The sequence below is a fragment of the Dipodomys merriami genome, unplaced genomic scaffold (genome assembly GCF_024711535.1).
Source record: "Dipodomys merriami isolate MVZ:Mamm:240054 unplaced genomic scaffold, mDipMer1.0.p SCAF_492, whole genome shotgun sequence".
NCBI lineage: Eukaryota > Metazoa > Chordata > Mammalia > Rodentia > Heteromyidae > Dipodomys > Dipodomys merriami.
Genome location: NW_027206060.1, coordinates 311,892 through 383,980, shown reverse-complemented (window position 1 = coordinate 383,980; position 72,089 = coordinate 311,892).

Below are 72,089 nucleotides of genomic sequence, written 5' to 3'. Positions count from 1 at the left end.
AGAAAGGCCTAATATGCTGCCCAAGCCCTTTGTGATAAGCAGTTGACTTGTAATGCAAAAGTTATTACAGTTCTGAACCTAGGAGAGCACCAGTAGCTCATGCCCATCACCCTAGCTCAGGAGCCTGAAGTCTGAGGATCACAGGATGAAGCCATCCAGGGTTGGAAAGTCTATGACACTCTGACTTCTACTACTGAAAGGTCAGATGTTCAAGAGCTTCCTGTGTCTCCCTTGGTAATGAGAAGTTGCTTGCACTCTAAATTTTCTTAGAGTTCTTGAGTTATAAATGCAGGAAATAAAAATCATTGACCAATCCTGGGTTCAAATGAAGTTCTCAGCTTCCAAGCCCTAGCCTTGTTAGCAGGAAGAACTCCAGTGTAACAACATTTGAAGGCAGAAAACAGTTTCAAAAGCCAGACTAGGCAAAGAGACCTAGGCCTACAGGATTAGGAGGCAGAACGTACACAATCAACAGGGAAGTGAGCTGCAAAACCACTTCATTCCAGACGCGGCCAGCAATGAGGGGAAACCTGAAATATTTGTCAGAGTTACACCAGGGTGAGGCTTTTATCAGCCTCTTCAAACAATGACTAATTAAACTTCCTTCTTCAGGTGATGGGAATCTCAGGCTATCTTTAGGTTAACAATAGAGAGCCTTGCTCTTTGGTCTTAGGGAGTGGGTTTTTGACTCTCCATCTGTCAGAGTTGAAGGCCCTTCTTCTACCTCTGCCAGTCCATTCTCCTTCCTTCATTCTCCACATCATTAATGCAAATCCCCAGTCCAAGGAGAGGCAGGGCCCTCTCTCTTCTGGCTCCAAGCACCTGAGTTAGAACCTGGCTCTGACCTCTTGACTCTGGGGCCCTCGGCTGCCTGAGAAGTGGGAGACAGTCTTCCTGCTCTGTGGTTGTGTGAAGACCATGTTGGTGTCCTGGCACTCTGCAGAAGACCTCATGACTGGGGAGTGTTCCCTTCTTTCCTCCTGACATCCAAGACCAATTCCGGCTTTTTCTTGAATGTACTACTGAGGAATCAAACCCAGGGCTTCTTGCATACTAGACAAGCACTCTCTCATTAATCCACATTCCCAGCCCCCTCGTGTTTTTCTTAATGGTAGTTTTTACATAAGTATGCTACCATTTTATGCCCCCAATTTTAATTTTCTGAATACTTGTTACTTCTAAGAAACCTGATCTTCTCTTCCCTAGCCTGGTTTTTGACTGTTCCTGCATTGGCCTCATAATAAAATGTAAATAAAGGCTGCTGAGGGTGACCTGCTTTAGGCAGATGGCTGCACAGATTGTTGCGTATGTCTGTTTGTTGACACTCCTGGACCTTGAACTCAAGATCTAGGCACAGTCCGTGAGCTGCTTTTCTTAAGGCTAGCCCTCTAACACTGGAGTCATATGGCTATACTTCTGTCTTTGTTAGCCCTGAAGTTGGACAGGGCTCTCAAGGACTTTTCTGCCTTGAGTGACTTTGACCATGATCTTCCTATCACAACCTTGTAAGTATCAAGGAGGACTTCTGAGAGCCACTGGTGCCTGCCTAATCATTGGTCTTGCTGATGTTCTTGAACAGTCCAGTGAGTTCCCTATCCTCGGGTTGAAGTGCTGGGACCTGGAGCCCACCGTTTGAATCCTGGTCCTGCCACCTCCAAATGGCAGGAGATCCTAAGAAACTCATTCCTATCCATATGAATCCAATGGAATGTGATGTATGTCATGATTGAATGGGAAGTTCATAAATGATTCTCAGATAAAATTGGAAACAATTAGAGTATAATACCCTGATCAATTTTAATTAGTACTTTATGATACTTTTAAACAATCACATTTATTAAATGGAGGCATAATGAAACACCTCAGAATTGGGTGTCACATAGTATAGAGGTGCCATTTTTTCTACCAGGACTTTCCTTAGTTAATTGTTATATCCCATTTTCTGAATGTAATTTGGTATATGAAACTAGGATATATTATAAATCAATTATTCAAACAGTTTTTATCATAAATGTTTATAGCGAAATATAGAGATAAATCCAAGTTATATATATTTTGAAGACAGTGCTTGGTTAGTCCTCTTCTCATATTCCCCATTTCCTTCATGAGAATAATACACATTGTAAGGTAATGATTAGACTGTTTTGGTGAAATAGGTTGACTTTAAACCAATGAGTTACTCTATGCTGCATTTTGTTTACTTTATATCCAGAAAATCTAAATTCTTACTTTATCATTTTCCTTAGGCTTTATACTCAGATTTAATCACTGATGGGTGACAAATAAAGATATAAACATTTTTTAGCAGTGGCTAAATTTAGGCTGTGGAATCTAGGTACAATGTGACTCATGCAGATTGTCCTCATAAGTCATGAGACCCTGGTATCATAATGTTAATCAATGCTTACTGGTGTCGTGCTTATGAGATTTTGTGTATTATAAACAGTGTTTATTAGAATGTTTTTGGAATCAACATCATTTCATGAGTTAGGAACTGAAGAGAGACATTATACTCAGAACAAAATTTAAGCAGGCATCCAAAATTAGTTACCAAGATACACATCATGTAACACAATGTTTTAAAAATGCAAAGTAAAGGAAATAATTTATGAAAAACATCAACATTTACAATAAATACAGAATCACTATGACTGATTTTTCTTTTACCCCAGCTGCAATATGGCTTACATAATGACTTTTCTGGTGATATGTTTAATTAGGTCTTGATATTTAGTTGGAGAAGTTATGTTCTTTCATTTATTCATTTGTCAGATCAAAGAGGAAATGAATTCCATGCCAGAGTCAACATCCATAATAATGTTACAGATGTATCCTGCTACTTTGCCAAAATTTCAAATCAGCATGAGTAACTCGGGTCTTTTTTTGGATCTAAATATATAAGTATGTAATTTTGTCAGTACTAGAAAGATTTTGACCACCATTTCTTAAGCTATTATTTTCCAGGAAATACTTCTCTCTTTTCATGAAATTTTTAATTTCATTTATATCATGTGTTGATATTCTCCTTTAGATTACCCACATTCAGTCTTCTACAAAGTGTAATTTGGAGTAGTTTAAAGCTATATACACTCATGTACACTGCTCAGCTTTTATTATTTGCATATTTTTTCTTGTTAAGTCAGTAGGAATTCGTTCTCAATTTGGATAATATTGGCCTTATTCATTGCTTTTCTGAATTTGTTAAGTATGTCATGATTTTGTTATTTTATTCTTCTAAATATGTGCAGATCTCACTCCACATACATTCGTTTTAAACAATTTGATCCATTCAAGGGATTTGCTATATTAGGTTCATCTAGATGAATTTAATTACAAATTAATGCAACCATATTTCTGAGACACAGTTACTTTTATGGCTCTACTCCAAGTTAACATGTATTTCAGTATTTTGTGCTTAAAAAAACTGGGCACAACATGTTTTTGTTCCTGGGGGACTTCTACTTTGTTGATTGTTTTTCCAGTTGTGGTGACTTCAATATATGTGTGCATTTTATTTCAATTGTTTTGTGTCAATATTATAGTTCATATAACAGAAATTACAAAAATAGTCAGTGATTTATGATTATTCCAACTAGATTCTAAGCGAGACACTTGAAATTTTGTGACAACTGGGAATGGGCAGGTCTTCATAATGGAGGGGAGAGCAGAATAACAGACATTGTTTGACATGATTTTAATTCTTCCTCCTCTTGCCTCACTATTTCCAATGGTATTACTTCAAAGTCTTTAGTGGAAAGAAAATATTTTTGTCTGTATGAACTCAGAATTTGTTATTCAATTGGGACACATTGTACATTTATATTTCATTTTAACTCAAAAAACTTCTTTCCTTCATTTAAATTAACAGTTGTGATTTTATAGTGCTAAAGTAACATCTACTAATTTATACGAAAAGGTCCAAACTATATTCACTTCACACTATATGTAATATAGAGTGTAATAATAATAATGAGTAATATAGTATGTAATAATTGCCTTTGGGGAAAGTCAATTACAGTGGGTTTTTGTGAGATACTGAATAATAGTAAAACATATTTGATTGTATTACAAAACTCCTAGTTACATCTAAAAATTACTCATAGTTATAAATTAATGCTGAAAAATAACATTGTTTATTAGAAAAATCCTGAAGTTTCAATAAGCTTGTTTTTTTAAACTTGTCTTGAATCTGGGCTTCGGTGGCTAATGCCTGAAATCCTAGCTACCCAAAAGTCTGAGATCTGAGGATAGTGGTTCAAAGCCAGCGTGGGCAGAAAAGTCTGTGAGACTCTTATCGCCAATATATCTCTTGAAAACTAGAAATGGCACTGTTGCTCAAGTGGTACCGTGTTATCCTTGAGCTGAAGGGCTCAGAGACAGTGCCCAGGCCCAGTGTTCAAGCCCCCGACAGGCAAAAAAATTGGCATGGATTTTTACTTTATTATTTCATGATTTTTAATGTGAAAATATATACAGAGGGTGTACAATTACATGAACAAACTAATGAGTACATTTCTTATCAAGCATTGTTGCCTCCTCCCTTGTTTCCCCTTCCCATCCCTTCCCATCTCCCTTTCTGCCCCCCCCCCCCTCCCGCCCCCTGGGCCAAAGTTGTAAAGTTCGATTTTCGACATAATGTCTTATACATGTCATTGTTGCAATGGGTTCACATGTATCCCAATTTGTTTTTTCCTTCCCCTCCCCAAATTATACCAATATCAAATACAGTGAATATAGAGGTTATATCGTGGGATAGGGACATAAATAGCAACAAAGAAATCATCTTGTCGGAAGTGGCGCTGTAGCTCAAGTGGTAGAGCGCTCGCCTTGAGCTGAAGAGCTGAGGGACAGCGCCCAGGCCCAGAGTTCAAGCCCCACGACCGACAAAAAAAAAAAAAAAAAAAAAAAAAAAAAGAAATCATCTTGTAAATATGCTAGAAAAAACAGCAAGAAAGAAAAACCATTTGAGTCCTTATCTTGGTGTTCATTTCACCTAACATCAACTTGTCTGAGAGTTTGTGTTTATCACCGACATATACTAGTTATTGCAAATAAGGGAAACCATGGAAGCTATGTTTCTTTGGGCCTGGATTACTTCACTTAATATAATATTTTCCAAGGGTTTCCATTTCCTAACAAATGGGGCAATGCCATTTTTTCTGATGGAGGCATAGAATTCCATTGTATATATATACCACATTTTTTTATTGTAAAATACCATACAGAGGAGTTACAATTACATGGGCAAGGTAACGAGCACATTTCTTATCAAGCATTGTTGCCACATTTTAATCAATCCATTCATCTACTAAGGAGCATCTGTGTTGGTTCCATATCTTGGGTATGGTAAATAATACTGCAATAAACATAGTGGTGCTGGTAGCTTTAGTATGGGCTTGTTTGTGATCATTTGGTAAATGCCCAAATGTGGGTTGCTGTGTCATAGGGGAGCTCTATATGTAGTCTTTTGAGGAACCTCCATACTACTTTCCAAAGTGGTTGAACAAGATTACAGAACCACTGACATCCTGTCCAGCTTCTGTTGTTATTACCGTTCTTCATTATAGCATTCTAACTGGGGTAAGGGGGTATCTCAATATAGTTTAGATTTGCATTTCTTTTATGGCTAGGGAGGTCGAGCATTTCTTCATGTATCTATTGGCTATCCTTCTTTCCTCTTCAGAAAAGTTTCTCTTTAGTCTTTAGCCTACTTATTTATTGGGCAGTTGTTTCTTTGAGGATGTGTTGTTGGGGGATTTAATTTTTTGAGTTACAAGTATATTTTAGATATGAGACCCTTGTCCGTTGTATGGCTAGTGAAGATCTTGTCCCAATCCATGGGCTTTCTATTGATCTTGCTAACTCTGTCCGTTGACATGCAGAAGCTCTGCAATTTCATGCAATTCCATTTGTCCAACGTTTCTTTGATCTGTTGTGCTTCTGGGTCTCTATTAAGAAAATTTCAGCCTGTGCCAATGACACATAGATTATCTCCTAGTTTGTCCTGCAATGTTTTCAGGGTGTCTGCTTTGACTCTGAGGTCTTTCATTCATTTGGAGTTGATTCTTGTGCAGGGTGATACATATGGATCTAGCTTTAGTTTTCTAAAAGTGATTAGTCAATTTTGTCAGCACCATTTACAGACGAGGCTCTTTCTTCCATTCTATTTTTTAGCTCCCTTATCGAAGACTAGGTGTCTATAGGTCTGTGGCTTCATTTCTGGGTTTTCAATTCTATTCCCCTGGTCCTGAGGTCTGTTCTTGTGCCAGTACTAAGCTGTTTTTTTTTTTTTTTACAATGGCTTTGTAGTAGAGTTTGAAATTTGGTATTGTTATTCCTCCACCACTTTTCTTTCTGTTAATGATCTTTTACGCTATTCAGAGTCTTTTATTGTTCCATATGAATTTTTGGATTGCCTATTCTATTTTCTTGAGGAACGAGTTTGTAATATTGATAAACATCACATAAATTTGTAGATAGCCTAGGGAAATATTGCGATTTTCACCATGTTGATTCTGCCAATCCAGGAGCATGGGAGGTTTTTCCACTTTCTAAGTTCCATTTTTATTTCCTTTTTCAGGTTTTTAAAGTTTGCATCATAAAGATCCTCTCATAAAATACCTAGGTATTTTATTTTTTATTGGTTGTTATGAATGGAGTTGCTTTCTTGATTTCAGCCATGCTTTTCTCATTGTTGGCATACAGAAAAGCCATTGATTTTTGATAGTTAATTTTCCCCTGCTACTTTGCCAACGTTTTGAATCAGCATGAATAATTTTGGAGTGGAGTCGGTGGAATTATTTAAATACAACATCATGTCATCTGAATATAGGGAGAGTTTTACATCATCTTTCCCTATTTGGAGCCCTTTTATGTTTGCATCTTTTCTTTTGCTGTTGCTAGGCATTCTATTACTAAATTGAAGAGAAGTGGAGAGAGTGGACATCCTTGTCTTGTTCCTGAGTTCAGAGGAAATGGCTTTAGTTTTTCAGCATTAACTATAATGCTGGCTGTAGGTTTGTCATATACAGCCTTTATTGTATTTAGGAATGTTGACTGGATTCATAGTTTTTACAGAGCTTTCATCACAAAGGGATGTAGGATTTTGTCAGTGCTTTTTCTGCATCTATTGAGATAACCATGTGGTTCTTATCCTTGCTCTTGTTGATGTGATGAATTTTATTAATTGATTTGCATATATTGAACCAGCTTTGCATCCCTGAAATGAATGCTCTTTGATCGTTGTGTATGATTTTTTGGATGAATTGTTGACATCGATTGGCTCAAATTTTGTTGAGGAGTTTTGCATCAATGTTCTTCAAAGAATTGGGTCTACAGTTTTCTTTCTTTGATGAGTCCCTATCTAGTTTTGAGATAAGGGTTCTGATGGAACCATAGAATGAATTCTGTAATGAACTTTCTCTTTCAATTTCATTGAAGAGTTGGAGGAATATTGGTGTGAGCTCTACTTTGAAGGCCTTATAGATTTCCGCTGTGAATCCATTTGGTCCTAGGATTTTCTTAGATGTGAGGACTCATTGCTGTTTCTAATTCTATGCTTGATATGGGCATGTTAAGTTGATTTAACTCATCTTGTTTGTTTCAGAATGTTAAGATTTGCTAGGAAAAGGTGCATTTCTGCCAGGTTCTCAAAGTTATTTGCATAATGGTTTGAAAAGTATTCCCTTATCATTTTTTGAATCTTGGTTGTTTTTGTGATGATGTTTCCATTTGCATCTCTGAGTTGATTTTTTTTTTAATTTGGGTGAGTTTTTTTCTTTTTCTATAAAGGTTTGCTTAAGGGTCTGTCAATTTTGTTAATTTTTTCGAAGTAACAACTCTCTGTTTTGTTGATTCTTTCTCTGATGTTTTTGGTTTCTAATTCATTTAATTCTTCTTTCCATCTACTGGATTGGGGTTTATCTTGCTGCTCTTTTTCAAGGAGGTTTGGATGTCTTATTAAATTGTTGGTTTCAGATCTCTCCAATTTGTCCTTGTAGGACCGCAAAGCTATAAACTTGCCTGTGAGTACTGCATTCGCTGTGTCCCAGAGGAGCTGGTAATTTGTGTGTTCATTTTGTTTTAATATCATGAACATTTGCATTTCCTTTCTAATCTCTTCCATGACTCATTGGTGATTCAACAGTGTGTTGTTCAGCCTCCATGTAGTACAGGACTTTCTTCATTGGCTTTTGGTGTTGAGTTCTAATTTTATTCCCTTGGATGCTGTTTCTTGGCTTTTACTGTGGTCTTGTTGGTTTCCTATGTGTACGACACTTTTGTCTTTTTTATGGCTAGTTTGGTGGAGATCTATAGTTTCAATTTTTCTTTGCTATGGGAGGTTTTTATTTGACCTCCAGTTATGAAGAGGAGTTTAGCTGTGTACAGTATTCTTGGTTGATAGTTGTTTGTCTTTAGCGCATGGCATACACCATTCCAGGCTCTTCTTGCTTTAATCGGCTCTGCTGAGAAATCTGGGATGATTCTAATTGGTTTCTGTTTATAGGTGATTGTTCTTTTCTCCTTGAGATCTTTAAGGCTCCATTCCTTGGTCTGAATTGATCCTGTGAAGGTTATAATGTGACAGTGGGATGTCTTGTTTTGATCTGGTCTATTTGAGGTTCCATAAGCTTCTTGCATCTGAATAGGCCTATCTTTTTGCATTTTGGGGAAGTTCTCTGCTAGAATTCTGTTAAATAAATTTTCTAGAACATTAACTTCTGTCTCTAGGTGCTCCTTTACACCCATTATCCTAAGATTAGGCCTTCTGATGGTGTCTTCCAAATGTTGAATAGATCTATCATATTTTTTTGTACTTGATTTGGATGGTTGTATGTTCTTTCTCTATATATGTAGGCTGTCTTCAATCCCCAAGATTCAATCTTCTGCATGGTCTAACCTACTGTCAAGACTTTCTACTTTGTTTTTTATTACTTTTCCTTCTAATTGGTCAGCTTTGATGGCTTCAAATTCTTTGTTGGAGCTTTGTTTTAGATATTGTATGAACTTCTTTACTTCCTTAATTTGGTGTTCAGTTTCTCAAATCACATAGTTGATTGGTTATGGTTTCCCTGGACACCCATTCTTTCTGTCTTGCTCCTTTCAGCATTCCATTTGTGATCTCCCTCACTTCTTTCACCTGTCTGTTTATGGATTCCATGAATGCCTCTATTGATCTTTGTCTATTCTCATCCTGCTCTCATAATCCCTGTATTACTCTTTGATTAGTTTCGTCAAGTTCACGCATTTCTAGTAATTCTCTTTGGCTGTGCTCAGCCTGCTCCCTCATCTCCTGTATTTCTCTTTGACTCTTCTCAACCTGCTTATGCAATTCCTGCATTAATCTTTAAGTAGCTTCCTATTGCTTAAAAGATTCCTGTATGAATTTTGATTGCCTCCTCTCGCTCCCTATCATGCTCACACTGAGTCCTTTGCAAGTTTTCAATCATTTCATTCACCATGTTTACCAGTAGCATTGGTACAGGTTTTTATGGATCTCCTCTGGATTATTCATTAACAATTCTGTCACCTGCTTAACAGAGTGGGAGTTGAGATACCTGGACTTGCCATTTTTATTGTGCTTTTAGGCTTGTTCTGCCCATTTGGTATGAAAGTAACACCAATTGTGTGCTAGAACACTATTTTAAGGCAAGCATCAACCAGAGTCCTGTGGTTGCACAATCAAAATAGCTGCAGATACAATCTAATTCAAAAGATACAATCTATTGAACATAAAACAACTATGTATTAAGGGGCTACAAACAGCAAAAAAGGATTTGGCAATCCAGAAATTATTAGCCTTAGGGAGAAATGTTCGGACAAATAGGACTAGAGGGATGTGCAGGGATAAAAGGAGAGTAAATTTAACCAATTCCTAATCTCAGAGAGGGAAAAGGATTAGACAGAATGACAGTAGAGAAATAAAAAAAAAGAAAATTGGAAAAACAAAAATTAAATTTATGAAGTGAAACACTTAATAATTACGTACTTTTAAAGAAATGATATTGAGAGAAGAAAAGGATAGGATGAGAGGAGGGGAGGGATAGAAAGGAAACATTAAAGCAAAAAAATAAGAAAAAAATAAAATTAGTTACTTGATAATTATGTAGGCATAAAGAGATGATACTGCTCTTAAAGAAGTTAAGCCTAAGAGGTTGTGAATTGAGTAATAAATTTCTGGATTAAGTATGTACACAATGGTGGATAAGATCTAATAATTGACTACAGGTATATAAAAGAATGAGCACAACAGCAATTAAGTCTTGTAAAAAAAAAAAAGAGAGAAAAAAATGAAAACAATAAAAAAGGCCCAAAAGGTCAAAAAAGATTAAACACACCCACATATACATATACACACACACACAGACACACACACACCAAAAATAAAAATTATGAGAAAAAAGTTTAACAGAAAATATTTTTTTAAAATAAAAATTTAAGAAAAGTTTCAAAGAAGAGTTCCTTAATTTTTTTGGTGGGGGCTGAATGGGAAGACCCTGTATCTCCTCTGTGTCCATAACAAGTCTCTTGGTGGAGTCTTGGGTCTGCTTGTGGTGTTTGGTTTTCTATGGCTTGATTAGTTTCTTAAGTCAGTTTGGGCCGGCAGAAAATGCTCTGTGTTAGGCATGTTTTTTGATCCTCCTCCCAGGCTAGTTCAGTGGGAGGGAGATCTGCTTGGAGTATCACAAAAGAGGGAGATGGCTGTTTCCTCTACTTTGGAGATGTTGTGATGAGGCTAGGTTCTGTTTAGGGTTGAGGTCTTTCAGCTGAGGGGTTAAATCCTGAGACACTCACAGAGCCCAGCTTGGAGCTTTTCTCGGGGTTTATGTTTACTGAATTTCAATTGTTTGTCTAGGCTGTTTTAGGGAGGGGCAGTCTCTGGCTGTGTTTACCTGGTGAAGAAAGTCACTTCTCTGTGGGCAGAGTTTTTCCTGCCTGGGTGGGATGACTTTCTCCGGGGAACGGACATCATAACTGACATCATAACTGACATCATAAACCTATTGTGTGATCGTGGTATTTCCCCTGCCAGGTAAGTATGGGAAGGGATGGGAAGAGGAAACAAAGGAGGAGGCTATAATGCTTGATAAGAAATGTACACATTATCTTGCCCATGTAATGGTAAACCCTCTCTACAGTATTTTCACAATAAAAAAACCTATTGTGACTTATTATAACATCGTAAATCTACTGTGACCTCATCACCATTATGTCATCACCAACTAAGTATAACATGAAAATATTATTATCACTCAATATTGTGACATCATATTGCCATTGTGATATCATTGTTCCATTGGGTTTTTCAAACCTATTTTGACCTCATAACATTTTACAAAAATCGTGGCCTTTGAGACTATTAACTTCTGAACTTGTACACTTATAATGCATGAAACACAAGGCAATCCAATGAGGCACATTGAAGATAATTTTATTTAGACTAGAAATGAGCCTGCATTTACCTTGTCCTGTGCTGTACACTCAGTGAGAGCCCAGCCCTAACCACCAAACCTCAGACGTCCAATAAGCATAGTTAATTGATTTGCAAAACACCAACCCCCCAAATTACCATCTCCACGCTCCAAACTTCAATAGGTAAGGCTTTTTCCTTTTCCCTTATTCCTTCCTTTTTATAGACCTTTCCTTCATTTCCCTTTTTCCCTTCCATCACTTCCTTCTTCTCTTTAGGCCTTTCCACTACACTTCTCTGGCCTGGTGGCCAATTGGCTTCCTTCCCCTCCTGCTCGCCATCAAATTCCTCTTCTCCCAGGTCTTTCCCCTCCTGCTGTCTCACCACTTCCTTTGTTGAAGTCTTCCCTTGATTTTCTTCAATTCCATTGCTCTGACCATGCAGCCTATATATAGGTTAAACCCCTCCATCACTCCAGTGGGTTTCCTACCTAACAGTTTTCAACCATCACTTCACAAACTGCCTGTTCCCCAATCAATTCTTCACAGCTCATCCTGTGAGGATGACATCCTACCCCCTCTAGTAGCATGCCCTGCTCACTTGTGTGGCATGCCCCATGCACTCCAGTGGGCCAGGTCATGGCGCAACATTGATTAGTGGGCCCTGCTCATTATTAGGACCATGCTGCTTTATGTATCCACCACTGTTTTTCATGTCCAATCAAATCCTTGATTCCTTCTTACCAAATCCTAAGTGTCGTTGGTGCCATGGTTTGTCCCAGTTGGTATTCAAGGAGGTTTGAACTCAATTCCTGGGCACTGTCCCTGAGCACTTCTGCTCAAGTGTAGCACTTTACCACTTTGAGTTATAAAAACTCTTGCAGTGTTTTCTGGTTGGAGATAAGAGGCTCGAGCCAAGCTTCCAGCCTGGCTCTTTGCAGGTAAGTTGGGAGATGGAGACTTAGGGATTTTTCAGCCTGGGTTGGATTTGAATTGCAACCTTTGTCACGAAAACCCTTTGTTATTTCCAATTAAAGAAACAAAGAGATCAAATAGAATAAGTAGAACTTACCTGGTCCTTATCAAGAATTGACAAAATATTCTGCAATGACAAAACTTGTTAGATGGGAGAATCTTAACACAGATATGCCCAATATTTTAGAATCACGTAGTCAGTACTAGCCTAAACAACACAAAACAAAAAAGACAAAACTCAAATCCTAAAATTTTAGAAAATGTTTAGACATCTTTGCTAACAAAGCACATCAGATGGTTGGGTCTCAGTTATCAGAGTCTGTGAAAAGAGCAAGTTGTTAGCAAGGCACATTTGAATAGATGGATGAAAGAGAAGAAAGCTTGGTGGAAGGGTAAAGATTGGAGGGGGCCAAATCTTTCACCCACCATTTGGCCAAGATGGCAAACTCAAGATGACAAATTTCTAAAAAAAATGCAAGGAAAACCTGAACAAAAAATCAAGCCTAGTTTGGCTAGCCTTTTAGAGGGAAACTAGAATGGGTCCCCTGGACCCAGGCCATTTTGCACGCTTCATGGCACAATACCAATAGTTGTAGAAAAGAAAGGGAGAGATATAGAAAGTTTGACATGATTAAGAGAGAGCAAAGAGATTCTGAAAGTGAACAGACTATTGACCATTTACCATTGCAGAGGCAAAAATTGTCTAAATCTGAGAAAAGCATTAAAAAAATTAGGTGCTCTGGCTATCCAGGAAGCGCATGAGGCATTTTAGAGGGTTTCATGGCTCGGGCATGACTCGTAGCACCCCGTTAAATGTGTAGGAGAGTCAGTCTGGTGAGGGAAGGAGAGCGGACCAGGCAGAAGCGATGTCCCTGCTTCCCCTAGAGCTCTAGAGAGAAATGGCCAAGACCCCATAACCAAGCATTCTCGGGTTCAGAGGTGACCAGCCTTTCTGCTAAAGTCCATAGGAGCTCTCTGGCATGTCGCCACATCTGAACAGAGATTGAGCAACAGAAAGCCGTAGAGAGAAGTTTCACTCACCAGAGAAGAGAAGTGGTGTGGACGTGGATCTGAAGGCCAGAAATGGTATTGGTGAAAAGTCTCGCGTGGTGTCTCAATGCAGTTTAGTTCACAGAAAAGGGGTGGTTAGGAAATTCTAACATTTCCAACTCAAAAAGACCATCTGAGTCACAGCATCAAATGTAATATTACATAGGTAGGTTTCATTCAGTAGCCTATGAAGAGAATACCACACACTATTAAGGCAGGCAAAGAAGTTTATTTACCGAACTGCTGCCCCCACCATACACGGTGGAGAAGCAGGGCCAAAAAGGAAAGGGGGGATAGCAATTTGTATTTCTGTAGAAATTCATCCATCTCTGCTAGGTTTTCCTTCCTTCGTGAGTAGAATCTGGAATTATTTCCTTATGATTGTCTTGGATATTTGTTGTAATTTTTCCTGTGGTATCTCTGATAATATCGATTTGGGTCTCCTCTCTTATTTTGTTAGTTACTCTTGCCAGTGGTCTATCAGAATTATTGACTTTTTTCTTAGAAACAGTTTTTTGTTTTATTAATTTTATTCATAATTTTCTCAATCGCTATCTCATTAATTTCAGCTCTTATTTTGGTCATCTCTTTCTGTCTAGCAACTTTAGGTTCAATTTTTTTCTTGTTTCTGTACCAATTTTAGTTGTATCATAAGATTGTTTACTTGGCCTCTGTTTTCTTGATATGTGCACTGAGAGCAATACATTTGCCTCTCAGGACTGCCTTCATTGGGTCCCATAGGTTTCTTTGTGATGTTTCTTCATTTTCACTGAATTGTAAGAACTTTTTAATTTCTTCTTTAGCTTTTTTGTGACCCAAGTATTGTTCAACTTAGTGCAGTTTAATTTCCATGTGTTTAAGTTTTTCTGCTTTATGTCTTGTTATTGAGAACCAGTTTGATTCCACTATGATCAGATAGAATACAGGGTATTATGTCGATCCTCTTGTATTTGCTTAAATTCCTTGTATGAACTAAGAAATGATCTATTGTAGAAAAAGTGAAGGGGTTGGCAAGAGTTAGACCTGCTGGTGTGAATGCCTGTAATTGTAAATACTCAGGAGGCTCAGATCTGTGTATTCAGCTTCAAAGCCAGACCAGGCAGGAAAGTTCATGAGGCTATTCTGGGGTCGTTCAGCACCACACCCTGCATCATGTCTGGGGTTGTTCACCACCTTTGCCACCATGGGCTGGGCTGGGCTGGTTAGGCAAGCCGGTGTGAAGAGGCGCTCCACCCTACCACGAGTCAGGTGTTAACCAGTGCTGCTGCCTCAGGCTGGGCTAGGCTGCTTATGTGGGCCAGTATAGAGAGGCACAAACAGGCATGGGTCTGGAGTTGTTCACTGCAGCTGTCCCTGCCACAGTTATCACTGCCGCCCCAGGCTGGTCTGGGCTGTTCCTGTGGGCTAGTGACAAGAGGCATTGTGCACAGAGTCTGGGTGGTTTGCCACTATTGCCAGCTGCTGCTGCTGTTCCAGGTTAGGCTAGGCTGTTTACACCAGCAGGACAGAGGTGCCACACCGCAAGTCTAGGGTCATTCGCCCCTGCTGACAGCTGCTGCTGCTCCTGACTGGGTTGGGCTTCTTGCACCAGCCAGGCAGATGTGCCATGCCAGGGAGGGTGAGGGGAATCTTCAGGCCGATTCTGTCTTCTGAGATTTCCGTTTGTATTCTCTGGATTGGCACTGGACCTTAGGAGTCTTCTGTGATTCTTGGGATGTTTGGGGGTGTGTGGTCCGCTGAGGGTCCAGAGCCAAGCCACTTAAGCAACCTGGCACAAAGTTCCACCACTTAAGCTGCTCAGCGGAGAGCCCCATCACCATCAAGGGCTGGAGGAAGGGTCTTCACATTTTATTGTCTGTGTAGGTTTTTCCCTTTTCTTTTTTCACTTTCTGTATCTCTCTGAGTAATCGCCTTTTTTTGTGGTTCACTTGCAGAAATGGAGCATTGAAATCCAAACTCTGTATTTTGTTGGGGAGAGCTGTGGTGTTTCCCTGCTGTTCCATCGCCATTTTAGCCCCTCCCCTTTAGGTGGAGTTTTTCTTAGGTGGCCGGTGAGCCTTGGTTACCAAAGGATAGGTGCGTAAAAGAATATGTTGTAAAGCCTGCAGATTGTAGCTAGATATTTCTGTTAATATAGCCTTCCCAAATTTAGGAAACAAAGGGGGTGGTCCACCTTAAAGTATTTCAAAGGGATTAAATCGTTTAACATAAGGGCTACACCTTGCTCGAATGTGAGCAAAGTGGAGGAGGCTCACCTAGGCATGGACAGTCTCTGTATTTAATTTAGTTTCCTTTGAGGGCATATTCATTCTTTCTAATGCTTTAAACTCTCAGTTCTATAAATGGATTGTAACTTCCAATTTATTCCTAGAGTGTTAGTTAATAATTGAGAACTTGGGCCATGAGTGCAGGGACTCTTTGGACCCCACAGCTAATGGTAAGCCAAATCAAGGAATTATTACATGCTTCACCTTAGCCTGAAAAACTGTCCACTATTACCAACAGATACGAATACCCATACTTTCCAGGATTTACCTCTGTGAAGTCCACTTTCTCAAATTCACCATCTGAGGTTCCTCACATATGAATTCTTTCCATAGGTTCCAGCTTTTCAGAATTTACCTATTGGAAATTACCTACACACCTTACAAAGTATTGTCAGGCTAAGGCCCAACTGGTTTTCAGAACATTTTTAGGTAGTGGCCTCGGGAAATTTACCAGGGTGCACATATCTACATGTGAACTGAGAGAAAGCTTAAGCCTGTATGAATTTTTCACAAGTTCAGTGTCAACATTTGCACACTTGTTACAACTGATTTTTCTTCTTAATTTTAACGACTAGTAGTTCTACAGACTCCACTGGTTTTATAGAGTGATCTCCCAATCCACCTGATCAGTTCAGATGTTTCCCTGTATCTTAGGGTCTCTATTTTCTTTAATTCCTGTACAGTACTCTGAACCTTGGAGACTTCTTCCATTTTATTCTCCTCCTTTTCTCTCAAACTTGCTTTCAAGATCGCACTGTTCTCAATGTGCTCCTTAATCTCTAACTCTTTTGGCAGGGTTACAGGACTGAACAACTGCTGCTCCTTCTCACAACACCTTTGCTTGCTCTTCAGCTCCTCCCTTAAGTTCACAAAGGTACTATTGCAAGGTATTTTTTCCCACCTCCACCTGTTCCATTGGGACAGGATGCTTCTGCATTACATTTATGGTGAAGATCTCAGCAGTCTTTTGGGGCTTTTACTGTAGTAGTTTCTCTTTCTAGTTTTCAACTTCAGTGTATTTTTGTCACAGATCTTTCAACTGTTCCTTTAGCTCTTCTGTTTTTCTTCCTAATGCTCTTTCCCTTTCCCCAGCATTCCCTATCAGAGCATGTGGTCTTTTAACTGTTTTTGAAGAGTAACAATCTCTTTCTTGAGCCTGATATTTTCCTGTTTACTTTTCTTGGCCTCATCTTCTATGACACATCACTTCCCCGTCTTCTCTGCTAACTACTCATTCCTTCTTTCTGTAATGCTTTGAATTTCTGGTGACACTCTTCAAAGCTTATAATCAACATGTACTTCAGCCTAATACATTATTATATCAGGTCCAGCTCCTTTTTCATGGCCATGGTTTCTTAATGCAGCATCAGAATCTCTTCTTGGCCTCATTTGTGGTTAGCAAGATGGCAGCATTGGTGTCCTGTGCTTCTGTCAGCCGCTGATCTGTGGTCCCCTAATTTGCCTCATGCTCACCGAGGCTATTGTACTTGAATTTCATTTGATTTTGAGTGTTATCTAGGTTCCTTTTGAGGATTTTCTTCTCATTTTTGACTCTCACAAAGTCCTAATTTATATCTTCAAATCTTTTCTTCACATCAAATAATTCTCTCTGTTTTCTCCAGTGTGCTCTTCTATGTGCTTTTAATCTCTTGGTGGGTTTTGACCGGCACATATTGGTGATTCAGTCTTTTATAAACCTGTTTTTTGAGATAGAAGTGTGTGAATATTTTCTTTGTCACATTTCTTCTTAAGTTCAGAAGGCTGCTTTACAAATTGAACACAGTTGGAATTCAGAGCCCCATGCTTCTTTGCATATTTCTCAGAGATATGGACACATTTTCCAGATAGTTAATGTGATTACTTAACCTGTCATTTTCTATCTTTCTCCTCCTTGGAAATTCATTTTCCCAATGTCCATTTTGCTTGCAATGAGCACACTGATCTAGTCCTAGAGGTTCCCTACTGCCAGTTGCAACAGAATTGTACTGTCTTCGCCAAGGATTTCTTCATCCCTATTCTGGAGCTCCTACCAAAACTCAAACCCCCTTCTTAAACTCTTTTTTTCCAGGGTATCTCTGTTATCAAACACCCACTGAGCAACCACTTCCAACTTAAAATACACCTTTCCCTCAAAACCTTCTAACTTTTAAAGGTTTCTTCTAATATCTGGGGGTGACTGGGTAACAAAGCCATATTTAGGGCTCTTTGATTGTCCAGGGCTTCAAGATTTATAGGCTTATAGGTCTTATAGGCTTCTGGGAAAAGTTCCAGAAAAGCATTATGGTACTCACTGGGGAACTGTATCATCTCACTCACTTTAGATTGATGACTTGGCTTTCTAGCCACTGAGGTATTCCTGCTAATGGAACTTGGCAATAATTGGTAAGCATTTCCATACCTCGATCACTGTTAGTCTCAGCTTGGGTAAGTCTGGGGAAACACTTGCTCCAATTGGTCTGGTTCAATAGTGGGCCTACTGTCTGGTCCAAGGACCACCTTCTAGTCACCGAGCAGGATTCACTCCCTTTACTACCAGGTGAAAAGCACCTGTAAAATGTGCTGACACTTATCCCAGATGTGCTTCTTTGTGAAAATTGCTGTCGCTAATGAGGTAATGAGCCCCTGGTTTTTGTTTTTGTTTTTTTTTCTGAAAAGGATGGATTTTTCTGTTTCCAGTTATTCAGGTCACTAGTGGTAGAGGGAACATATATTAGAAAGGGGGCCTGCTCACCATCTCCTCCATATTCCTGTCTCAAGGGTAATAAGGCTAACATACCACATTGTGCCGCCTCAGGCTGGTAAAAGTAACCACTTTTGGTATGGGAGGACTTAACCTTAGAGGTGCTGATGGCAAAGAATAGGAGAGAGAGAGTACATCAGTGCATCTTCCTCTTTGGGACTCTATAACCCTGGGGGAGAATTTTTTGGATATGACAACTTTAGGCCTTGTTCTCCCATCCTGAGAAAAAGACTAAACAGAAGTAAATACAGGACACTGATAGAAACATCAGCATACACACAGAGACCAATAGCCACAGACACTTAACCCACATGTCCCACACCTTTCAATGTTGAACTCTACAGAAGGTCCAAGATGAGAGACGGAACATCCGAGATTGCCTCTTTAGGAGGTCACAAATGACCTCTGGAGGACATCACATATGTCCTCCCTAGGAGGCCTTAGATGACCTCTCATGGAGGTTCCAAATTGCTTCCCAAGGAGTGTCAGATGACCTCCAAAGGAGGTCCCAGATGTCCTCTCAATGAAGGTGAGATTACCTCTCAAGTATCTCAGATGGTCACTCAAGGAGGCCACATATGAACTCCAGAGGAGGTTCCAGATAACCCTGTTGAGAAAGCCACAGATAACCGCCAGTGAAGGTCATATATGGCTTCTCAAGGAAGTCCCAGATGATGTCCAAGACGGTCCTATTTTTCTCATCAAGGTAACCCGAGATGTCCATCCCAAAGATGACCTCATAAGTGGTCCTAGATTGCCTCTTAAGGAAACTTTTCAAGAGTTCTCAGGTAGCCTCCTGAATAAGCCCCAGATGACCTCTGGAGAAAGTCCAAGATGGCCCCTGAAAGCCCCAGATGACCTCCAGGGTAGGTCTCAGATGGCTTCTCAAGGAAGTTCCAGATGTACTCATGATGAGGTTCCAGATAGCTTCCCAAGGAAGCCCTACATGACCTCTCAAGGAGGTTCCACGTAGCTTCCCAAGGAAGCCCTACATGACCTATCAAGGAGTTCCCAGATGGCTTCACAAGGAAGCCACAGATGACCTCCAGATGGAGTCCCCAAAACAGGCTGGCAAACTTGCCCAGACATACCCCTAGAGGTACCTAAATGACATTTGTCCATGTTGGTCCTCTGGAGACAAACTTTTGAGGTAGACTCTCAACCCTGAAGGCTGACACTCTCACCTCACCTATGGGGATTTTTCCCTGGGGCGAAGGCCTGATGCCATCCAAATAGTTTATATCAATGGGGGTCTCCAAATATTAGAAACTCTATTGTTCAGGAGAATCCATCGAGACACAAAGGGCAAGCATTTTATCCCCTGTCCCTTTGTCTAGCCTTCACTGCAGACCTATACTTCCTTCAAGGTCTTTCCCTTTTTCCTTTCTACCAGTTCTTTCTTCTCTTCAGGCCTCTTCACTCTCCACAGGCCTGATCTTCTTTGCCTGGTTCAGTTGCCATCCTTTACCTCCTGCTCTACCTCAACTTCCTCTCCTCTCAGGTCTTTCCCCTTCTGCTATCACACAACTTCCCTCCTTCAAAGACTTTTCCCTTTTTCTCTTCTCTTCTATTGCTCTGAATAAGCAGCCTATATAAAGTCTGTAACCCTTCTGTACACCATCTCTTAACAGTTTTCAACTGTCACATCCCAAACTGCCCACAGCCCAATCACTTCTTAACAGCTCAACACTTGGTGATTACTGCCCCAGGCCCTCTCACAGAATGCTCCATCTTCTTTGGTGGCATACTTTGTCCTCTCTAGCTGGCCAAGAGATGGGGCCACGCTGATTATCAGACCCTATAGATTATCAGGACCGTGCTGATTATTACAGTATCATCCTTGTGATCTAATAGCAATTGAAATTGGAAATTTGATTGTGATATTACAAACTCATTGTGACATCACAAACTCATTTTGACATCATCACCACCACGACATCACAAACTCATTGCGATAAGATTGTCATTGTGACATCATGATTCCATTGTGACATCTCAAATCTATTATGACCTCTTAGCTCCTTTGGAAAATCACATGCCCTTTTCAACATCACAGTCGCTTTGTGTATCCATATCCTTGTTGTTAACTAATGACAATTGAGATCAGACATGCCATTATAACATCAAAAAGTGTTTGTGACATCCTCAACAGTGTGACATCACTTTTTCTATATGAGAGCATCAGCTCATTGTGACATCACCAAACTCAATGACATAATCGCATTATGACAATTCTCAGTGTGACATTATAGACAAATTGTGAATGCTTATTCTGTGATTTCATTGTATTCAAAATATGGCATGGGAATTGCTATCAGAAACGAATTTTTGTGCCTACATAACAATTTTGAGCTGGGCGTTATGGCTCATGCCTGTAATCCTAGCTACTCAGGAGGCTGAGATCTGGGGATCACAGTTCAAAGCCAGCCTGGGCAAGAAAGTCAGAAAAACTCTTATCTCCAATAAACCACTCGAAAAACGGAAGTGGCGCTGTAGCTCAAGTGGTAGAGCGCTAGCCTTGAGCTGAAGAGCTGAGGGACAGTGCCCAAGCCCAGAGTTCAAGCCCCACAACCGACAAAAAAAATTGACATCATAATCACTTTGTACCATCACAGTGCCATTGTGATATCACTAATACAATGTGACATCACAAACCTCTCCTGTCCTCATAACTTTTGTGACATATTTACATTGTGATATCTTAGACCTTTTTGCCCTCATAATTTGTTTTCAACCTCATATTTCATGTATGACATGAGATACCAGGAATCCACTGTGACATCATGACCATTGTGACATCACAATGACAGATGCCATGATCATAGTGTCAAATTGTGACATCACAAAAGGTTTTGATCTCACAATTAGTTAGTGATGCCATACAGGTAAGGGGTCACAGTAGGTCTATGATGTCACAATTGGTTGGTGATATTAAAATTCCATAAAGTATCTCATTTGTCATGAAATCACAGAGAATATGAGTTCACAAATGGACTGTGGTTTCTCCAAAGGCATGTGTTGTCACAAATGTGATGAAGTCCTAGGAGGATTGTGATGTCACAGTGTGATACAATGTTCATGATGTCTGTCAGTATGATGTCACAATGGTCATGATGTCACAGTGGATTTCTGATATCACATATCATAACTGAAATATAAGTTTGAAAACAGATTATGAGCTCATAAATAGCCTAAGACTTCACAATTACAGCACATCACAAGACATGAGTACAGGGCAGGCTTGTGATGTCTCAGTGTGTTAGTATATCACCATGGCACTGTGATGTCACAATGTGTTGGGCATGTCACAATGACATGATTGTTCTCAATGGTCTTTAACTTATAATGAGTATATGAGTTCACAAAGGGACTGTGGTTTCTCTAAAAGTATGTTGTCACAAATATATTGAAATCCTAAAAGGTTTGTGATGTCAGAATTTGATACAATGGTTATGACATCTAGCAGTGTGATGTCACCATTGTCATGATGTCACTGGGAATTTGTGATATCAAATGTCATATGTGAAATCTAATGAGGTCGACAACAGATCATGAGGACAAAAAGACCTAAAAGGTAACAGAATTGCAGCATGTCACAAAAGTTATGATGACAAGATAGGTTTGTAATGTCACGGTGGGTTAGTGATATCACAATGGCGATGTGATATACAAAGGGATTGTAATGTCACAATGGTTATGATTCACAGTTTGTTTATGATATCAAAGTATAGGCCATATTTGAAATAGAATGAAATCACAATAAAAGGTATTCATATCTATGATGTCACGATGACAATGTGAAGTTCTAATTCTTTCATATCATTTTAGTTTTGTGATTTCACAATCATCAGATGGTGTCACAATGACAATGTGATGTCACAATTGTGATGATCTCAAAAATGTTTCTGATGTCAAAATGTCATGTCTGATTCTCAATTGTCAATAATTCACAATGGAGATTTGAGTACACAAAGGGATTGTAATGTCACAAATCTATGTATTTTTTCAAAGGTTATAAGGAGTCATAATAGATTTGGGATGTCACAAAGTGATCCTCGTGTCAAAACAGCAATGTCACAATGGGTTTGTGATGTCACAGTGGTGATGAGGTCACAATGGGTTAGTTATGTCATGAGTTTGTAATATCACAATTATTTGTCCAATTTCAATTGCTCCTAGTTCACCATGAGGTCACTGTAATAACCAGCGGTACCCCTATAATCCACGGGAACAAATAGTCATCATGAACTCCTAGTCTGGACCAACAGAGAGGGGGGTGCATGCCACTGAAGGGGGGAGGACATGCTGCTGAAAGAGATAAAATGTCAAGCCCCACATGGTGAGCTGCCAAGAAGTAATTGGGCATGGACATTAGGGAAGTGATGATTTAAAACTGTTATGCAAGAAACATATTGCACAGTGGGAGAAGGGTACAGCCTATATAATGGCTGCATGTTCAGAGCAACAGAAGAGGAGAGAAAAAGGGGAAAGGCCTGGAAGGAAATAAGTAACGAGACTGAAAGAGGGTAAAGACCTGGGAGGAGAGGAAATTGAGAGAAGGAGGTGAAGGACGGCAACTGGCCACCTCGTCAGGGCAGGACAAGCCTTTCAAGATTAGAGCAGCCTGAAGAGAAGAAGGGAATGGTGGAAGGAAAAAATGAAAAGACCTGAAAGGTAGGACAGGTCTTTAGAGAAGGAGGATGAAGAGAAAGGAAAAAGCCTTGTCCTTTGAAATGTGGAGCTGTGGAGATCATTATTTTGGAGTTTGGTTGTTTGCAGACCAGTTAACAAATGGCTGGGCTGCTCTTTGAAGTTCTGAGGGTCCATGGTTGAGGCTGGATTTAGCTCTGGGCATCCAGCCCAGGTCAAGGTAGTCACCTGTTACAAAATTTAAGATGACAAGACAGGTTTATGATGTTACATTCCATTAATGATTTCACAATGTAAATATGAGGTCACTAAGAGATTGTAACGTCATAATGGTGATGTGGTCACAATGGGTTTCTAAAATCAACTTATATGCCACATTTGAGATAGAATGAAATCATAGAATAGGCAATCACATTGTCTCTATGACCTCACAATGAAAATGTGATGTCATAATGCTATGATGTCATTGTCATTTTGGGATGTCACAATGGGCTGTTGGTATCAAAACAATGTGATCTCACTCTGGAGATGATGTCACAAAGTGTTTGTAATGGTACAATGGCATGCCTGATGTCAGTTGTTCTTTGTTCACAATGAGGATATAATTATCCAAAGTTACTGTGATGTCACAAACACCATGTGCTTTTTCAAAGGTGCTAAGAGGTCACAACAGGTTTGGGATGTCACAAGGTGATTGTGATATCACTGTGGCAATGTGATGTCTCAATGGCGTTGTGATGTCACAGTAGTGACAAGGTCACACTTAGATAGTGATATCAAAATGAATTTGTAATATCACCATTACATGTCCAATTTTATTCTACTAGATCACAATGAAGATACGAGTTCACATAAGGAGCTAGAAGTGAGAAAGGCCATGAATTTTGTAAAATATTATGAGGACATAATAGGTTGGTGAAAATGCAATGGGACAGAGATATCCCATTGGCAATGTAATGTTACCATTACATGAGATAGTATTGTTTTGAAGTCACAAATAGTTGCTGATGCCATACAGGTGATGAGGTCACATAGGTTTGTGATTTCACAATGGGATGGTGATGTTACAATCTCATGCCAGATCTCTAATTGACAATTATATAAGTTCACAGGGATAATGATGTATCCAAAGGCATATGTTGGCACAAGTGTAATGAGTCTTAACAGGTTTGTGATGTCACAATGTGTCTCAGTTTTCATGACATCTGGCAGTGTGATGTCACAGTGGTGATGATGTCCCAGTGGATTTCTGATATCACGTTAATCCTGAAGTAATATGATTTAAACAATGTATGAACTCAGAGAGGCTAAAGAGATCACACTGGCAGCATGTCAAAAAATTATGAGAATAGGACAGTTTTGTGATGTCACAGTGGGTTAGTGATATCATAATGGCAATAGGTATCATCAAGGTTTTGTGATGTCATAATGGTTATGTGGTCACAATGTATTTCTGATATCAACCCACCTGCCACATTTGAAATAGAAAAAAATCAAAGAATAGGTATTACAATATATCTGTGACATCACAATGACAATGTGATGTCATAATATTTATGACATCATTTTTGTTTTATGATGTCACTGTGGGCTGATGTTGTCATAATGACAAGGTGATTTTACACAGGTGATGAGGTCACAAAGGTTTTGCGATGTTAAAATGGCATGTCTGATCTCAATTGTCATTAGCTCAAAATGAGGATATGGGTACACAAAGGACCTGTGATGTCACAAAGTCCATGCTTTCTTTCAAATCTTCAGAAGTCATAATAAGTTTGGGATGTCACAATGTGTTCATGGTGGCACAAGTGCAATGTGATATCACAATTGATTTGTGATGTCACCACAGTGATGAAGTCACAATGGGTTAGTGATGTCTCATCAAGTTTGTAATATAACAATGATGTATACAATTTCAATTTCTTCTAATTAACTATGAGGATACTGTAATAACCAGTGGTGCCAGAATTATCTGTGGGAGCCGATAATCATTGTAAATTCTTGGCCTGGCCCACCAGAGAGAGTTGGGAATGCCGCCAAAGGTGGAGGTGTCAAGCCTCACATAGTGAGCTGTCAGGAAGTGATTGAGCATTGGGCAGTTTGGGAAGTGATGGTTGAAAACTGTTAGGCAGGATGCCCGTTGGAGTGAGGAGGTGTATAACGTATATATATGTTGCATTTTCAGAGCATTGGAAGGGGAGATAAAAATAGGAGCTATCCGGATGGAAGAAAGTGGTGAGACAGCAGGAAGAGAAAAACCTGAGAAGAGAGGAAGTTGAGGGAGAGCAGAAGGTTGGCATTTGGTCACTGGGGCAGAGTAGGGCAGGCCTGTGGAGAATAGAGAGGCCTAAAGAGAAGAAGGAAAGGGTGGAAGGGAAAAAGGGAAAGACCAGGAATGAAGGACAGGTCTGTAGTGAAGGAGGGAGGAATTGAAAAGTAAAAAGCCTTGCCCATGGAGGTTTGAAGCTTTGGAGATCATAATTTTTTGGTTGTTTCTTTGCAGACCAGTAGGGCTGCCCATTGGAGGCCTGAGGTTTGGTGGTTAAGGCTGCTCTTGGACCTGGGTATCCAGTCCAGGATAAGGTAATCAAAGTCCCCTTTCTAGTGTAAATTGGTTTATTATATTAAATGTGACTCTATTGTTTGTATCCTTGGTGTTGAGGTCATAAGAACACGAGTTCACAGAAAAAGCTTGAAGTCTCAAAGGCCATGTATTTTTTAAGATGTGATGTGGCCATAAGAGGTTTGTAAAAACACAATGGGACAGTGATATCACAATGGCAATACCACAATATCATGTCAAAATAAAGCTTTGATACCACAATTAGTTGTTGATACCATTCTCGTGATGAGGTCACAAAAGTTTGTGATGTCACAATGGGTTCATGATGTCAGTGTGGCATAGCAGATCTCAATTGTCATTAATGGGCAATGAATATATGTTTAAAAAGGGACTGTAATGTCTCCAAAGGTATGTGTTGTCACAAATGTGATGCCATTCAAACAGTTTTGTGATGTCACTATGTGACATAATGATCATATCTGGCAGACTAATGTCACAGGGGATTTATGATATCACCTGTCATGCCAGAAATATGAGATTGAAAACAGATTATGGGCTCACAAATGACTTAACATATGAAAATGGCAGCATGTCACAAAACTTATAAGGACAGGACTGGTTTGTGATGGCACAACAGGTTAATGACATAACGATGGCAATGTGATGTCACAAAGGATTGTGATATCACAATGGTTATATGGTCAAAATTGGTTTCTGAAATAGAATGAATTTACAGAATAGGCCATAACACTCTTATGTCTATGATGTAACAATGTCACTGTGATTTATAATGTTATGATGCCATTGTCATTTGGTGATATCACAAATGAGCTAATGGTGTCATAATGACAATTTGATGTCACTGCTGATTTATGGTGTTACAATTGTTATGGGGTCACATTATGTTTCTGATATCAACACACATGTCAAAATTGAAATATAATGAAAAAGCCGGGCATGGGTGACTCATGACTGTAATCGTAGATACTCAGGGGCCTCAGATCTGAGGATAGCAGTTCAAATACAGCTCAAGCAGGAAAGTCCATGAGATTTATATCCAATAAAACCACTAGAAAACCAGAAGTGGCACTGTGGCTCAAGTGATAGAGAGCTCATTTAGAGCTGAAGAGCACGGACAGCACCCAAGCCCAGAGTTCAAACCCCATGTTAGACAAAAAAAGATTAAAAACAAGCATTCACAATCTGTCTATAACATCACGATGACAATGTGATCTCATAATGTTATCTTGTCATTGTAGTTTTGTGATGTCAAAAGTAGTTGATGCTGTCATAATGACAATGTTATGTCACACTGGTGATGTCACAAATGGCATGTTTGATATCAATTTCCAGTTCATAATGAAGGTATAGTTACACAAAGGGGCTGTGGTGTCACAAAGGCCATGTGTATTTTCAAAGTTGCTGAGGTCCTAATAGGTTTGGGATGTCGCAATGTGATAGTGATGTCAAATGGCAGTAAAAGGTCACAATGGGTTTGTGATGTCACATTGGTGATGAAATCAAATTGTTTTGTGAAATCACATTTCATAATCACATGACCAATTTTAATTGATACTATATCACTATGAGGATAAGAGTTCACAGAAGAAGACAAGCAAAAAAGGCCATGAATTTTCTAAAATGCTATGAAGACATACTAGGTTTTTGAAAACACAATGGAACAGTGACATAACAATGGCAATGTGATGTTGCAATATGATGACTTAATAATGTTTTGATATCACAATTGGTAATGCCACACTAGTGACGAGTTTACAAGAGGTGTATGATGTTACAATGAGTTGGTGATATCAAAATATGACATGTGATCTCAACCGTCATTAACTCACAATGAGTATATGAGGTCACAAAGGGACTGTGATGTCTCCAAAGGCATGCGTTGTCACAAAAGTGAAGTCCTAACAGGTGTGAGTTGTCAGAATGTGAAAAAATGCTCATATCTATCAGTGTGATGTCACCATGACATAGATGTCACACTGGATTCGGGTATCACATTTCATACCTGAATTGAGTATGAGAGGATTATCATTTCACAGTTGTTTAGTGATAGCACTATGGAAATGTGGAGTCACAAAGGGATTGTGCTACCACAATGGCTATTAGATCACAATGTGTTCTTACTATAGTAGGTTTGTGCTGTCACAATTGGCTGGAAATGTCACAATGGCATGCCGAATCTCAATTGTAATTAATTCACAATGAAGATATGAGTTCACAAAGGGACTGTGTTGTCTCCAAACACCTGTGTTGGCACAAATGTGATGAAGTCCTAACAGATTTGTGAGTTCACAATGTGACACCATGGTCTTGATGTTTATCAATGTGATATCACAATGGTCATGATGTCAGAGTCAATTTCTTATATGATATGTCATACCTGAAATATTATGAGATTGAAAACAGATTCTAAGCTTATTAAAGGCCTAAAATATCCTAATGGAAGCATATCACACAAGTTATGACTAAAAATTCATGCTCTTTGGAGCTTGATTCTTGTAGGGAGCCGAGGCGAGACTCCGCCCACTCCCTTGCAGCTTTGAGGTAACCACCCCAGACGGTGCTTGGCGGGACGCCTGGGCTGTGCGCGTGCGTGAGCCAGGTAGAGTCCCCAGCCAATCCCATGACACCTGGTGACGGTGAAAGGCAGGCGACCAACAATAGAAAGACCCGTGTTCCTATTCCCTATGTAAGTGGCCATGTTTCGGGTGCACGCTCTCTCGCGCCCAAGCTCTCCTACAACTAAAAGGCTCTCCAATAAAGCGTGATCTGAGAAGACTCCTGGTGTGGTGGTCGTTTATTCTCGCTGGTCGAGTAGACGGTCGCTACAAGTGGTACCAAAACCCGGGAAAAACCAGGGACGGGACCCACGTGAGAGGCCGAACCTGAGCCAGAACTCAACACGCGGAGAGGGGACGTCGGTAAATATCCCCCGGTATGCTGTTCACTGTAGATTTAGATATTTATTGGTTGCTTGCATTGCTTCTTCCTTTGTGGCTTGTCTTTTTGATGGTGCACACTTGCCTCGAGGAGTGAGGGTTTGATTTAATCCAGGAAAGATGCAAAGTACTAACACGGCATCAGGATAGTCTATCAGAGTCAGCATACAGTAAGGGGGAGGAAAATAGGCCTAAAAGAAAAAGGGAAAACAGACAAAAGGAACCTAAAGAATTAAAGCAAGAGGGACTGCAGCCCTCACAAAAGGAGAAGGGTTTTAGAGAGGAGGGGGTCTCAAGGAGACCCCCATGCCCTTCTTTAAAAGCAAACCGGTTCTCAGCCCTACATGTGGAAGGGCGGGACCAAGAATATAGTAATTTTGTGAGTGACTTAGAGGAAGAAATGTTAGAGGAGGAGGGAGAACAGCTTGATCCAGCTGATAGTGAAGAGTTAGAAGAGGCTGCGGCGGAGAACGAGGCAGACAGATATGGGGGGTGGCGCCCCCTAGGGGTGGGAGTACCGCAGCAGCCAGGAAGAGGAAACGGAGCTGGCCCTCACCCGTCGGCCCCCCGGGCGTGCCCGCCGGCGGGGCGGAGTCACTTTATAAAAGGGAGCACCTGGTCGCGATTAGCAGCCGCTTTCCCAGTCTTTGAGAATCCCATTACCAATGAGAGAATTCTTGAGCCGGTTTCCTACTCCCAGCTTAAGGATTTAGTTGAGGCAGTCAGGACTTATGGGGTGACGGCTAATTATACCACTGCCTTGCTTTGAAGGCTAACTATTAATGCTATGATTCTGTGGGAGCAAAAACTCTTCAATATTTTCCTGAATTAGTGGCTAAACACGCAATTTTGGGTATAAAGTATTGTTTGATGCACTTTGCAAAAATTTCAGATAAATTAATTATTCCATACACCCGTGAGCATGTTGAAATTTTAGCAGCCACAGTGGATATGTGGGCAATTCTTGTTTGCTCATTTCCAAATGTAATTGATAATCATTATCCTAAGCATCCTCTGCTTGCCATAGTTAACAAAAATTTAGTGTATTTTCCTGTTGTCACTTCAAAGGAGCCCTTGGCTGATGCTCTAACCATCTTTACAGATGGATCAAAATCTGGACAAGGTGCCTTTTTTGTTCAAGGACACAAACAGCCGGTAGTCTTTAATTTTCGGCCGAATGCCCCACAGGCTGTTGAATGTTTAATTGTGCTTGAAGTTTTTAAAAGATTTGATCAACCTTTTAACTTATTTTCTGATTCATTATATGTTGTAAATGCCGTTGCTTCTCTTGAAGTTGCTGCTTCAGTTAAGCAGGCCAGTACAATTTCTAATGTTTTGTTACAGATTCAATCCCTTATCTTAAACAGAAAACATCCTTTTTATATTGGACATATTCGTGCCCACTCTATGCTGCCGGGCCCGATGGCAAAGTGTAATGATTTGGTGGACCAGGCAACTCGGGCTATGGCTCTGGTTGCTGCTGATCCTGTAGAATTGGCAAAAGACTTTCATAAATTGTATCATGTACCTGCTAATACCCTTAGGAAAAGATATAATTTGTCCAGGCATGTGGCAATAGATATTGTTAAAGCCTGTAAATCTTGTGTTACTTTTCTTCATCCTCCCCATGTGGGGGTAAACCCCAGGGGGTTGAGACCAAACGCCCAATGGCAGATGGATGTTACTCATCTGACGGAATTTGGTAAGTTGAAATATTTACATGTGTCTGTGGACACCTTTTCTGGTGTTATTCATGCCACACCTCTGGCAGGAGAAAAGGTGTCTCACGTCAGAATACACTGCTTAGAAGTTTGGGCAGCTTGGGGAAAGCCCCTTAGACTTAAGACAGATAATGGCCCTGCTTATACTTCCCATGGTTTTCGCGCCTTTTGCGCACAAATGCAGGTTGCCCACACCACCGGATTGCCCTACAATCCTCAAGGACAAGGAATAGTGGAAAGAGCTAATCGAAGCATAAAAGAAATGCTTCAAAAGCAAAAAGGGGGAATTGCTGGGTCCGCGTCCCCCAGGGAAAGACTTTCTCTTGCGCTCTTTACCCTTAATTTTTTAATTCTAAATGACAACGATCAGTCTGCCGCAGATCGGCATATGACAAGAGACTCCATGGATACTAAAGACATGGTTATGTGGAAGGATGTTATTAATAATAAATGGTATGGACCGGATCCGGTAATAACGAGATCCAGGGGAGCTGTTTGTGTTTTTCCACAGAGTCAAGAAGTACCTCACTGGGTGCCAACGAGACTGACCAGGCCGGTGGAGACTGCAGAAGAACCCCATCTTGAAGATGCCATCCACTCGTCTCCTGATACAGCTGATCTTCCTGCTGTTAGCAACAGTGCTAATAGCAATCCCTGTGATAGCTAAACCGATGATGCTGTGGGCTGTTACAATTTACTGACTGGATTGCCTCTGTGGTGTCCTTTTCCAAAGAGCGGGTGGGAGTCGGAATGTTTTTAGCCTGCTGCTTGGGAGGATGCGTGGTCTGCCTATGGTTGGTCTGTCGCCTTCGAGCCCAAACCAGAAGGGACAAGGTTGTTATCTTGCAAGCATTAGCCGCTTTGGAGAGTGGATCCTCACCCCAGATTTGGCTGTCGGCCCTAAGAGGCAGTTAAGCCTTACCATCCTGCATAGCCTTAGCACCCCGAGGGATCAGGGGATCCCATTGCACCGGGACAGGTATGCAACTTGCAATTTGGGACAGGGTGCAAGGCAAGTGCACTGCACTTGAGGAGATGGTTCTCATCTCCTCAAGAAGAGCATGCTGGGTTGCAAGTGGGTTGATGCCCAAGATCCCACCTCTGCAAAAAAGGCATCGGACGGGCCTGGTCATCACTGGGGAAGGCGCGCCCCTCAGGCGAAGGCCAGTGCAAGGTCCTAATGTTTTAGACAGAGGCCCAACCTCTACTCTTACCTGTTGCCAAAAAACAAAGAAGGGGGAACTGTAGGGAGCCGAGGCGAGACTCCGCCCACTCCCTTGCAGCTTTGAGGTAACCATCCCAGACGGTGCTTGGCGGGACGCCTGGGCTGTGCGCGTGCGCGAGCCAGGTAGAGTCCCCAGCCAATCCCATGACACCTGGTGACGGTGAAAGGCAGGCGACCAACAATAGAAAGACCCGTGTTCCTATTCCCTATATAAGTGGCCATGTTTCGGGTGCACGCTCTCTCGCGCCCAAGCTCTCCTACAACTAAAAGGCTCTCCAATAAAGCGTGATCTGAGAAGACTCCTGGTGTGGTGGTCGTTTTTTCTCGCTGGTCGAGTAGACAGTCGCTACAGATTCTTTCTTTGAAATTGTATCCTCATTGTGAACTTGTAGAAATTGAAATTGGACATGTCCTTGTAATATTACAAACTCATAGTGACAATAGTGACATCACAACTCTTTGTGACCTAATAACTACTGTGACATCACAAACCCATTGTGACATCACATTGCTGTTGTGCCTTCACAATCACATTGTGACATCACAAAGCTACTGTTAACTCAGCACCATTTAAAAGACCCATGACCTCTGTGGCATCACAGACCTTTTGTTTACCCATATCTTCATAGTGAACTAATGAAAATTGTGATCACACATAGCACTGTATCATCACAAATACTTTGAGCAAAAATTGTGACTGTGAAATCACATTGTCATCATGACACCATCATATCATTGTGACATCACCAAATCCCAATGACACCATACCATTTTTTTTCATCTGTGCATTTTTTATTGTAAGTATAGTGTACAGAGGAATTACAGTTACATAAGCATGGTAATGTTGTGCATTCCTATTCTTGGATTTCATTCTATTTCAAATGTGCCATGTGGGTTGATATCAGGAAACCATTGTGAACTCATAACCTTTGTCACATCAAAATCTCTTTGTCACAGCACATTGCCTTTGTTACATCACTAACCCACTGTGACATCAAATACCTCTCCTGACCTCATAACTTTTGTGACATGTCATTGTGATATCTTAGGCCTTTTGTGAGTTGAAAATCTGCGTTTGACCTCATATTTCAGATATGACATGAGATATCTAAAATCCATTGTAACATCATGATATCACACCACTGGACATCATAACCATTGTGTCACTTTATGACATCTCAGACCTGTTAGTTCTTCAACTTTTTGACTACATATATTTGGGGACATCAGAATCCCTTCCCAAACTCATATACTCATGCTGAGTTAATGACAATTGAGATCCCACATGCCATTTTGACATCACCAACCCCTTGGGACATCTCAAATCTATTGCAACCTCCTCATCAGTATGGCGTCACCAATTGTGACATCAAAACATTATTATAACATGATGTTGAGACATCACAATGTCATTGTGAAATCACTGTTCCATTGGGTTTTCGCATAGTATGACCTCATACTGTGAAGCTTCTTCTATCACCTGGTATCCTCATATTGAATTATGAATAGTTGAAATTAGATATATCATTCTGAAATTACAAACTGTGACATCACAAAACCATTGTGACCTCATCACCACTGTGACATTAAAAACCCAATGGGACATCTTATTTCCATTGTGACATTACAGATCACATTGTGCCATCCCAAGCCTATTTTGACCTCTTACCACTTTATAAACACACATGGCCTCTCTGACATCACAGAACTTTTTTGTATTCATATCCTCATGGGGAACTAATGACAACTGACATCAGACATGCCATTGAAATATAAAAAATCCTTTCTGACATCATTATAATTGTGACATCATGTTGCCATTACACCACCAGCTCAATTTGACATGTAAAACTACAATGCCATCATAGCATTGTAACATCATATTGTCATTCTGATGTCATAGACACGTTGTGTTTGCCTATTATGTTATTTGATTCTACTACTGTCAATTGATATCTGAAACCCATTGTGAGTTTGTGACCATTGTGATATCACGATGCCTTATTAGCATCACATTGCCATTGTGATCTCATATTGCAAAATTGATGTCACAAAGGGATTTTGATGTGAAAATGGTTATGATATCAAAATGAGTCTCTGTTATCAACCCACATGCCACATTTCAAATACAATGAAATCACAGATTAGGCATTCATAATGTGTCTATGTTATCACAATGCCCTAATGGCAAATGCTATAATGTCATTGTCATTTTGTGATGTCACCATAAGTTAAAAATGTCATAACAATAATGTGATGTCATACTGGTTATGACGTCACACAGAGTTTATAATGTTACAATGGTTATTAGGTCACAATGTGTTTCTGATAGCAAGAGATATGCCACATTTGAAATAGAATGAAATCACAGGATATACAATCACAATGTGTCTGTGACAGCTTTCTTTTTTTGGGGGGGAGGGTTCCAGTCATGGGGCCTGAACTCTGGGCCTGGGCACTGTCCCTCAGCTCTTCAGCTCAAAGCTAGCACTCTACCACTTGAGCCACAGTGCCACTTCTGTCTTTTTTCTTTTTGCTTATGTGGTGCTGAGGAATCAAACCCAGGGCCTCATGCATGCAAGGCATGTGCTCTACCACTGAGCTACCTTCCCAACCCCTATGACAGCAAAATGGCAATGCGATGTAATGATGCTATGATGTCACTGTATTCTGGTGCTATCACAATGAGCTGATGGTATCATAATGACAGTCTGATGTCACACTGGTGATGATGTCACAAAGGGTTTATGATGTCACAATGTCATGTCCAATCTTAATTGCCATTAGGTTATAGTGTGGATAAGATAATGAAGTCATGACATATACAAATGAACTGTGATGACACAAAGGCCATGATTTTTTGTCAAAAGTGCTAAAGTTCCTAACAGGTTTCGGTTGTAAAGTGTTAATTGAAGAGCTAAAGTAACTCATTTTGAAATCAAGCCCCCTGAGCTGTGCTGCCCTAGAGTAACCCCCAAAGAGAGCTGTGCTGCCAAAGAAAATTAATAGCTTTCAGGAAAACCGCAGGTTGCCACCAACGCTGCCCACCCTTAAGGAACAGAACAGCTGCCAAGGTGTTCCATCAGAAAAAGGGAAGTGCAGTCAAGGTGGACTTAAATCCCCTGAACTTGTGAACTTGCTTGTGTGGAAAACCCCTAAACTTGCTTGTGTGGGAACCCCCTGAACTTGTAAACTTGTTTGATAGTATAAAAGCTGTGCTAATTTTGTGCTCAGGACCTCTTAGAGTCACCGGTTACTGAGTGCGTGGACGACCAAGTTCTAGCTTGCAATAAACAACTCTGCTGTTTGCATTGATCGTGGTCTCTGGTGGTCTAAGAGGGGGTATCCGAAAATGGGGTACTTCATTAATGATATAAAAATGGGTTAGTGATGTAAAAACTAGTTTGTAATATCACATCTTATTTCAAATTTCAATTGCTACAAGTTCACAATGATACAAGTTCAGAGAAAGAGTTTGATGTCCCAAAGGCCATGAATTTTCTAAGATGTGATGAGGTTATAATAGGTTTGTGAAAGCATAATGGTACAGTAATATCACAATTGCAATATGATGTCAAATTTTAATGTCATAAGAGTGTTGTTATGTCACAATTAGTTGCTGATGCCATAATAGCGATGATTTCAAAATAGTTTTGTGATGTCGCAGTAGATTGGTGATGTGACAATGTCATTCTAGACCTAAATTGTCATTAACTCACAATGGGTATATGAGTTCAGAATGGGATTGTGAGGATTCCGAAGGTATTTGTTGGCACAAATGTGATGAAGTCAGAATAGATTTGTGATGTGACAACAGAACAGATTTGTGATGTGACAATATGACACTGTGATGTCTAGCAGTGTGATGTCACAATATTCATGATGTCACAGTATATTTCTAATATTTCACGTCATACCTGCAATAATGAAGTAGGAAAGAGGTTGAGCTCTCAATGGACCTAACATTACAGAGTGGCAACATGTCATAAACCTTATGATGACAGGACATGTTTCTGTTGTCAGTTATTTAGAGATATTACAATGGCAATGTTATGTCACAAAGGGATTGTGATATCACAATGGTTATCAAGTAAAAATATGTTTTTGATATGTAACCACATGCAACATTTGAAATATAATGAAATCACATAATAGGCATTAATAATGTATATATGATGTCACAATGACAATGTAATGTAATGGGGTAAGATGTCATTACAGATTTGTGATTTCACAATGAGCTGATGTTGTCATAATGACAATGTGCTGATGATTATATTATAAATGCTCTGTGATATTACAATGGCATATCTGATCTCAACTGACATTTCACAATGAAGATATGGATACACAAAGGTACTGTGATGTCACAAAGGCCATGTGTTTTTTTTCAAAAGTGCTAAAGATGTCATAATGGGTTTTGGAGGTCTCAAGATGATGGTAATGTCGCAACAGCAATGTGATATCACAATGGCTTTGTCATGTCACATTTATAGTCAGGTCACAATGGACAGGACAGGTTTGTGATGTCAAAACAGCTTAATGATATCACAATGGCACTGTGATGTCACAAAGGGAATTTTCATGTCACAGTGGCTTTGAGTTCACAATAGATTTCTGATATCCACCAATATTGCTTCCTTGAAATAGAATGAAATAACAGAATAGGCATTCGCAATATATCTATAGTGCCACTATGATATATGATGTCATAATACTATGATATTTAAGTTTAGTGATGTCAAAATGGCATGTCTAATCTTATTGGTCATTAGATTACCATGAGGATCCCAAAGGTTGCTATGTGGTGAGTCTTTAAAAAGCCATATTGTGCTGCTGCTATTATATAGGTTTCTTGGTGCTATTTTTTTAAAGTTTTCTGTGTGCTGTCATCCCAAAGGGTGCTATGTTCTGAGTCCTTGAAAGGTAGGTATCTCCGACAATCACAAACACACACACCCACCCACACACACACATACAAACACGGAGGGTCATCTTGCACCTGCTTAGTGTGTAGGGTGGATGGAGAAGATTCTCCCACAGCGGTTGGACTGAGGGGAGATTCAATCAACCTCGGCAGCTGCTAGGGTTGGAGTATGCCCTGAGATGAGGTGAGGCTGCTTCTGCCATGGCCTGGTAGCCTTATTGCAGAATCAGGGCAGCACAAGTCTAAGAGGTGGGGGACATGGCAGAGGGGGGAGGGGCATGAACAAGAGGAGGACAGGGAATAGCAGAGGGGGCACATAGCTGGTGCAGCCAGAGGCTGACAGGCTTGCGCTGTGGGGCAGGGCAGCCCTCGAGAGAAGTGGTGGCAGAGAAAGAGAGCAGAGAGTTGAGCAGCCATATGCACCAGGGGAGACTGCGGCAATGGCTGGCCTCTGCTGCTGTAGGAGCACAGGTCTGGCCCAAGAGCACAGAGCACAAATCCAGCACAGCAGGCACATCCCTCCCACAGTCCCAGGGAGGCTCAGAGGCCAAGTAGGACCTGAGTCCAAGGTCCCTGTGCCAGGAGTTCAGCTGGGGCTGGGGCACGCTTAGCCCTGCCACCTGCTTGCCCCTGTCCTGGCCCCTCTCCTGCCCTCTCTGCGACATCATGTTTCAAACATGTTTCTGTTGGCTCGGACCCGCAGTGCCTCTCAGAGTCATCCAGCGATGGTGTGCCCAGGCCAGATTGTGGGCCTGACCATGTCCTGCCTCCCCCGCCCCGTCCTCTACTCTGGGCCTGAGCATCTGCCATGATGCTGCCATTGCTGCCCTCTGCACCTAGAACTCCAGCCTACAGCTTCTCCCAGAAGCACATATGAGTGGACATCCCGTGGGCCCACACCATGTGACCTCTCCCAATCCCCCTTCTCCCCAACCCAGAAGCACGACTCCTGCCTCCCTTCTCGTATCCCAACATTGCCTCTCCAGCACCAGGATCCAGCCCTGGCTCTGTCACAAATGCGTCCCAGGAGTGGGAGATGGACGAGTGGGTGTGGACCCAGGGATCCTACTACCATCCTTAGTGTCAGTGTCCCAGGAAATGGGGAGTTGCGAAGGCGGCATCACTGAGCCCCTGGCCCGGAGCAGTGAGAACCATACAGCGCCACATGTTCAACCTTCTTCTCCAAGATGGGAAACTGGGGGCTTTATTCTGAGGAGGGGAGCAACTCCACGCCTGCCTTATTGGGTCTTTTCCTTTTTTTCTGAGGTTGGGGGGTATTGGATGCAGAAGATAGGGCCCTCTTGCTGTGTGAGTCCTTGTCCTCTGTTCTCAGTCACCCTCTAACCTAAGGAGGGTCCCAGAAAAGCCCACTAGGGAGGTGAGGGCACTGGGGGTCAGATGGAAGGTGAATATCTGGAAGTGACACACTCCCTCTGACACACATACACATGGCCTGTCCGCCACCACCCCACCTGTCAACAGTACTCACAGGGTGATCACATTTCCCAGCTCTGCCAGCATCTGCTTGTGCTCCTGGTACATCTGGTGTCCTTGTCCTCCCCAAGAATCCAACCAGTCACCCAGAAGCATCTAGGCTGGAAGTAGGGAATCTGTTCATGTATGTAGCCTTTAGAACCCCATCCATTTCCTAAACACCACCCCCACCCCGGGACAGACACCCCCTGGGTACCCCATGACCCTCTGCTTGTTTTCAGTCCTGGCTCTGAGGAGTCACCTGTCTGGGGATTTTTCACCCAGCGTCCTGTCTTAGGGTTTTGGTGAATGGGGAGTTAAGGCTGGTTGTTCCAAAGGGGAAGTGTCTCGCCCTGGAGAAGGAGAGAGGCGGGGTGGTGCTGTGTCATTAGAGTGGTGCTCCCCTTGGGTGGGAGATCTTGGTTCTGACAAGGGAATGGGGAATGGGAACCTGCGTGCTCCAGATTGTACATTGTCCCAGATGAGGAACCAATAAACTTAGGAGAGGCACTACTCTAATTTTGTGTGTGTGTGTGTGTGAGAGAGAGAGAGAGACAGAGACAGAGACAGAGACAGAGACAGAGACAGAGACAGAGACAGAGACAGAGAGACAGAGAGAGAGAGAGAGAATCTTTCTCCTTGTACAGCCTGCCTGACTGTGCTCAGGTAAGTGATCAGTTAGCAAAATGCAGGTGCTGCATGGAAGAGGCTTCTGTCACCATTCTGGATGTGTGTGTGTGTGTGTGTGTGTGTGTGTGTGTGTGTGTGTGTGTGTGTGTGTGTGTGTGTGTCTTGAAAGAGCATGAAGATGAGAACAATGAAAATATATTTAAGTCACCATGTCTAAAAACAGCAAAAGCATTTTATTTCTCTCTCTGTGTGTATATTTGTTGTTATTGTTTTTTTTTTTATCAATGGACAGTCACAACTTTTGTTTTCTCGTTCACAGTTTCACGGCTCCTTTATGGAAGATTTAAGTAGCTCATGGCTGTCATCCTAGGTACTCAAGAGCTGAGATCTGAGGATCACACTTCAATGCCAGCCTGGGCAGGAAAGACCCTAAGACTCTTATCTCCAAAACCCACCAGAACACCGGAAGTGGTGCTGTGTCTCAAGTAGTAGAGTGCTCACCTTGAGTTGAAGAGCTCAGGGACAGCACCCAGGCCCAGAGTTCAAGCCCCACAACTGAAAAGTAAAACATTTTTGCCTGTAGAAATGTGGAGTTGTGTGTGGGTGCTGTGTTTGAGAGACCAGGTGCTGGCCTCACTGTACAGACATTTCTAAGAACTCCCCAATTTTGCCCCCGTTTGAAGCCACAGTAGGATAGGTGGTACCTTACCAAGAACTCAAGAGGATGAGGCCTGTGTCAGGCAGGGAGTGGGCGAATGTGTGCTGGGGTGGGGTTGTTGTGTCTGCATTCTGTCCATTGAAGGATGGATTAGGATGCTGGTGTCAAAGTCTGAAGTCAAGGGTTGCAAGAAGTTTGTGGCCTAATGAATTGGTTTTCCTCTGGGTATTTGAAGGTGGCTGAAACTGGCTGCTGCCGGTGGCTCACAACTCTCATCCTAGCTACTCAGAAGCATGAGATATGAAGACCATGGTTCCAAGACAGCTTGGGCAGAAAAGTATGTGTTACTTGATATCCAATGAACCACCAGAAAACAGGAAGTGGCTCTGTGGCTCAAGTGGGAGAGTGCTCATCTTCAGCTGAAGAGCTGAGGGACAGTGCTCTGGCCCCGAGTTCAAATCCCATGACCAAGAATAAACAAAGAAGTGGCCTTATTTTTCCACATAGACGTGTGTACGGTAGGAAATTGTATGCTGGGTGATGAGATATTCCAGATATGTGAGAGGCTCAATTTTGTGTCTACAGTTGGTCTGAGTATGATAGTGCCATCTTCTCACGAATCAGATGTGATCCTAATGGAGAGAGTTCATTGTTTTCAGGAACTGCTGAGGCCTTGGAATGTCCGTGTGTGTGTGTGTGTGTGTGTGTGTGTGTGTGTGTGTGTGTGTGTGTGTGTGTGTGTGTGTGTGTGTCTGTGTGTATCTTCCGGCCCCAGCTGGGCGTCTCAGGTCCTTCTAGACAAGCCTGGATGCCTAGAATACAGAGGCACAGACTTTAGATTCCAGGGCCAGGGAACTGGTATGGCCAATACCTGAATGTTCTGGGGCATTGGTCTTGACCTGGCTATGTCCCCCCTTTTGTACATTCACTTCTTAACCCAGTGTTGGCCACACACCAGCCACTTGTGTGAGTACTGTGGAAGTGGCAAGAGGGGAAGTGAGATTTAGGATGACCAAAATCTGGATTTATGGCCTGTGGGAGTGGCAAAGGATGTCTTTAAAAAAAATCTTAGTTCTGGATCTCAGGGCCTAGTCACTATCCCTGAGCTTCCTTTGCTCAAAGCTAACTTTCTATCATTTGAACCACAGCTCACCTTTCATCTTTTTTACTAGTATAGTGGAGATAAGAGTTTCATGGCTTTCTTGCCTCGCTGGCTTCAAGCTGCCATTCCTAACATCTCAGCCTCTTGAGTAGCTAGGATTGCTGGTATAAGCCACTAGAACCTGCTAAGGATGTTAGTGTGTGTGTGTGTGTGTGTGTGTGTGTGTGTGTGTGTGTGTGTGTGTGTGTGTGTGTGTGTGTGCGTGTGTGTGTGTGTGTGCGTGTGTGTGTGTGTGTGTGTGTGTGTGTTTGTGTGTGTATGTGTACTGGGACTTCAACTCAGAGTGTAGATGTAGATGCTATCCTTTAGCTTGTTTGCACAAAGTTGGTGCTTTACCACTTGAACTACAGTAGTTCTGCTTCCCACTTCTTTGATGATTCATTGGAGATAAGAGTCTGCCCAGGCTAACTTTAAATCTTGATTGATTCTCAGGTTTCAGCCTTGAGTAGCTAGGATGACAGGAATGAACCAACTGTGCCCAGCAAATAATAGCCTTTCTCCACAGTGGCTGGGAGCTCCTGAAAGGTTTTCTTTATTTTTTCTGTGTCAGTACCGGGGTTTGAACTCAGGGTCTGGGCTCTGGTTTCTTAACATTTTCTCTCAAGTGGAGCCACAGCTCCACTTCTGGTTTTTGGTAGTTCATTGGCAAGAAGAGTCTCATTAACTTTCCACCCCTGAGCTGGCTTTGACCCACGATCTCTGATCTCAGACTCCTGAGTAGCTAGAATTTACAGGGGTTGAGCCACTGGTGGCATTGGGTTAGAAGATTTTCATAAGCAAGGGTTCTTCCCTGCATTTGCCCTAACTCCTCAATGAAAATGAAGCTTGAGGGTCAGGAGCTGGGAAAAATAGGCTTCCAGCCACAGGAAATGGCTGGGGTCCATGGTAAAAAGCCAAACTAATCTTTCTCCTGAGTCCCATACAGGGACCCCATGCTCTGCCCTACCTGTGATTCAAGTATAAACCTTGACCCAGCCTTGAGGGATCTACCAGACTTTTCTGAAGCCACCGAACCTTCATTCCACTTATACCACCTGCTCTACACCACACCTCAGGACCTTTGCCCATGCTGTACCTTATGCCTGAGGCTCTCTGTCCTTTTACCACATCTCGGTACTCCTGTGGAATTTTGGCACTGGTTATATCACCTCCTGGAGCAAGTCTTTCCTTCCCTTCTCCCTCTTTTTTTATATTGAGTTGCTAGAGATGGAACTTGTGCAGGCTGATGGCTAATGCTCTATATTGGTGTGTGTGTGTGTGTGTGTGTGTGTGTGTGTGTGTGTGTGTGTGTGTGTGTGTGTGTGTGTGTGTGCCAGTTCTGGGGTTTGAATTCAAGGCCTGGACGGTATCCCTGAATTTTTATGCTCAACGCTAGCATTCTACTACTTGAACCACAGCTCTGGCCTTTTGGGTGCTTAATTGGAGGAAAGAGTCTCATATAGTCTTTCCTGTCTGCAATGGCTTGCAATTATGAACCTCAGGTCTCAGCCTCCTGAGTAGCTGAGATTACAGGGATGAGCCACCAGTACCTGCCCTCTATGTCTTAACTATAACCTCGGTTCTCCTGAGTCCCAGAAGAATATGTCTCACCAAGATCACTTTTTTTGTTTTGCCAGTGTTGTGGATTGAACTCAGAGTGTGGGTATGTTCTTGAGCTGCTTTTGCTCAAGGCTACATTCTACCACTTAAGACACAGTGCCACTTTTCTCTTTTTCTGTTTGTGTGCTACTGAGGATTCGAACACAGGGCGTCATGCTTGCTAGGTAAGCACTCTACAACTAAGCCACATTTGCAGCTAAGGCTTACTTCTAACAGGAGCTATGAGGGTGGGATTTATTTGCGTACCTTTTTCAACAAAGAAATCACTGGCCATTTCATATCTTTGCCAGGATTTGGGACCAGCCTGAGACTAGGCAATGAGAAATGATGAATGAGTGATAGCCACAAGGCCCCAGAGATCGAGGCTTACATCTTACAGAGGGATATGAAATATGGAACCAGAACCTTTCACAACTCCTACATCCTAGGAACTGTGGTCTCTCTTGAGGCAGTGGCTGACTGCTAGATATCCCAATGGGGCCTCTCAGCTAGAACATAATGCACCCACTACATAAACCAACCCAGGGAAGCCTTCGGGTTTCATTTACTAAATGGCAGAGAAGGATGTTTTGTTTAAGCTGCCAGCTCAGACTTAGTACTCTTTGAGGGCTTGTCCAAGCTTGCCCAGGTTGGGGGCTGGGCATAGGCCACATGATGAATGCTCACCATCCATACATCATCCATCCATACACAGAAACATGGTGTTACTGCCTTCTTTTTTTTATTTGGCAGGTCCGACGTTGAAATATGAGCCCTATCCCTGATCTCCTTTTGCTCAAGCATAGCTCCCTGCCCTTGAGCCACAGCCCTAACCCATGGGGATATTTTCCTGTGATCTCTTAGAAATAAGATGGTCGCAGACTTGGCTGGATTCAAATTGGCATTCTCTAAATCTCAGCCTCCTGAGGAGCTAGGATTACAGACAGGAGCCACTGACACCTGGCTTTCTTTTGTTCTTCTTGTTCTTTTTTAAATCGTGACAGTCTGAAATCTTCACAGTGTCATTCCAATGGTTTGCATTTGAAGTAAACTACCCAGGCCTGGAGTTCGAATGCCAGGACTGTCACCACAAATGGAAGGAGATCCTGACAAACTCATTCCTATTTATGTGAATACTGATGGAATGTAATAAATGTAATCATTAAATTTTCAGTTAATTCATGATTGTATTTTAGAATGCCACACAAAAATTATAGGATTTATATCTTCCATTCTAGCACCATGGTATGATTCCATAATGGAAGGATATTGACTAATTTTTAATTAATGTTTTTTATAAGTATTCAGCCATGATACTTCATTAAATGGAGACATAACTTAATAACTAATAATTGGTAACTATATATATAATTTAATGATATCCTCATATTCTCTAAGTATATACATATATATATATACAGCAATCTACACATCTATCTATCTATCTATCTATCTATCTATCTATCTATCTATCTATCTATCTATATCTATCTATCTATCTATCTATTTATCTATTTATCTATCTATCTATCTATCTATCTATCTATCTATCTATCTATCTATCTATCTATCTATCTATCTATCTATCTATCTATCTATCTATTGGGAACAACTGTGGCTTCATCACAGTTCCTTAGAACTTCCTGGCAGCTCAATTTGCCAGAGGCTGGTGTGCTAAGACTGTGAACCCATTTATGGATTGGGCATTCTAGGCTGTGAGTTGAAATCTCAGCATGGTCAAAAATTATTAATGGAGTAAGAGACCAATTCTGACACATTTTTTCCTGAAAAAAAAACTCCCGGTTCTCATTATGATGTATAATCCATATCAAATATATTCTATGTGACAAGATGTGATAAATGAAATATTATATGTGTAATAATACTAAATAAATAAGGGTAATAAACATCATACTCACTAAACCCATGTATGTAAATATATATCATATATGAATATTATTCTTCCAGTGCTGGGGATTTAATTCAGGCTCTGGGAACTCGTCTGAATTTCTTGTCTTCAAGGACAGTGAGCTTCCCCTTCATTCACAGTGCCACAGAGTTACCCAGAACCTGAGTTCAAATCATAGGCCTGCCAGAAAAATGGTGCCAATTCCAAGCCAGTGCCTTTTTTTTTTTGGCCAAGCACTGGGCTTGAAGTCAGGTCTTGGCATCTGTACCACAGCTGACCCTGGGATACTAGGACCCAAGTTCAAATCTCAGGGTTGACAAAAAATAAAAATAAAAAGGAGAAGGATAAAACAGAGATGTTCAAGAAGGTAGGTTTACATTTTTTTCTCTTTGCACTGTGACCATTCTTGGTCTAAATGACGAGGCCCAGAAAATGTACATGACTTTGCATGCTGATATTTCGATGACTATTAGGGAAACCATAGCCGAAACCTCAACTTAGGCCTGGAGGTTGAATCTGGGACTGCCACTAATGATTGGCAGCAGATTCTAAGAAATGCATTCCAATATACATACATACAAATGGAATGTTATAAATGTAACAATTAAATTAGTAATTAGTGAATGAGTATACTATAAAATTATACACAACAATTATACTACATTGACTAATTTTCAATTAATACTTAATTATGTATTCAACAATGAAACTTAAAAATGGAGGGAATAATTTAATTGTCAGATATTGGTAGTAATATAATATATGTAATTTCATAATATACAAACATCTTTCTCTTGTTTTATACATACATATGTATATATATGCCAATCTACACTTTTATCAGTTTATACACATTTCTCTCCTGAGGCTCACTGGTATAGTGATGGCTAGTACATACAAAGCCCTGGATTTGATTCCTTACTTCCACATGCACATAAAAATCCGGAATTTGTGATGTCACTGAAGCATCGAGCACTAGCTTTGAGCATAAATATTTAGGGACTGTGTCTAGACCCTTAATCAAGACCCAGGATGGACACCAAAAAAGATTTAATATTGTGACTGCAACTCTATAAGGATAGGACTTCAAATACCTCATTACAGAGCAAGCCGGGAGTCTGGTGCAGACAGCTGCCATCTAACCTGACTTAGCCAGAGGTATACCACTGCAACCCAGGTCCACGGAACCAGATGCTGCTCGCTCGCTCACCTCTGTCATCAAAGGTACTCAGGGGCTGAGATCTGACACTGGTGGGTTTAAAACCCAGGCCTGGCAGCAATGCTGTGAAACTCTGAACTGTGGCTCAAAGTGGTGGAGCTCTAAATTTGAGCAAAAGATCTTAAGACAGTATCTCCTAAATTTTAGTGCAATCCTGTGGCTGACTCTCCCCCGCCCCCCAAAAAAATCCTCTGAATCATTAGATGTGAACTTTGTGCAGTTTGTGATGTGTTTCTGAAAGAATGGTGATACTGATGAAAGCACCCTAATACTAATGACAGCTTGTGGAATACAGCTATTTGATGAGTCCTTCCTGGGGTGCTGGGTCCCTCTTGGAGTTCTGTGTGCTGATTCCTGCACAGGATGCTGTGTGCTGGGTCCTTCACGGGGTGCAGTGTGCTGAGTGCTGCATTGGGTGCTGGGTGCTGAGCCTTTCATAGGATGCTTTTTGCTGAGGCCTGTAAAGAGTGTTATGTGGAGCCAGGAGTTGGTGGCTCAAGCCAGTAATCCTAGGTACTCAGGGTCTGAGATCTGAGGATCGTGGTTCAAATCCACACTGGCAGGAAAGGCCATGAAACACTTATCTCAATAAAACACCATAAAACCAGAAGTGGCACTGTAGATCAAGTGGTAGAGTGCTAGCCTTGAGCTGAAGACCTGAGGGACATAGCTCAGGCCCAGAGTACAAGCCCCATGACCGACAAAAATAAAGAGTGTTGTGTGTTTTGTCCTTCAAAAGGTGCATTCTTTCATCTTTTCCTTGTAAGAGCTACACAACTGAGATGATTATGCAGACAAGAATATTGAGGCTCCGATATATCTCCATGGCAGGGACAAAATTATGTATTAGTGAAGACTAGTGGGTTGTCTATGGCAGACAATTGTTTTGTTTTGTTTTTTCTCAGTCATGAACCTTGAACTCAGGGCCTAAGCACTGACATTTACCTCTTGGGCACATGGCTACCACTCTACCATGTGGAGCCAAGGACCTCCTTGCAGCAGAGTGCCACGGCCTAGGGTTCTATAGTTAAGGTCTGTCATCCTGCCTTCCCAGGAAGCTGAGATCTGAGTATCTAGGTTCCAAACTATGCCAGAAACAAAAGGTCCCATGACCCTATTATCTCCAATTCATCACTAAGAAACCTGAAGTGGAAGCTGGGTGCTTGTGGCTCATGCCTGTCATCTTAGCTACTCATGAGGATGAGATCTGAGGATCATGGTTTAAAGCTAGCCTGAACAGGAAAGTCCTTGAGACACTTAGCTTCAATTAACCATCAGAAAGTGGCTCTGTGGCTCAAGTGGTTATAGCACAAGATTTGATTTCAATTGCTCAGGGATAGCAACCAGGCCAAGATTTCAACTCCTACAACTGACAACAACAAAAAAAAAACTGAAACAAACTAACAAACCTGAAGTACAGGGCAGGGAATGTGCCTTAGGGGTAGAGTGCTTTGCATCTGTGAAGCCTTGGGCTTCATTCATCAGGACCACATCACTAGGAAAATACCTGTAGTGGCTCTATGGTTCAAGTAGGATAGGGCAATCCTTGTACAAGAGACACTAGGTACAGTGATCATGTCCTGAGTACAAGCTCCAGGATTACTGAATGCACTCTCTCTCTCTCTCTCTGTCTCTGTCTCTGTCTCTGTCTCTGTCTCTCTCTCTCTCTCTCTCTCTCTCTCTCTCTTTCTCTCTCTCTCTCTGTCTCTCTCTCGCGCTCTCGCTCTCTCTCTCTCTCTGTCTCTCTCTCTCTTTGTCTCTCTCTCTCTCTCTCTCTCTCTCTCTCTCTCTCTCTCTCTCTCACACACACACACACACACACACACACACACACACACACACAGAAAGCAATAGTGAAGCTGTGACACAAAATGGTAAAGCACTAGACTTCTCTGAGCTCATAGTCAGCCCTGAGACCCTGTGTTCAACCACCAAATCTAGCCACCCAGGGCCCAACTGGTAGAGGTCAAAGGTTTCAAAATCTGATGAACTTCACCAGAATTAGATTACAGGAATGTTTGTGATATCTGACATGTGCTTAGATTTCCCAAGCTTCTGGAAACCTAGGAGAGACATCATAGGCCCATCATCAGCCTCAATGAAACAAACATTTCTTTAAGTTCAGTGCCCTAGTTGTCTGCCAGAAGGACTCCTGAATTACATGAGCACTCTATCTGAACACCAGAATATAGTCTCACAAAGGCAGTATAAGTGCACAGAACTTGGGCTGCCATGGGAGGTTGCACAAATGAATGCTTCCTGTCAAATCAAAGCACTGGGAAGAGAGATAGTTTGGGGTACAAAGCAGGCTTTTTCTCCTGGCCTTCAGAGCCCACCCACACTCCTCCTCAGTAATTGGCCCAGATCGAGTTGCCTGTTACACAGCTTTACAGGAGTGAGGCCTTTTGTCTGCCTGTCCAGACAGTGAGAGAGACTTCTGGCCTGGGATGCAGAGAAACCCTTAGGCTACACTGGGAGCAGTGAAGGGAGCCCTGCAACATGCAATTTCATGAAAACAGTCTCTGTGTTATGAACTCATTGAATTGAATACAAATTTCATAGGTTGATGCCATTCATCAGATCAACTCTGGAGCTTCTCCTATAAGAATACATCCAAACAAAATGAAAACAACACCGAAAAATGCCACAAGCCACGGACATTCAGCAGTTTGTTTTCCTTCCTTGCATGTTGACCATCCTCTTTCTGAATGACATGGCTGCAACCTGTAGGTCACCTGCCATTGCTGAAGGCTGGCTGGCTGTCAGTGAAGCCATAGGCCAACCTGACACTAGACCCTGAGTTCGAATCCTGGTCATGCCACGTAAAAAGGGCTGGAGAGCCTCAGAAAATATTGCTTGTCCATAGGAACACCAGCGGAATATAATCAATGTCATGGTTGTATGAGTAGTCCGTCAATGTGTCTAGCATAAAATTAGACCCAATAATCACAGGGCACGGATTGATTTTAATTCAGATTACTATGCATTAAAAGAACTGTTGATTAAATGGAGTCCTCCCTAAATACAGGAGAATTGGTAGGAACATAGTATATGTCATTATTAGATACCTCTTGCAGTACCTAATATCTAAATTTATATTTATTTAGATACCACCATCGTCATAGAAAGTTACAGCTATTTTGGCCAAACCTGGGGCTTGATCCCAAGTCCTGAGATCCACTTGGCAGCTGAATGGCCTAGAGGCAGCGGTGCTGACACACGCCATTCATGAATTGGGCCTCTCTGGCCTTCAGATCAGGCCCCATCATTGCCAAAAATTTCTTCCTGGTGTAAGATTTCAAGTGTGACACCTGTTTTCCTTTTCTGTGCAATTTCATAATAGGTCTGCAAAACTACATGCTATGGAATAGATGGGAAGAAATATAATAAATGTTATTGGTGTACTCACAGTCCATAAAATAAATGCTAAATAAGTAAATCAATAATAAAATATAATGAATCACTCCAACAAGCACGATATAGACTGAATACATAGAAGTAAGTATAAATCATATATTTAACATGTTTATAAATGTTATGAGGTACTTGAATTCAGTCCTAGGGAAGAGTTTAGTTCATGCATGATTCTCATAGGAAATGATAGGCAAGACGTATGGCACAAAGATTATTTTAAATTAAGAGTTCATGAAGTATGACAATAAGAATCACATTCAAGAATTGGAGGCATTGGGAAAGATCCAAGAATCGGTACTCACATGGTACATAGGATTCCAACACAGCTCATTACATCTCCTACTCTATCCAAATAGGTATTTATTAGCATACTAGCTTCAGCTTATGAATGGATGAATATTGTGCCCCACCCCACCCAGGGGCTCTATCTCAGGTCCTGGATATGGCCTAGGTCAGAAGATGGTAGGCTCATGTGGACCCATTGAGCTGTTGGGCCTGCTAGGCCCCTAGTTTAAATCTCAGCACTACAAAAAGGTTCATCCTGATGTGAGAAGCCAATCCTTGCACCTGTTTTCCTGTACTGTGCAAGTGCTGGGTCTCAGCAAGAATAAAGAATCAAGAAAGTATAGGCAACTCCACACCCATGGGAATAGGGTGTCATCCAACTCAGCAAAGTTATATATGTCATCCTATAATCAACAGAATACACAATACCTCCTTGAAAAAGACACAAAATAAAAAGAATAACTACACTGAATGGAAGATGCATACCAGACCTGTATGTAAATAAATAGAGATCTTATGTTTAAAAGAGGTGGGCTTCTTATTTTGTCCAGAGTTGGGGCTTCAAATCAGGCCCTGGTCTAGGCCTGATATTCTAGTCTTCAAGTATGGTGAGCCTCCCCTCCCTCCACAGTGCAACAGTTACCCAGACCTGAGTTCAAATCCCAGTACTGACAAAAGATTCATCCTGATGTCAGAAGCCAGTCATTGCACCTGTTTTCCTCTCCTGTGAAAGTCCTGGGTCTCAGCTAGGATGGAGAATGAATGCATAAGCAACCCTATAACCATGGGAACAGGTTGTCATCCATGTCAGCACAGCTATACCTGCCACCAGCCTCAGTAAAACACAAAATATCTCCATGAATTAGAAACAAATTAAGGAGAAGTGCACCTAATGCAAGAGTCTGTCCGCACATGTATGTCAATATCGATCTTATGTTTCAAGGATGAATCTCTTCCTATCCTGGCCCTCCCTGGGGTTCAATGTCAGGTCCTGGGAATGGCCTAGCTCCTTAGTTGCTCACAGGCCTGTATCCTCACCTAATACCTTTCCCCAATTTGATCTGCTAGACTCTGTGTTCAAATCCCAATAATGTCAAAAGATGAATCCTGAAGTGAGAAGCCCATCGATCCACCTGTTTTCCTGCCCTGACTTGTGAAAGTCCTAGGTCTCAGGGAGGATCAAGAATGCTATATAGGCAACTCTATTGCCATGGAAATAGGTTGTCATCCATGTCAGCACAGTCATGTCTGTCATCGTACTAAATAAAACAAAAAATTCATCCATGACTAAGACAAAATAAAAAGAATATCTACACTGAACATAAGACACATTTCACACATGAATGTAAATAGAGATCCTATGTGTAAAATAGGTGAGTATATTATTTTTGCCCGTGCTAGGGTTTCAATTCAGGCCCTGCAACATAGACTGATATTGCAGTCTTCAAGGATGGTGAGCTTCAATTTCTCCTACAGTGCTATAGATTTAACGCTAACTGAGTTAAATCTACAACAGCTTCAATCATCTCAGGGTGGCGGGCTGCCATGGGTCCATAGCCAATCCTGGGATCCTAGGCCCTGAAGTCTTGCCAGAAATAAAACAAAACAAAACAACAAATAGAGAGAGGGAGGGAGGGAGTGAGAGAGAGAGAGAGTGAGAGAGAGAGAGAGAGAGAGAGAGAGAGAGAGAGAGAGAGAGAGAGAGAGAGAGAGAGAGAGAGAGAGAGAGAGAGAGAGAGAGAGAGAGAGAGAGAAGGCTAGTGGGCTATGCCATAGGCCCATACAGCCATGTAGGCCCTGAATTCTTGTCCTGGTCCTGACACCTACCAGTGGGGTGTTTTCCCAAGAGACTCTTCCTATGCATGGGAATACCAATGGAATGTGAGCAAACTCATGATTGAATGAAAAGTTTCTGCGTGCATTAGTCTAGTCTAAAATTAGACACAATGATCCTAGGACGCTGATTGATCTTAATGAATATCTTACTAAGCATGAAAAGAATCCTATTCCTTCAATGGTGGTGTAATAACTACCTAAGACTTGGTAGAAACATAGTTTATGTCATTGAATCCTAGCTAGATGTCTCTGGCACTCCATACAAATATATATTTCTTGGTATACTACCACCTGCCTATCCATGTATGGCTATTTTTCCACCCCTACGTCTTGATCTCAGGGTCTGGGAACTTCCTGGCAGCTTCCTGGGATAGAGTTTGCCTTGTTGACACACCCATTCATGAATTGGGTTTGCTAGGCTCTGAGTTCATATCCCAGCACTGCTAACAATTGGATCATGTAGGAAGAAGCATAGTGTGACACCTGTTTTCCCTTTCTCTGAGAGTCCTGGGTGTCAGACATGATGGAGAACATGTCTACAAATCTAGATACTATGTGATAGGTTGTCATCAATATAATAAATGGAATGTGTGTTATCATAGTCAATAAAATAAATGGTAAATAAATGAATAAAACAGAAATACAATAAATAACCACAACAAACAAGATATGGACTGAACATCTATAGGTAATTACAAATCCTATCTTTACAATGTATATAAATAGTATGTTTCCCAGTGCTGGGGCTTGAATTCAGGCCTAGGGCCCAGGCCTGACTTTCTTGTCTTCAAGCATGGTGAGCTTCCCCTTGGTCGACAGTGCTGCAGAGTTACCCAGACCCTGAGTTCAAATCCAAAGCCTGGCAGATAAAAGGGCACCAATTGCAAGCCAGGGAGATAATTTTTTTTGTTTGTTTTTGCCAATTTCAGATCCTAGGAACTGCCTGTCAGCTCAATTTGCCCCAGGATGGTGTGCTGACGCTCACCCATTCATGAATTGTGTCTTGTAGGCTATGAGTTCAGATGTCAGCACCCCCAAAAAATGAATTGTGGCATAATAAGCTGATGGTGATACAAGTTTTTCTTTTCTGTGAAAGTCCTGGTTGTCAGGTATGAAGTGGAATCCATATGTGTGATAATAGTCAATAAAATGAAGAGTCAATACATGAATAAAATAAAAAATAAAATGAGTAACTACACTGAACACAATATGGAGTCCACATATGAATATAAATAATATATTTAAAATGTACACAAATAGGATGTTTTCTAGTGGTGGGTATCGATTTCAGGCCTAAGAAATGGACTTGATTTTTTTTACTTCAAGGAGGCAAGCTTCCCCTTCCCACAGAGAGCAACAGTGTTAGCCAGACCATGCATTCAAAGCCCAGTCCTGGCAGAAAAAATGGCACCTTTATAGTATGTGAGCCCAATTCTTAGGTATTTCATTCTGCCTCCATTTAATGAATGTGATTGTTTAAATGCTTCATAAAGTGTTAGTTACAATTTATCAGTGTCCTATAATATTATTATGTATAATTTTATCCTAGAATCTTTCAAGAACTTCCCATTCAATCATGAAATACATCACATTCCATTGGTAATCATATGAATAGGAGTGAGTTTCTTAGGATCTCCTGCCATTTGGAGGTGGCAGGACCAGGATTCAAACTGTGGGCTTGAGCTCCCAGCAGGTAGACCTTAGGATAGAGAAAACACTGGTCTGTTGGAGTACATCAGCAAGACCAATGATTAGGCAGGCACCAGTGGCTCTCAAAAGTCTTCCTTGATACTTACAAGGCTGTGATAGGAGGATCATGGTCAAAGTGAACCTAGGCAGGAAAGTCCTTGAGACTTCTGTCCAACTTCAGTGCCAACAAAGCCAGAAGTAGAGCTCTGTGGCTCCAGTGGTTAGCCTTGAGCAAAAGCAGTTCACAGATTGTGCCTAGATCCTGAGTTCAAGGTCTGGGACTGGCAACAAACAGACATACACAACAATCTGTGCAGCCATCTGGCTCAAGCAGGTCACCCTCTTGTCCCCAACTGGATTGGATAGAGTTTCCTGGGAAAGGGGCTGCTGTCATCTTGACTATGCCCATTCTGCCTGCATCACAGTATTTGAGACACACCCCCATTCTTTCATGGTTCTTTCTGACCAATGGTATACAAGAATGGTGGCCATGCCCACATTCTATGCTGCCCTGTAGCACCAGGATTACCTCTGTGGTTGATACCACTACCAGTAGTTGAGGAAGGTAGAGGTGGGTGAGTGGTGAGCAAGAGACTTGAGGCCTAGGAAGAGAGGCCTTGCTCAGCCACACCATGTGCCAGCCTGTGCGCTGGCCCCCTCCTCCCCTTCCCAGCTGTGTAGCATTTCAAACCTGGTGTTGCTGGTTCAGATTGTGGTGCCTCTTGGAGTCCTCAGGCAATGGTTCAATGGTGCGCCACTGGCCGGCTTGTGGTCTGACCTTGTCCTGGCCCTCCTGTCATCTGCTCTGGGCCTGAGTGTCTACCATGCCTCTGTCATTGCTGCTGGCCTCACCCGGAACAGCTGCCAACAGCTTCTCCCAGCAGCACATGTGAGTGGCTGCCCACGCAGGACCACACCCCACAAACCCATAACCCCCCCTCCTCCCTCCTCCCGACCAGGACGTGCACCTCCCCCATGCCCCACATTCTGGCCCAGGCCCTGCCACAAATGCCACAGGGATGGGGGTGGGTGTTGACCTGAGGATCCTACCCCCATCCCTAGCCTACATTGTCCCAGGAAACGGGGAGTTGCAGGGTTGGGTGAGGAGTGGGCGCCACAGAGCCGTTGGCCTGGAGCCACACAGCAGCGCATCTGCACTCTTCCTCTCCCTGGTGGGAACCTGGTGGCTTTAGTACAGAGGTGGGGAGCAGCATGTCCACACTTGCCTTCTGGGTACTTTTCCTTTTTTCTGGGGTGGAGGGTGTTGGATGCAGAAGATAGACCCCCTTGCTGTGTGAGCCCTTGTCTTCTATGCTCAGTCACCCTTTCACTTGATGAGGTTCCCAGAAAAGCCCAGTAGGGAGGTGAGTGTGTTGGGAGTCAGAACAGAAGGTGAATATCTGGGAGGAACACCCCACTCACACACATGCACCCCGGCTGTCCCCCCGCACCAGCTGTCAACAGTTCTGACAGGGTGATCACATTTCCCAGCTCTGCCAACTTCTGCTGGTGCTCCTGGTCCATCTGGTCTCCTACAAACTCAGGAGAGGGACTGCTCTGAGTCTGTGTGTGTGTGTGTGAGAGAGAGAAAGAGAGAGAGAGAGAGAGACAGACACACAGACAGACAGAGACAGAGACAGAGAGACAGAGACAGTGATGGAGAGAGACAGAGATGGGGAGAGACAGAGATATAGAGAGACAGAGAGAGATACAGAGAGAGACACAGAGAGAGACAAAAAGAGAGACACAGAGAGAGAGATCATCTTTCTCCTTGTTCAGCCTGACTTTACTCAGGTGAGTGATCATTTGGCAAAATGCAGGTGCTGCATTCACAAGTCTTCTGTCACAGGTCTGGATGTATGTGTGTGTGTGTGTGTGTGTGTGTCTGTGTGTGTGTGTCTGTGTGTGTCTGTGTGTGTCTGTGTGTGTCTGTGTAGATGTGCATTGTAACAAGGAGACTGGTATGGCAACTTCTACCTGCTATCTTTTCGGGGGTGCATGGGATTCACAGCTGAGCTCTAGGGACCTGGAAGGGAGGGACCCTTGAAGGGGACTCAGCACTGTTAAAAGAACAAGAGATCTGTGTGCCCTGGAGCTGTGTACTACCTTGGGCCTGGTTAGTGGCAGTGGGAGTTTGGGAGAACCTGGGAGTGCAGCTCACATTGGGTGGCTTCCCAGGGGGTCAGAGAGCTTGGCCAACACTTAGTAAGCATATGAGCCCTGCTAGTATGGAGCAGAGCAACATAGGTCAGACTCCAGGTCTTCTCATCATGACGTCTGATGGGCAAGGCCAACCCTATGTTAAATCTTGAGCTGTGATCTTCAGATCTAAGGCACCTGAGTAGATAGGATTATAGACATGAGCTTGAGGCATTGGACCTCTGATTCTTTTTGGTATATTATGGTTTGACCTCAAGGCCTTAGGCTTGCCAGTCAGGTCTTCTACCATGCGAGTCAAGCTTTTCTGTTTTGGGCATTTCCGAGATTGAGGCTTAATATATACTCAAGCTGGGCTGAATTGCGGTCCTCCTATCTGTGACAGGCATGCACCACCAGGCCCAGTCCTCTGTATTTGGGATGGCAGACACATAGTGTCACACTCAGTAATTTATTTAGATGGATTTTTCCAAACTTAGTCCACGGCAGCCAATTCTTGGACACAGGTGAAATTCTGAGTTTGGCTTTGACCATCAGACCTCAGTCTCCTCATGGGACAGTTGTGAGGAAACAAGGGATTACTACAGAGGGATCTCCGGAGCAGGGCCAGGCACAGAGGGAGCGGCAGTCAGATACAGTTCTCAGCAATTCTGTGAGAATATGACAGGAAGATACCCGGAAAAAGCTCAGATGGTGTGTGTTATTAATGGTGCGACAGGTATAGGAATATGAAACAAAACATGGCTCTTTCATTATTACCCTATCCCCATGAGGAAAGGGTTCCTTCACTTTGTTCAGTTTTGCAGCTGGGGAAATTGAGGAACAGAGAAGCTGGGTGACCTACTCATAACTCTTCTGCCATGCTCCCTAGGACAATGTGTGCTATTCAGTCCACTTCTTGTGGTGGGAAATTCACTGCTTGTCAGTCGTGAGGCTTGAACTCTGGGCCTGGGCACTGTCCCCGAGCTCTTCAGCTCAAGGCTAATGCTCTACCACTTGAGTCACAGTGCCACTTATGATTTTCTGGTGGTTCTTTGGAGATAAGAGTCCCATAGATGTTCCTGCCCAGGCTGACTGTGAACCATGATCGTCAGATTTAGCCTCCTGTGTAGTTAGGATTATGGACCTGAGCCACTGGCAACTGACTTAAGTGTAATTCTGACCATCTTTCTTTCACTCTCTCTCTTTTAAGAACTATTTGAATGGGTGCTGGAGAGGTGGTCCAGCAACCCCAAGTGGCTGGAACCAAGGGGGCCCTCTCATTCTGGAGGTGAGCTGTGGTTCAGGAGCTGTCTCGCTCAGTCTGTTGTACCAGCTACATGCGGTAAGCCCCTCTGTACCCTGGCTAGACTGTGACAGTTATTCATTGTCCATCTAGCATTATTGGACTCAGTATTGGGTTCAATGTCCTTTCCTAGCAAAAATTTCTGGCCAAAATTATGATACATTGTTACAGAATGAAAATGTAAAGCCATCTTACAAAAGTCTTTTAGGGCTCTGGGAATATGGGTTCATGATACCGTGATTGCCTAGCATGCATGAAACCCTGTGTTCAATTCCTCAGTACACATAAATAGAAAAAGAAACACTGGAAGTGGTGCTGTGCCTCAAGTGGTAGAGGGTTAACTCGAGCAAAAAAAAAAAAAGCTGAAGGATAATTCTTTAGCCCTGAGTTTAAGCCCCAGGACTGGCAAAACAACAACAACAACAACAACAAATATTTAGTTAGTAAATGCAAAATAAAAAAAACCCATACTTGGAATATACAATTGCTCCATCCATACTGATACCTGGAGATAGTACCTAATTAATATACTTTACCTATATTTGGATACTGTGTTGGAAAAAAAAAAGTTTTGTTCATTAGGTCACAGCAATTAATGCCAGGAATGTGCTTAGATGTCAGGAAGATTAATTCTGGAAATTCAAAGATTGTAGGCTTTTGAGTGGTCACTGCTAATCACAATGAGAAGGGTAATCTAAGTGAGATTTAGAAACCTTTGGGCCAGTCCTGGCACCAAAAAGACAGAGGCTAATTAACAGCTGTGACAGAAGAGAAGGAATAACTCCAGATAAAAGGAATAAGTGATAGTCAATAAGGTATAACAGAAACCGTTCTAAGGAACCATTTTTAGTTATTGAAGAACAAGTTATCAACTAGGCTTATTCCTCATTGCCTTTAACATTCTAAATCTCTTAGCATAGTTCTTAATCTCTGTGTGATAAATATATCTCCTGATTAACTTTGCTTTCTAAAAACCTGTCTTTCTTTATTTCTCTATGAACATTTCCTAATATTAAATACACCTACACAGAGGGAAGAGATGGTAATCTGAGGGTCCCATAGCTCATGAGGCATTAATGTAACAAAATGGAAAAGGAAAACATATTTATTGCTACCTCAATTATTCTGAAAAGCTGCAATGTCACATCATTTGATTCAGATTTCCATTCTTTGTATACTTAGTGTCATTAAGTGCACTAAATGCAAATATGAGCCAGGTGCTGCTGGATTATGCCTGTAATCCTGGCTATTCAGGAGGTTGAGACCAGAGGATCTTGGTTCAAAGCCAGCCTGGTCAGGAAAGTACATGAAACCCTTATCTTCAATGAACCACAAGAAACCTGGAAGTGGTGTTGTAGCTAAAGTGGTAGAGCACTCAACTTGAGCTGAAGAGCTGAGGGACAGTGCCCAGGATCAGAGTTTAAGCCCCACGACCAAGTAAAAATTGCAAATATTACTTTAAGTTTTCACAAAAGGAATGACGAAGTCAATAATAATCTTGCCAAGCAGAGAAAATAATACCAAAATGATTGAGTGCACCTATATGTACTGAGTTTTTTAAGTTATGGATCCTTTGCTGAACATATTTTCTTCTTTTACAAATTGTCAAATATTGGCCTAATAAGTAGCTTCATCTAGTATTTCTTGGTTCAAAAGGGAAGTCCATAAAGTTGATGTCACTTAGCTTTCTTATTGTCTCAGTTCAAAGCCAAACCAGACAGGAGAGTGTGTCAAATTCTGATCTGTAATTAAAAACCAAAAAATCCAGAAGTGCACTTTTGGCTCAAACAGTAGAGTACTAGCTTTGGGGGCACGTGGGCAAGGACACTGTACAGGGACAGGGTCCAGCCTCTGAGTTCAAGCCCCAGAACCAGCACAAACTAAACGAACAAAACAAACAGCAGGTATTTCTTTGGGAGCCTCCTTAAAAGAGTACTGGTCTGAGAAGGGGCTGCTTTTGCTGATCATACTTACTGGATCCTGCTTTTTTGGAATCCTTATTGCTATGGAAAACTCCAGACCAGACTAAAGGAATTGATAACTGAGTCCTGCAACAAGAAAATCACATCAAGAGTGAAACATCCATGCATAAGACACTTTAAAACATCCATGTCTTTCTTTGTTTGCAGCAGACCACTTTTAAAACAAATATTTTCTTTTGTTCTATGCTGGCCTTCAAATGGCATATTGTTTCCTTTTGTAATACTCTCAATCAGAAGGTTACAAACAAGTTTTATATGAGTAAAGAACACACTCCAAAAGTCTTTAGCCCACTTATTAATTGGGCAGTTGTTTCTTTGAAGATTTGTTGTTGGGGAATTTAATTTTTTTAATTTAATTTTATTTTATTTGTGAACATACTGTACAGAGGGGTTAAGTTCCAGGTATATTTTAGATATGAGACCCTTGTCCGTTGTATGGCTAGTGAAGATCTTCTCCCAATCCGTGGGCTTTCTATTGATGTTGCTAGCTATGTCCTTTGCCATGCAGACACTCTGCAATTTCATGCAATCCCATTTGTCCAAACGTTCACTGATTTGTTGTGTTTCTGGGTCTCCATTAAGAAAATTTCAGCTTGTGCCAAGGAGACCTAGGGTTTCTCCTGAATGTAATATTTTCAGAGTGTCTGCTTTGACTCGGAGATATTTGATGCATTGGGAGTTGATTCTGGTGAAGGGTAATATATAAGGATCTAGCTATAGTTTTCTACAAGTAGTTAACCAATTTTGCCAGCACCATTTACTGAGGAGGCTGTCATTCTTCCATTCTATTTTTTTAGCTCGCTTACCAAAAATTAGATGGTTATATGTCTTTAGGTTCATTTCTGGCTTTTCAATTCTATTCCATTGGCCCTGGAGTCTGGTCTTGTGCTAGTACACAGGAGTTAAATTACATGTGCAAGATAATGAGTACATTTCTTATCAAGCATTGTAGCCTCCTATTTGTTTCCCCTTCCCATCTCTTCCCATCTTGCCCACGTCCCCCCCACAGCGAATCCTCCTTATCCACCTGCCCACCCACACCAAAGTTGTAAAGTTTGTTTTTCGACATAACGTTTTGTATATCTCATTGTTGCAATGGGTCCACCTGTATCCCTGATTTAACGATTTGTTTTTTCCCCTCTCCCTTCTCAAATTACACAAACATCATATACAGTGAAAGCAGGGGTTATATCATGAGGGATGGACATACAAAGGAACCAATAAATAATCTTCTAAACATTTTAGAAACAATCTCATGAAAGAAAAAAAAAACATTTGAACACATATCTTAGGGTTCATTTCCCTAACATCAACTTATCTGACCTTTTCTGCTTGACTCAGATATATACTAGTTGTTGCAAATAAGAAAAGCCATGGGACCTATGTTTATTTAAGCCTCACTTACTTCACTTAATATAATTTTTCCAAGTCTTTCCATTTCCTAACAAATGGGGCAATGTCATTCTTTCTGATGGAGGCACAAAATTTCATTGTGTACCTATATGACATTTTCTTGATCATTCATCTACTGTGGGGCATCGGGGTTGGTTCCAGATCTTAGCTATGTTCAATAATGCTGCAATAAACATAGTTGTGCTGGTAGGTTTAGCGTGGTCTTGTTTGTGATCATTTGGATAAATGCCCAAAGTGGGATTGCTGAGTCATAGGGGGGCTCTATGTGGAGTCTTTGGAGGAACCTCCATACTGCTTTCCAAAGTGGTTGAAAAAGCTTATACACCCACCAACAATGTCCACATCCTCTACAATATCTGTTGTTATTAGAGTTCTTGATTATCGCCATTCTAACTGGGATGAGGTGGTATCTCAATGTTGTTTTGATTTGCATTTCTTTTATGGCAAGATGTTGGGAATTTCTTCATGTATCTATTGGCCATCTTTCTTTCCTCTTCAGAGGAGTTTCTCTTTAAATTTTTAGCGTACTTATTAATTGGCCAGTTGTTTCTTTGAAGATTTGTTGTTCAGGGATTTAATTTTTTGATTTCCAGGTATATTTTAGATATGAGACCCTTGTCCATTATATGGCTAGTGAAGATCTTTTTCCAATCCCTGGGCTTTCTATTGATCTTGCTAGCTATGTCCTTTGCCATGCAGAAGCTCTGCAATTTCCCGCAATACCATTTGTCCAACCTTTCTTTGATTTTTTGTGTTTCTTGGTCTCTGTTAACAAAATGTCATCCTGTGCCAAGGTGACCTAGGGTTTCTTCTATTCGGTCCTGTAATGTATTCAGGGTGTATACTTTGTCTCTGTGGTCTTTGAGCCTCTTTTAGTTGATTCTGGTGCAGGGTGAAATATAAAGTTCTAGATTTATTTTTCTACAAGTAGTTAACCAGTTTTGCCCAAACCATTTACTGATGAGGCTGTCTTTCTTCCATTCTAATTTTTAGCTCCATTATCGAAGATTAGGTGGCTATATGTCTGTAGGTTCATTTCTGGGTTTTCAATTCTATTCCATTTGTCCTGAGGTCCAATGTGCCAGTACCAAGCTGTTTTGATTACTATGGCTTTGTAGTAGAGCTTGAAATTTGGTACTGATGTGCCTCCAGCACTGTTGTTTCTGTTAAGGATTGTTTTTGCTATTCGGGTTTTTTTATGTTCCATATGAATTTTTGGATTGCCTCTTCTATTTCCTTCAAGAAGGAGGTAGGAATATTGATAGGTATCGCATTGAATTGGCAGATAGCCTTGGGAAATATTGCCATTTTCTCGATATTGATATTTCCAATCCAGGAGCATGGGAATTTTTTGCCACCTTCTAAGTTCTGTGTTGATTTCCTTTTTCAGGTTTTTAAAGTTTTCATCATAAAGACCTTTCACTTATTTGGTTAAGTTAACCATGGTATTTTATTTTTTGTGTGTCGGGCTATTACAAATGGAGTTGCTTTCCTAATTTCAGCCACACAATTCTCACTGCTGACATACAGAAAAGCCATTGATTTTTGAGGGTTAATTTTATACGCTGCTATTTTGCCAAAAGTTTTGGATCACCTTGAGTAATTTGGGAGTGGAGTCTATGAGATTCTTTAAATACAAGTTCATGTCATCTGAAAAGAGGGAGAGTTTTACTTCTTCTTTCCCTATTTGAATCCCCTTTATGTTTGCATATTGTCTTATTGCTGTAGCTTGGTATTCTAATACTAGATTGAAGAACAGTGGGGAGAATGGATATCCTTGTCTCGTTCCTGATTTTAGAGGAAATGGCTTTATTTTTTCACCATTGAGTATAATACTTAATGTAGGTTTCTCATATACAGCCTTTATTGTATTGAGGAAGGTTCCATAGATTCCTAATTTTTCCAGAACATTAATCTTGAATGGGTGTTAGATCTTGTCAATTTTTTTCTTCATCTATGGAGGTAACCATGTGGTTCTTATCCTTGTTAGTGTTGATGTGATTAATTATGTTAATTGATTTGCATATATTGAACCAGCTTTGCATCCCTGAAATGAAACCTGTTTGATCGTGGTGTATGATTTTTTGGATGAATTGTTGAGGTCGATTGTCCAAAATTTTGTTGAAAAATATTGCATCAATGTTAATCAAAGAAATGGGTCTATAGTTCTTTTTCTTTGATGAATCCATGCCTGGTTATGGGATGAGGGTTATTATAGCTTTATAGAATTAATTCGGTAGTGAACTTTCTCTTTCAATTTCATTGAAGAGTTGAAGCAATATTGGTGTGAGTTTTGATTGGAAGGTCTTGTTGAATTCTCTTGTAAAACCATCTGGTCCTTTTCTTAGATGGGAGGCCGCTTATAACTGTTTCTATTTCAATGCTTGATATGGACCTCTTAATATGGCTTAACTCATCTTGGTTTAGTTTCCCCATATTGATATTTGCTAGATAAAGTTCCATTTCTGCTAAGTTCTCAAATTTATGAGCATAAAGGTTTGAGAAGTATTCCCATATAATGTTCTGAGTGTTGGTTGTTTATGTGGTAATGTTTCCATTCTCATCTCTGAGTTTATTTATTTGGGTGTGTTCTCATCTTTTTCTGATAAGGTTTGCTTAGGCTCTGCTTATTTTGTTAATTTTTTCCAAGAACAAACTCTTTGTTTTGTTGATTCGTTCTATGGTCTTTTTGTATTCTAGTTAATTTATATTCTGATTTAATTATTTAATTTATTTATTTAATTTAATTTAATTATTTAATTCAATTATTTCTTTCCATCTCCTAGATTGAAGTTTATCTTGCTGCTCTCTTTCAAGGAGGCTCAGAGGTCTCATTAAATTGTTGGTTTAAGATCTCTCCAATTAGTTGATGTAGGAACTCAGACCTATACTTTGCCTATGAGTACTGCCTCTGCTATGTCGCAGAGGAACAGGTAATTTGTGTGTACATTTTTGTTGAATATCATGAATACTTGAATTTCATGTCTAATCACTTCCATGACCCACTGGTGGTCCAACAGTGTTGTTCAGCCTCCATGTGTTACAGGACTTTCTTTGGTGGATTTTGGTGTTGAGTTCAAATTTTCTTCCCCTGTGGTCTGAGAGAATGCAAGGTATAATTTCAGTGTTTCTGAATTTGGACAATTTGGCTTTGTGACCTAAAATGTGGTCTATTTTGGGAAATGTTCCATGTGCTGCTGAGAAAAATGTGTATTCTGATGCTGATAGGTGAAATATTCGGTAGATGTCTGTTAAATCTAGTTGATCTATGCAGTTTTTTAGGTATGCGGTTTCTCTGTTGAGTTTTTGCCAAGTTGATCTATCTAGTGGGGAGAGTGGTGTGTTAAAGTCCCCAACATTAATGTCTTTGGACCTATGTGGGATTTGAGGGAAAGTAGTTTTTCTTGAGTAAATTTGGGTGCTCCATTGCTTGGAAAATAGATATTTAGAATTGTAATATCCTCCTCAAGTAGGGATCCCTTAATTTGTATGTAGCGAGCTTCCTTATCTCTTCTCATTGATTTTAATTTGAAGTCTATTGTATCTGATAGGAGGATTGCAACACCTGCCTGTTTATGGGGGCCGTTTGCTTGGTAGATTTTGTTCCAGCTTTTCACATTGAAAATGTGTTTGTTTTTATGGGCAAGATGTGACTCCTGAAGGCATCAGAGAGAAGGATCTTGCTTTTTAATACAACTAGACAGTTTATGTTGCTGAATTGGAGCATTCATTCCATTAATGTTGAAAGATAGGACTGAGAGGGATTTGGGAGTTCCTGCCATTTTATCAACCTTCTTGGGAGCTGCAAAAACTGGGTTCTTGGATTCTCAGTTTGGGCACAGTTTCTTGGCCTTTATTGTGGTCTTGTTGGTTTTCTATGTGTAGGATATCTTTAAGTATCTTTTTAGGCCTGGCTTCGGAGAGATATATCGTTTCAATTTTTCTTTGCTATGGAAGGTTTTTATTTGTCCTTCAGTTATGAAGGAGAGTTTAGCTGGGTACAGGATTCTTGGTTGATAGTTGTTTCTCTTTACGGCATGGCATACATGATCCCAAGCTCTTCTTGCTTTAGTGGTGCTTAGAAATCTGAGGTGATTCTAATTGGTTTCCCTTTATAGGTGATTGATCTTTTCTCCTTGACAGCTTTAAGGATCTTTTCCTTGGTCTGAATTGATCCTTTGCAGATTATATTTTGTTTGTGAGATGTCCTGTTTCGGTCTGGCCTACTTGGACTTCTAAAAGCTTCTTGTATCTGAATAGGCCTATCTTTTGCATTTTGGGAAGTTCTCTGTTAGTATCCTGTTAAACAAATTTCCTAGACCATTAACTTCTCTCTCTATGTGTTCCTCTATACCCATTATACTCAAATTAGGCCTTCTGATGATGTCTTCCAAATGTTGAATAGATCTGTCATATTTCTTGAATTTGTCTTGGATGGTTGTATGTTCTTTCTCTTTAATACCTGGGATGTCTTCAATACCTGAGATTTGATCTTCTGCATGGTCTAACCTATTGTCAAGACTTTCTACTTTGTTTTTATTTCTTTTCCTTCTAATTGGTCGGTTCTGATGGCTTCAAATTCTGTGTTGGAGTTTTTTTTAGATCTTCTATGAACTTCTTTACTTCCTTAATTTGGTGTTTAGTGTATATTCTCAAATCACTTAGTTGATTGGTTATGCTTTCCTTGGACTGCTATTCCTTCTGTTGGGCTCCATTCAGCATTCCCTTTGTGGTCTCCCTGAGTTCTTTCAGCTCTCTGTTTATGGATACCTTGAATGCCTCTATTGATTTTAGTCTATTCTCATCCCGATCTCTCAGTTCCTATATTTCTCTTTGATTAGCTTCCTCACGTGCATGCAATTCTTGTAGTTCTCTTTGAGTGTTCTCAGCCTGCTCATGCCATTCCTGACTTTCTCTTCATCTGTTCTGAGCCAACTCACACAATTCCTATCTATCTCTTTGACTGATCTCAACCTTCTCCCCCAATTCCTTTTTTTTCTCTTTTAGTGTTCTCAATCTGCTCACGAAATTCCTGTATCAATCTTTGAGTAGCTTCCTCACGCTCATGACACTCATGTATTGATATTTTTTTGCCTTCCCTCTATCCTTGCCAGGGTCACACTGAGACTTTTGCATGTTTTCACACTATTCATTTACCCTGTTTACCTGAAGTGTTTGTAGGCTTTTTGGGAACTCACCTCTGCATTATTTATTATCTGTTCTGTCCCCTGATTGTCATGAGTGGGAGTTGACATCCCCAGACTTGCCATTTTTCTTATGTCTTTCCGGTTTGTTCTGCCAATTTGGCATGAAAGTAACACCAGTTTTGTGCTAGAACACTGTTGTAAGGTAAGCATCAACCAAAATCCATAGTTGCACAGTCAAAAGTCTGCAGATACAATCTACTTCAAGAGATACAATCTATTCAACATCAAACAACTATGTCTTAATTGCCTAAGAACAGCAAAGCAGAATTTTGCAACACGAAATGATTAGGCTTAGCAAGAATGTGGGGAAAAAAAGGATTAGAGGCATATGAGAAGGTGAGGGAGAGTGGACTTAACCAAGTCCTGATTTCAAAGAAGGAAATTGATTGGACAGAATGTTAGAAGAGAGAAAAAAAGAAAAAAGAAAAAGAAAAGAAAGAATAAAGAGAAAAGAGGGACAAGAAAAAATGGAAAACCTAAAATTTAAAATTAAAAAGTGAAACCCATAAAAACTGCAAGTTTGAAGAAATAATATTCAGAGAAGAATGTGGATGGGATAAGAGGAGGGGAGGGATAGAAAGGAGACATGAAAAACTAGAAAAATAAAAAAAAATAAGTATTACATGGGTATAAAGAGGTAATAATGCTATTAAGGATTTTAAGTCTACGAATTTGAATTGAGTAATAAATTTCTGGATTAAGTGTGTACACGTTGGGAGATAAGATCTAATAATTGACGACATGTATATCTGAGGATGAGCAGAACAGCAATTAAGTCATGCAGACAAGAATGAAAGAGAAGAAGTGAAAAAAATGAGAAAAGAAAGGAAGAAAGAAAAAGGATCAAAAGATCAGTAGAGATAAAAAAGCACCCACACATATACACCTAAAATAAAAATTATATGAGGATGAAAAAAAAATAATAGAAACAAAATTTAAAAACAATTACAAATTAAAACAATTAAAAATAAGGTACAAAAATTTTTCTTTTATTTTTTAGAGCTGGGGATGGGAAGATTCTGTATCTCCCTTGTGTTTGTAACCAGTCTCTAGGTGGAGTCTCTGGTCTGCTTGTGGTATTTAGTTTTTCTGTGGCTTGATTGGTAACTTAGTTTAGTTTGGGCAAGCAGAAAAATGTTCTGCTTTACCCAGGATTTTGTGATCCTCCTCCCAGGCTAGTTCAGTGGGAGGGAGATCTGTTTTGAGTATTACAAAAGAGGGAGATGGCTGTTTATTCTAGCTTGGAGATGCTGTGCTGAGGCTAAGTTCGGGGTAGAGTTGAGGCCTTTCAGCAAACAGTAGCTTTTCCCTGAGGGGCTAGCTTGAGACACTCACAGAGCCCAGCCTGGAGCCATTCTCAGGGTTTATGTTTACAGAATTTCAATTGATTGTATAGGCTGCTGTAGGGAGGGGCAGCCTCTGGCTCTGTTTACCCAGTGAAGAAAGGGTATATATTCCTCTGCCTGCGGTGGGTGACTTTTTCCAGGGTGGACTTGAGCCTGGCAAGTCTGGGCAGGTTCCGGTGACCTACTAAATGACTATCTTGTTTTCTCCCAAAGCCTGAGTTGGCGCTTACTGCTCAGCCGGGCCTTTGCCGGTATCAAAGATGGAGATTTCTGGTAGTGGGGTGGGGAAAGGGTGGCCTTCCCTCCTGTGCTATGTCAGGCTTCTACTCATACTGCCAGAATGTTGGTTCCTGGGTCATCTCTGGTCTGTGATCTGCAGGGTGAAGGTATTTGCTCCTTCTCAGTTCTTTTTTTTAAATATAATTTTATTTTATTTTTTTGTGAACATAATGTACAGAGGGGTTACAATTACATGAGCAGGATAATGCGTACATTTCTTATCAGGCATTGCAGCCTCCTCCTTTGTTTACATTTCACAACTCTTCCCAGCCTCCCCCCAACCCCCCTCACCTACTCCTCCCTCCGTGCCCCCCCCCCGGCACCAAAGTTGTAAAGCTTGTTTTCGACATGACAACTTGTACTTCTCATTGTTGCAACAGGTCCACCTGTATCCTTAAACGACTTGTTTTTCCCATCTCCTCACAAGTATTACTGACATCACTATATATAGTGAAAGCAAAGGTTATACTGTGGTGGAGGGACATACACAGTAACAAAGAGAAAGTCCAATAAATGGGTTAGAAACAAATGCATGAAATTAAAAAACATTAAAATACATATCTAAGGGTTCATTTTCCTAACATCACATTATCTGACCTTTTCCGCTTCACTCATACATATACTAGATATTGCAAATAAGGGAAACCATGTGACCTATGTTTCTTTGGGCCTGGCTTACTTCACTTAATATAATTTTTTCCAAGTTTTTCCATTTCCTAACAAATGGGACAATATCACTCTTTCTGATGGAGGCATAGAATTCCATTGAGTATATATACCATATTTTCATGATCCATTCATGTACTGAGGGGCATCTGGGTTGGTTCCAGATCTTAACTATGGTAAATAATACTGAAATAAACATAGTTGTGCTGGTAGCTTTAGTATGGTCTTGTTTGTAAACATTTGGGTAAATGCCCAAAAGTGGGATTGCTGGGACATAGGGGAGCTCTATGTGAAGTCTTTGAGGAACCTCCATACTGCTTTCCAAAGTGGTTGAACAAGTGTACATTCCCACACCAATGATGTAAGGTTCCCTTCTGTCCACATCCCCTCCAGCATCTGTTGTTGTTAGAGTTCTTGATTATTGCCATTCTAACTGGAGTGAGGAGTTATCTCAATGTTGTTTTGATTTGCATTTCTTTTATGGCTAGGGATGTTGAGCATTTCTTCATGTATCTATTGGCCATCCTTCAGAGAAGTGTCTCTTTAAGTCTTTAGCCCACTTTTTTATTGGGCAGTTGTTTCATTGAGGATTAGTTGTTGGGGGATTTGATTTATTGGGTTCCAAGTATATTTTAGATATGACACATTTGTCTGTTGTATGGATAATGAAGATCTTCTCCTAATCCGTGGGCTTACAATTTATGTTGCTAGCTATGTCCTTTGCCATGCAGAAACTCTGCAACTTCATTCAATCCAATTTGTCCAACTTCTCTTTGATTTGTTGTGTTTCCGTGTCTCTATTAAGCAAATTTCGGCCTGCACCAAGGAGACCTAGGGTTTCTCCTATTCCATCGTATTCCATCCTGTAATGTTTCTGAGTGTCTGCTTTGACTCCGAGGTCTTTAATCCATTTGGAGTTAATTCTGGTGCAGGGTGATATATAAGGATCTAGCTTTAGTTTTCTACAAATAGTTAACCAATTTTGTCAGCACCATTTACTGAAGAGGCTGTCATTCTTCCATTCTATTGTTTTAGCTCCATTTTCGATGATTAGATGGTTATAGGTCTGTAGGTTCATTTCTGGGTTTTAAATTCTATTCCATTGGTCTTGAGGTCTGTTCTTATGCCAATATCAAACTCCTATGATTACTATGGCTTTATAGTAGAGTTTGAAATTTGGTGTTGATATTTCTCCAGCAGTGTTCTTTCCGTGGAGCAGCGTTTTTTGCTATTCTGGGTCTTTTATTGTTCCATATGAATTTTTGGTTTTCCTCTTCTATTTCCTTGAAGAATGACGTTGGTATTTTGATAGGTATCGCGTTGAATTTGTAGATAGCCTTGGGAAGCATTGCCATTTTCAAGATGTTAAACTTTCCAATCCAGGAGCATGGGAGTTTTTGCCATTTTCTAAGTTATGTTTTGATTTCCTTTTTCAAGATTTAAAAGTTTTCATCATAGAGGTCCTTTACTTCTTTGCTTAAGTTAATTCGTAGGTATTTTATTTTTTGTGGGGCTATTACAAATGGTGTTGCTTTCGTAATTACCGCCCCACTTTTCTCATTGTTGGCATAGAGAAAAGCCATTGATTTTGGGGGGTTAATTTTATACCCTGCTACTTTGCCAAAGTTTTGTATCAGCTTCAGTAATTTGGGAGTGGAGTCGATGGGATGCTTTAAATTCAAGATCATGTTATCTGCAAAAAGGGACAATTTTATTTATTCTTTCCCTATTTGGATCCCCATTACGTCTACATCCTGTCTTATTGCTGTAGCTAGGCATTCTAATACGAGATTGAAAAGAAGTGGAGCGAGTGGACATCCTTGTCTTTTTCTTGAGTTAAGAGGAAATGGCTTTATTTTTTCACCATTAAGTATAATGCTGGTTGTAGGTTTGTCATATACAGCCTTTATGGTATTGAGGAATGTTCTATGGATTCCTAATTTTTCCAGAGCCTTCATCATAAAAGGTTGTTGGATCTTGTCGAATGCTTTTTCTCCATCTATTGAGATAGCCATGTGGTTCTTATTCTTGCTCGTGATGATGTGTTGAATAATAATAATTGATTTACGTATATTGAACCAGCTTTGACTCAATGAAATGAATCCTATTTGATCGTGGTGTATGATTTTTTTGAATCAATTGTTGAAGTCGATTGGCCAAAATTTTGTTGAGAAGTTTTGCATCAATGTTCATCAAAGAAATGGGTCTATAGTTATCTTTCTATGATGAGTCCCTGCCTGGTTTAGGGATGAGGGAAATGATGGCTTTATAGAATGAGTTCAGTAGTGAACTTTCTCTTTCAATTTCATTGAAGAGTTGGAGGAGTATTGGTGTGAGCCCTGCTTTGAAGACCTTGTAAATTCTGCTGTAAAACCATCTGGTCCTGGACTTTTCTTAGCTTGGAGGTCTCTTATTGCTGTTTCTATTGCAATGCTTGATATAGGCCTGTTAAGATGGTTTAACTCATCTTGGTTTGGTTTTGGCATGTCAATATCTGCTAGGAAAAGGTCCATTTCTGTCAAGTTCTCAAACTTATTAACATAAAGTTTTGAGAAGTATTCCCTTATAATGTTCTGAATCTTGGTTGTTTCCATGGTGATATTTCCATTCTCATCTCTGAGTTTATTTGGGTATGTTCTCTTCCTTTTCTAATAAGATTTGCTAAGGGTCTGTCAATTTTGTTAATTTTTTTGAAGAATCAACTCTGTTTTGTTGATTCTTTCTATAGCTTTTTTGGATTCTACTTCATTTAATTCTGATTTAATTTTAATTAAGATTGGGGTTTATCTTGCTGCTTTTTTTCAAGGAGGTTTACATGTGTCATTAAATTGTTGGTTTCAGATCTCTCCAATTTGTTAATGAAGGAGCTCAGAGCTATAAACTTGCCTCTGAGTACTGCCTTTGCTGTCTCCCATTGGAGCTGGTAATTTGTGTATTCATTTTTGTTGAATAGCATGAACATTTGAATTTCCTTTCTAATCTCTTCCATGACCCACTCGTGATTCAGCAGTGTGTTGTTCAGCCTCCATATGATACCGGACTTTCTTTGGTGGCTTTTGGTGTTGAGTTCTAATTTTATTCCCTTGTGGTCAGAGAGAATGCAAGGTATAACTTCAATGTTTCTGAATTTAGACAAGTTTGCTTTGTGGCCTAAAATGTCGTCTATTTTAGAAAATGTTCCATGTGCTGCTGAGAAAAACGTGTATTCTGATGCTGCTGGGTGAAATGTTCGGTAGATGTCTGTTAAGTGTAGTTGATCTATGCAGCTGTTTAGATCTGTAGTTTCTCTGTTGAGATTTTGCCGAGTTGATCTATCTGGTGGGGAGAGTGGTGTGTTAAAATCCCCAACAATTAATGTCTTTGGATCTATATGAGATTTGAGGCAAAGTAGTGTTTCTTTGATAATTTGGGTGCTCCATTGTTTGGCAAATAGATATTTAGAATTTTAATATCCTTCTGAAGCAGAGATCCCTTAATTAGTATGTAGCGACCTTCTTTATCTCTTCTCACGAATTTTAATTTGAAGTCTATTTTATCTAATATTAGGATTGCAACACCTGCCTGTTTATGTGGGCCGCTTTTTTTGTAGATTTTGCTCCAGCCTTTAAGAAGGAAAATGTGTTTGTTTTTACGGGAAAGATGTGACTCCTGCAGACAGCAGATAGAAGGGTCTTGTTTTTTAATCCGACTACACAGTGTATGTCGCTTAATTGCAGAGTTAAGTCCGTTAACGTTAAGAGATAGGACTGTGAGGTATTTGGGAGTTCCTGCCATGATATCCACCTTCTTGGGAGCTGCAAAAGCTGGGTTCTTCCTATGGTTCTTGGATGCTCAGTTTGGGCACAGTTTCTTGGCCTTTATTGTGGTCTTGCTGGTTTTCTATGTGTAGGATATCTTTAAGTATCTTTTGTAGGCCTGGCTTGGGAGAGATATATTGTTTCAATTTTTCTGTCTCTGGAAGGTTTTTATTTGGCATTCAGTTATGAAGGAGAGTTTAGCTGGTACAGAATTCTTGTTTGATAGTTGTTTGTTTTTAGGGCATCTCATACATCATTCCAGGCTCTTCTTGCTTTGATTGTCTCTGCTGAGAAATCTGAGGTGATTCGAATTGGTTTCCCTTTATAGGTGATTAATCTTTTCTCCTTGACAGCTTTAAGGATCTTTTCCTTGGTCTGAGTGGATTCTATGTGGATTATAATGTGATGGTGGGATGTCATATTCTGGTCTGGTCTATTTGGAGGTCTAAAGCTTCTTGTATCTGAATAGGCCTATATTTTTGCATGTTTGAGAAGTTCTCTGCTAGTAGCCTTGGTTACTCTTAGTATCATGCTTGTTTACATTTGGAAGCATTATTTGTTGCTGGGTTATAAGCTGCAAACCCTTGAGTATTAATAAAGTCATTTCCTAAGAGATGAAAGTAACTAAAATGTCAAAGACTTAGCATAATGCAAACTAATTTCTAGCTATATCACAATATGTACATGTAGGTTTTTTCACCATTGTTCCATAGGACCCATTTTTGTTAACTACTTTTTCACCATCTGTTGATCCTATAACATCCTATACCATCCTGGGATTGCTTATCTTTACTGGATTCTCTAATTTATGTTTGAAAATTAGGAAGGAGAGAATATTGGGTCACTGTTTCAGTTTTACCTTATTTTTTATTACCTTAGAAAATGTAAATCAAAATAACACAAATTATCTTTATAATAACAGGAGACAGATTTCATTTCTATATTCTTGTCCTAGCCTTCTACATAACTTTGGTACTTAGCAATCCCCAAATATGAAAATGAAGACAGGGAGCTTCTTGTTTAAATATTATTTAGGAATTCATGACTTCATTAATGCAAGGCCCTTAGTAGTATGTACATCATACATGTGTATAAAGCTGGTGGCAACTTTTTCTTATTCTCAGAAACTAGGACACGTGGTATCCTTGTAGTTGCATCTTGAAAAGGCTGTAGTTGATTTAGCTTACTACACCAAATCTGCTGTAAAATATTTCTACAAGATTATTGTCTTGAATAATCTGTATTTATCATGTACTTTTCTGAAGGACAAAAATCTAAAATAAGTCTCACTAGATTAAAATAGAGCCTCCTACACAGCAAAAATATTTTTCAGGTGATTCTATTGGAAAAGGCATTTACTTCCTGTTCAGCTTTCCAGAAACTTCAGTATGTTTTTCTTGTCTTTTCCTTAATCTTCTAATGTAGCATCTTTACATCTTTCTGATGACTCTTACCTAATGATGTCCCTTTCGAACTACAGCTGGGACTTTTGAGTATACTTTCCCCATATAATAATTATTCAAATTTGTGTTCCTTGGGTAATGAAAGGTGATTATTTTACCAACTTATATGTAAAATGTAAATCTACATTTGATTGATTAGATATTTCCGGACTATAGA